The 71603-nt window shown below is 44.4% G+C and overlaps 1 protein-coding gene and 1 long non-coding RNA gene across 3 annotated transcripts; both read left to right on the forward strand.

Moving 5' to 3' along the window:
* Positions 1-23511: 23511 nt before the first annotated feature.
* Positions 23512-26078, forward strand: LOC115833633. Its single transcript, XR_004029017.1, has 2 exons — positions 23512-23732; positions 25938-26078. It is a non-coding gene; the product is annotated as an uncharacterized LOC115833633 (long non-coding RNA).
* Positions 26079-30227: 4149 nt separating this feature from the next.
* Positions 30228-53168, forward strand: LOC115833631 (monofunctional C1-tetrahydrofolate synthase, mitochondrial-like). Of its 2 annotated transcripts, none has more exons than XM_030808339.1 (7): positions 30228-30550; positions 40258-40342; positions 41804-41854; positions 41950-42012; positions 46950-47074; positions 49798-49898; positions 52071-53168. In XM_030808339.1, exons 1-7 carry the CDS (start codon positions 30333-30335, stop codon positions 52292-52294), a joined length of 867 nt encoding a protein of 288 aa, XP_030664199.1. In that variant the 5' UTR covers positions 30228-30332; the 3' UTR covers positions 52295-53168. The 2 variants fall into 2 exon arrangements, with proteins under 2 accessions (XP_030664199.1, XP_030664200.1); XM_030808340.1 differs by having other exon boundaries at positions 52074-53168.
* Positions 53169-71603: the final 18435 nt, after the last annotated feature.

Genomic DNA, 71603 nt, shown 5'->3' on the forward strand with positions numbered 1-71603 from the left:
GTTATATATGTGTATATACACATATATATGTACACATGTGTTTATATATATATATATATAAAACCTATGTTAGTGTTTGGATCATAAAAACACACAAAAATATCAGCTATTAGTATTATTCTCTTGGTAGTATAACTCAGAGATTAAATATATAGATTTTAGAATGAGGCACATTAGATTTAAATTCAAGCTTTGGGTCATATAAATTATGTAAATTTGAACAGATTCTTTAAACCTTTCTAAATTCCTATGATTAATACAGAAATACAGACAGTGACAGCAACCACCTCTTTTGATTGTTGTGAGGATTAAATAACATTAAATATTTTTAAGTTCTTGGCAAATTTCTGATACTTCCTAAATGTTTTTTTTTTGAGGCGGAGGCTTAATGTTACTATTAATCAAATAAAAGGAACTTGTTCTCAGAATATGGATGTAATAAACAATGCCTATGATGGATTGTGCAGTACTATATTTACAAGAGAGTAGAAGAGCACTTATGCTTCCATAGCCATAATAACTAGAATAAAATTACCTGTGTTTTAGTAGATCTCCCATCAAATGCCAGTGAAGTTGGTAAAGAAATATTTCCCATTTTCTTAATGTGCAAATTGCTGAAATGGATTTTCTTAAGTGAAAGATTTCTGCTCCTAAATCCTTTTAAGTGTGTCCTAGTTCCCAGAAGAGAGGTTTAAAATTGCTCCCAGGCACCAGACACACATTTCAAAGTGCAATATTCAGTGAGCCCTTCAGCATCTGCTTAATAATGAACACTTGTGTGTTGACATGAGGCTAATATAGTTGATATATTGATCATAGTCCCGCTGAAATATGAGCTTTTTCTGCCTAACCAAGTGTCCTCAAGAAAGAAATGTAGAATCTTTGTCTGGACCAATTAGAAGGTACACGAATTTGACTTGTCTACAACATCACAAACTCATATTAATAAAATAACTGAATTGAATTTTCCTCTTTTTGCTTTTCCTTTGTGCAAATTAAGTAAAGAATGACTGGCCAAGGGCCAGGAGGCGTGCCTGTGATTAACTAATGAGGAACCCTTACAAGGACAGTGTCAATCAGAGTGCAGGGGGAGGGGGAACAGAGTTCCAATAAATGGGTTTTGATTTGAGCTAGAAAAAGAGCATGGCTAAGATGAGAGGCAGAAACAAGTAAAGAGCAGACTCATTCCTCAAACAGTCTGCCGTAATCATGTTTGGAAACAATTTTAAACATAAAATGGTTTTCTTCTACCACCCAACTTCCTCCTAGGCATCCTCTCTTACTGCCAGCTTTCGTGTGTATAATATTACGCTAACACAAGTGCAATTAGGAAGCTAGCCTACTACCAAACATGTTTACCCATGTAGGAGTGAGATCACATGCTATTAAGCATTCTGTGATGAAGAAAGTGTTGGGGGGTATCATTTTTAAAAGATGAATGTGGTTTTGTACGAGACAAGCTCTATGTTTCCACTGTTGTGCTGTCACATATGCTCTATGTGACCTTAGGGAACTTCTTTAAGCAATCTAGTCTCAGTTTTCTCATCTGTGAAATGTTAATAATATGACCAGAACTTGCAAGAATGCTGTGAAGACTAAACAAGAGCAGAAATGTTGAGATGATTCACTGAGATGATGGATGTGAAAACACAGTTCCTGACATTTAGTATATAGCAAATGGATGTTAGTTTTCTTTTGTTAATCTGTTATGGCTCCCCACTAATTAATCTGAATTAATCCACATTATTGTTTCTTAATACTTAGCATAGACCTTACTGCAGTCTTTGCTTGCATATTTGTTTCCTGAGAGAGGCCTCTCAAGATGTGTGGCTATCTCAAACATCAAATTCTGCCCTCTTTGAAAGCTGCTGGGCAAGGAAATATTTTGTAAGGCAATAATGTGTCTCTCTATGCTGATGCATACATGACTGATCCAAAACAGACTGTTTCCTGAAGGACCATTATCATGGTTTCTTTATAATCCATTACCCAGATGGGTATAGTTTTTAATTTCGAGAAAAACTTGTAAGCTGAGTGTTACATAAGGAGCTGGGAGTCTAAGTAGAATAAAACATTGGGGAATTACCCCACCATGCAAATCATGTGGTTTTATATAAGCAAAAAACCAGGTCACTGAACCACCCAGTGTGTATCTGCTTTGTAATATAGAGAGAAAGGTCTGTGATGAGATATTTTAAAGAACCTACTTCTGCTTCCCAAGTCCCTTCATCTCCACTGGTTGAACCAACAGTGGGTCCCAGAGGAATTTACTTGAATCCTAAAAGCATGTGTTCTGCCATGTTTCCAGAATTTCTCCATATTTTAACCTGATAGTTTTGTCTGTTAAATCCAGGATGTGCCCACAATCTTGCACCTGACATTTTAGTAGTTATTACCTGTGTATATGTATTCTTTTAAATATGGTAGTTCTTTATTTACTTATATGTATTGGCTGGCTCTTCTGGAATATTCTGGTTTACTTTTTCTCATTACCTTAAGAATCTAGACATTTGTAAACTACAACTAGTTGGTTAAATTCCCTAAATTAGAGTTAAATTGTGATGTAGCTGACCTAATAGCCAATGTCTGAGAGAACAAGTTTTGTTGTTGTTGTTTTTTATTTTGATTTTTTTGGGGGGTGGAGGGATACAGTCTCACTGTGTTGCCCAAGCTGGAGTGCAGTGGGTCATCTTGGCTCACTGCAACCTCCACCTTTCAGGTTCAAGCAATTCTTCTGTCTCAGCCTGCCGAGTAGCTGGGATTACAGACATGCACCACCATGCTCAGCTAATTTTTTGAATTTTTAGTAGAGATGGAGTTTCACCATATTGCCCAGGCTGGTCTTAAACTCCTGACCTAAAGTGATCCACTCGCCTCAGCCTCCCAAAGTGCTGAGATTACAAGCGTGAGCCACCGGGCACTGATCAGATGGTGAAGATGACCCATCTTATGGACATTTACTGGCTTTTTCTTTCTAACATCCTGGTGCTTGCTGACAGCATACATGGAAAAAGTGGCCAAGGCATCTGAAATTGAGCCTTCTGTGAGCTCAACAAATTGAAATTCCATGCCCTGGAGTTGATGTGACAGTCACAACTGCTGGGTGCCCAAACTGAGCTCCTCACTGGTGTCATTTTACCAAGGGGACATACAAGACATTTCATAGGAGGTTGATTACTTTTGTCCCTTTTGTTTATGGAGAAGATATTGGTTTGTCTTTAGGGAAATCAGAGCTTATTCTGGAAAGTGATTTGTGTTTCTGCCACACAGGACTCTAGCCAGCACAAACATTCTGCCTCATGAATTGGCCTGGAATTTCACATATGATCACCTCTTACCAAGATATTCATTTTATGGATAAAGAAGCCTGACAATCGGCTCTGACTTAGGAAACTCTCTGGTATTTCCTTATCATAATCACATCATTGAACCCAAAGCCAGTTGGAAGACAATACCCTGACAGGTTAATGACCGTCCCTTCAAGATGCAATATAAATCTCAAACTAGCTATCCAGGATCTGCTACAATTTCCCCATAGCTATAATACCAAAGAGGTGGTAGGTGGAGCTCTATGTCTCATTATTACATTTGATACCATGTGTAAGAAACTTTTGCTCCTTGTCCTCTCAACAATGGCTTCATGAGTTCAAAAGTCCTGATGGCTGAGGGAGGATGTCTCCCACCATGAAACACATTTATGGTTTTAAAAACCGAATTTTGAAACTGAGATCTCACCATTTGGGGTACTTCATGCCAATGAATCAAAAAGCAGGACAGGGGTCAACTGAAGTGGCTCGTGTGATTGGTTATAAATATGATGGAGAAACTGGAAGAGTGTTACACAGTGGGTGCAAAAAGGAATATGTGCATATCCTGCAGGATTTATCCCAACACCTTGGAATGTTTTTATTTTCAGTAATAAGGGTCAGCTGGACATCATGGCAACCAAAATACAACAAGCAAAGAAAAATAATCACTGTTTCTGACAAACGTTGATTTTCTGAAAATTGAGTCATTAGGAAAAATTTCTGAGGTGCCAAGGATGTAGAAGAGGGCAACAGGAACACAGACTAGCAAGAGAGAAAAGATAGCTACAATTATTAGTTGGGCTTCAAGACCAGCTACACAAGCAGGGACTTTAGTGATGATGCTTGTGTTAATTTTTTTTTTTTTTTTTTTTTTTGCTACTGAATATGAAGAACACTGGTGATAGTCAACATCAGTCAGACACCAATATGAGGAATGGAATGTGTTGGAATTAATGCCACCATGATATTGATTGGATTTGTTATGCATGCTTTGAAGATATGTTTTTACTTCCAAAGAAAGGACGGGATCAATGCTACAGGACAAAATAAATGGTCTCTACTATTTATTCTCTGTTGTGCCCACACATACATTCTCCATCCTTCTCTGCTCAGCTTTGTGCTCTGGAAGAAACACAGCTGTTGACTGGTTATTCTAGGCATCTTGTCTTCTGTCTTCCACACTCAGATGATGGCATAGCCATCTTATTCCCACAGTCTCTTCTCTACAAATTGGCAATGACCATGGTTTTCTATCCTCACATGTCATCAATCAACCTTCCTATCCGAGCTAGTATCTTTTGAGTTTCCAATATGATTTAGGGCTCCTAATAATTTCCTTGTCATTCTTACAATGCCCTGAGTGCTACACACATCTTCTTGGTATTTTTAACACCGTTCAGACCTATGGAAATAGTCCATTTTTTAAATCTTCACTGAAGTAAACCTTGTGAGTGTGCCATCTGTTTCTTTAAGGGATCCTCTGGAGACCCAAATATTTGGTGAATTTTATCTATCAATGTTTGAAGATATTTCCATTTGCAGTTATAAGTGACATTAATCTATTGTTTTCTTTGTGTGCAATTTTATCAGATTGTGGTACTACTCTGCTGCTACATCCTGTCATGTATCTCACTGAGTTTTTATAACTCTCTATTTTAAACTTAAGATTTCACAAAAAGCTGCAAAGAGAGGATAGACAATATCCATGTAGCCTTCACCCATACTTATCCATATTATTGATTTTTAAAATTTACTGATTTGTTTTATCCAACTTTATTGTTTTTACTTGCAAACTTGGCTATTTTTCCCATGATACTTTGCCCTTTTTCTTATACCAAGCCTGTTTATTTTTATAGCACTTATGTTTTAAATGTGTAATTTTTTAAAGTTTTGTGGTATTCAGCATCAACTTTGGTATGTTTTATGATCCTTATGCCTGGTAGATTACTTGGTCATGTCATCTGTAATTTCTGTGCATGCATATGAAGCCATATTTACCCATGGCTTCTTCTTTAGTCCATCTTTCCCTTGGCTATGATAGTGTTTCTGCTACCAGTGATGAAAACAGATGAGGCTGCAGCAAACTTCATCCTTGCCTCCTCAGAGAAAAGAATTCAGCTGAGGGACAGAAGTAGGTTTAAGGCAGAGGGAGAGACTGAGACAAGTTTTAGATCAGGAGTGAATGGAAGCAAAGTACACTTGGAAGAGCAGGAGTGAAAGGAAAGTACAAGTTTTAGAGCAGGAGTGAAAGGAAGCAAAGTACACTTGGAAGAGGGCAAGAGTGGGTACTTGAGAGATAGGAGTGTGCCACTCAGCCTTTGACTTGGGGTTTTATACATTGGCATGATCCAAAGTTTTCTTTTCTCCTCCCTTGATCCTTCCCTTGGGATGGGCTATTGCTCAGCTTCCACATTCACAGTGTTGGTCAGCACTCGGGAGGGTGACCGCATGTGTAGTGTGTTTACTAAGGTTGTGTGCATGCTCTTTTGGGGGCTATTTTATTTTACTGGTTGAACACCCTCAAAGAAAGGTCATACATCTGCCATTTTGCCTCTTCGTGCATATGCTTGAGCCCGCTGGCCTAACTCCTGAGATCTTGTCCGGAAACTACTGATCACTAGCTGCAGGTATTTTCTATCTATTGAGCAACTGTTTTCCCTTGGCACCAGCTGTGATCAACTATCATTTCAGAGAGACAGTTTAACAACCGCCTGACCATCACCGGATGATCACCTGTCATTTCTGGGATTGTTCTCTGCTTCCCTGTTCATGTCTGCCTAACTACCTACTCTAACATTTCTAGAGCATGGATGTTGAAAGCCTCTCTTGGGTTCCCTGGGTAATCACTGTTCTGAGCCTAGTTTTTAAATTAATATCTCAGCTTGTGTGACCCAAATGCAAAGATTGATTTTATCCACTTGGAGTTTGTATGTCTCAAGGGAGATTTCTTTTACCACTCATTTACCTGATGCAGGGCAAAACTTCCTCAGGGCTTCCCTGTAGTAGTGAATTCCTTTTTAGGCTTTCTATCCCTAAGAGGGCACTTCATTCTGATTTCAGATTTATGCTGAGATTTTAGTTTCAGATCCCCACTTCACATGTATCTAAGGCCAAATTTTCTCCCCTTGTATATATGTTAATTCATTAGATCAATAACAATTTTCATGTCATTCTCAGCCTTGTTCTATGTTAGTCTGGAAGCTGACTGTGTTGTCTTCAAGTTTCCCTTTGTCTGATACCTGAAAATATCTTCTCTTTCTTTTAAAGTCAGCTAAAAATTACACCTTAAAGATATGCTATCATTTCTATGTGTTTGCATAATTATGTATACTTTCTTATACGTAATTTCTTAGTATAATTTTTAGAATTTAGAAGGTATCTTTTCATGAAATCAGGCTAGAGATTATTCAATTTAATTCAAATATTGTATTATTAGATATTTACCGATATTCTGTGTGCTTACATCAATAAGACTGACCTGACTCTGTATGAATGTGTAATATTTTTCTTTGAAAATCATAAGTGAAAATACTTCTCTTTCTTTGTAGTACTGTCTACAGGCCTGAAGGAAATTCTGTCTCAAGCTACTAACATTTAAAGAAAAGGTAACTTTCCTTTCATCATTTCCTAAGACAGTCTGGTTACTCTCAATTATTAAACACATATTGGACATCTCTCTGTTTATACCACTCTACTGAACAATACTAAGAGAGGAAAAAAAGCAACAGGGCAATACTTTCTCTGTGAGTCATTAGGAGAAAGAAATGATTCAGGTGATCCATTGTAATAGAAGATAGAATTTGTTAAGAGTTGTAGTAGAGACACGAAGTGCTTTACCTTGGCAAAGATGATATTTTCCTAAAACAGTTATTACTAGACTTCATGGCAGTATCCAAGAAACATCATGAAAAAGGAAAAAATGGAAAAGAAGCCTAGGAGAGAGAAGAGCAAACCAAAGCTCAGAAGTGGGAAAGGGCAGTCAGCAGCCCAGGAACGGGGAGGAGCCTGGAGTCTTAATCTGTGGAGTCGGGTAGAGGACATAAGTGACTGTAGGTCCTGGTGAAGTTTGTGTATCAAGAGAATGGTTTGGATGTTATTTTAGAGTCAGAGCTGCAAAGAGAAAATAGAAGCAATAGTGGAAATATAAAATCATCTAAGTAAATCCCGAAAGTTTGAAGATTCATTGCTGTTGGCTTTCTTCAGACAATGTGTGTACAGTAATAAAAACTAGTTTTCCACTCTTCTGGTTGGCTCTTGACATGCAACCTAGGAAAACCAATTATCTATTCTATTATGACTGTGAATTCACAAAGGCAGGGGTAGGCGGCAGCTATTTACCAAAACCTGCATTCTAAAATTCTAGTGTTCAAAAGCAATTACAAGTATTATTGTTATTTTGCATTTATATAGCTGTATTTTATTTACGAGAGCTTTTACAACTGTGTGTATATTCATGATATTTGCTTTCCCTTTCTGCAGTCCTGTGAAGTGTGTCAGGGTTATTGGCCTTATTGTGCAGATTAAACATCTGAGGCAATTAAGATTTGAAGGGAGTTTCAATTTATTTTTGGCTTTGGAAGAACAGTTCACAGGTAACAAGAAGTCCATTTAAAAGTGCAAAAGATGGGCTTTCAGAAGATAGCAATAAAAGAAAAACAAATATATTTTGCTTCTAGTAAATTAAGATAAGCCCCATTTCACATTAAAAGCATTTTTAAACTCCAAAGCCTCCTTTTCCATTAATCAGGAGAATATAATGCACTTGCTTAGAGCAAAGGATTTTGATGCTGAGACTAAACTAAAAGAGAAAGGCACTCTGCAGCCTTGGCAGGAAATGGAAAAAAGGAAGCAACTGGTAGAAATTAAAGGATGTGCAAACAACAAAACTCACCAAGCCCATCATTCCTCAAAAAGAAAAAAAAAAAAGTTGTACAGTAAATAAACTGTACTTCACAGTTCCAATGCAAAAGGATGGAGTTTGGGTAAAATAATGATAAGCCATGGATACATTGCATGTTTTTTGTCCCAATGTCTATGAAAACAAACAGAAAAGAACAGGCAAAAATCTATAAATAGCACCCTATGCTAAGGAAGAAAAATAAAATAGGGACTAAAGTTTTCAACTAATAAAAATACAACCCCCAACATCAGCTACAAAACAGACAAAGTTTTTTAAAATTAAATATTATCAGGCATTTGAAGATATTGAAGAGCATCCAAATCTAGAAATTTTAAAAACTCAGAATAGAAATGAACAAATGCAAAGAAAGTGTAAACCCAAAATTAATGGACCAAGAAAACTGAAGAAGAGGACACAACCACATGGGTCATGAAAACTGAATCCCAAAATGATAAAGGAAGGATAGATTTGGCTGAAAAAGACTGAGAGGGTACTTCAAAATATGCAAAGGTTTTAGAACTTGAATGTTGAAAGGGTAGTAAACATCAAAAGAGTTTAAAGGATAGAGAAAGTAAGCAAAGACACCCAGAAATATATAAAAATACCTGGAGAAGAACAGTGAAACAATATACTACTTAGTAACAGCATAAAGTTGGCTTTCCAAATCTGTGGGTCCCATGTCTGAAATTCAACCAACTATGGAAGAGAAATATTCAGGAAAAAATATATAAAAAATAAGTATATAATAATAAAAAAATACATAAAACCAATACAGTATAACAGCTGTTTACATGATATTTACATTGTATTAAGTATTATAACTAATCTGGAGATAATGTAAAGCATACAAGAGGATGTGTGTAGGTTGTATGCAAATACCATGGCATTTTATATCAGGGACTACTACATCTTCAGATTTTGGTATGAGGGGGCATGAAGGTTAGGGAGGTGTCCTGCAACCAATGCCTTGTAGCTACTAAGGGATGACTTTATATAGAACTACTATTTAAAATTATAATACAGGGTGGGCCTGGTGCCTCATGCCTGTGATCCCAGCATTTTAGGAGACCAAGGCAGATGGATCACTTGAGCCCAGGGGTTCAAGACCAGTTCAAAACATTATATCTACAAGAAATACAAGGATTAGCCAGGTGTGGTGTCCTGCGCCTGTAGCTCCAGCTTCTTGGGAGGCTGAGGTGGGAGGATCGCTTGAGACCGGGAGGCAGAGGTTGCAGTGAGCCAGGATCACGCTACTGCACTCCAGCCTGGGCAACACCATGAGACCCCATAATATACACATATTTGTATCGTCAACTGCAATGTGTCTTGTAGTTCTCTGTGGAATAAGTGGTTCTTGTATCTTAATAGAACTAATAGGCAATGAAGATAAAAATAATTATCTAGGCCCTCATGCAGAGCAAATGAGTTATACAACAGTGAAAGAAAAAAAGAAGGAGTAGACTGATTTTGGAAGAGCATCATGGAATGCAAGGCAACAGCAGAAAAACAACTTCAAGAAACTCAAATATGTGAGCCAAAGAGCACATCGACCTAGAAATAGAGCAAAAGTATCATGAATTTCTCCACCAAGTCGTTTGTCCTCACTAAAGTTAACTATCTTGATATCTGTCCTCAGAGAATAATTTGGCCTTTATCTGAGCTTCATATATATGGAATCATACAACATGTGATCTTTTATTTCAGGCTTCTTTTGCTCAACTGCATATTTGTGAGATTCATAGCATATTGTTGTTTCATTTTCATTGCTATATGGTTACAGAGCACTTTATTTCTACATTTTGTCATTTGTAAATATTTAGATGATTCCGTTTTGGCTATTAGGAACAGTGCGATTATTTGTGTACATGTCTTTTGCTGACCATGTGAACCCATTTCTCCTTGAATATACTTAGAGTTGAGGTGTGTTGAGAGTGTAAGGGCTGGGTCACAGGAGATTCTGCCAAATTATTTTCCTAGGGAATTTGACCAATGGGCACTTCCACAATGTCACATGAAAGTTCTAATTTTCCCATAACTTTGCCTTCTGTCTTCTCTGTAGCCATTTGGCACGTATGCCGGTGAGACCTCATTCAGGTTTTCCTTTGCATCTTTCCAATATAACTAAGAAGATTGAGCACTATTTAACACATTTACATGTTATTTTGATTTCCTCTATTGTGAAGTAATAGCTGTTTGTAACTTTTTCTCATTTTCAACTTTGTTTTTGGCCTTTTTTTAAAAGTTATGAGTCATTTATATAATCTATACATGAAATACTGCAAAAATATTTATCATAGATATATGTATTTTCTAAACACCTGCAAATAGATGTAATTTAACAGTTTGAATTACAGTCTTGCTAGTCTGTAGCTTGGCTTTTCACAATCTTAATGATTTTTTTTTAATGATCATATGGTTCCTAATTCTAGTAAAGTTAACTTTTTCATTCATTTCTCCTTCATGGTTAGTGTCCCTTTAAGAAAATTCCCCTAACCCGTGGCCATGAGGATATTCTCCTATGTTTACATTTAAGAGATTTATTGTCTTATCCTTCACTGATATTTAGATCTCCAAACCATCTGAAAAGGATTTTTCTTCATGGTGTAAGGTAGGGAAATTTTTCTGTCCATGCTAAATATCTCTTATTTCCAGCACTTAAAAAAAATCCAATATTTGTTCACTAAACTGAAGTGGACCCTTGTTGAAAATCACATCACCATAGTTGCAAGGATCTGTTTCTATACTCTTCTCTGTTCCATTGCTTTCATCTGTCTTTGTAAGTACAATGTGGAATATCTTGATTTGAGAGGTGGAGGGTGTTAGCATCTGCAATTTCAAGAGCTTTAAAAATTTAAAAACAATTCAAATTATTAATTTTTTTGATATAGTAGACTTTTTCCTTATTTCTATTTACATTTTTAAAATTTTTATTCAATTTTATTTTATTTTGAGACAGGGTCTCACTCTGTCCCCCGGGCAGAAGTCCAGTGGCAGGATCACAACTCACTGCAGCCTCCACCTCCTGGGCACAAAGGATCCTTCCACCTCTGAGCCCCCAAGTAGCTGGGAATACGGACAGGCACCACCATGCCCAGCTATTTATTTTTATTTTTTATTTTTGTATAGATGGGGTCTCATTATGTTGCCTAGGCTAGTATTGTACATGTCTTGTGATGGACATTTACTTAAATTTTAAAATTGTTGGCACAAATGTGACATTATATCTGCCAATTTTTTTTACCATCTGTAGGAACTGTAATACAGTAAACTTACATTCCTGGTGTTGGATACTTGTACCTTTTCTTCAATTTTGTTCTCAGGTGATCAGAATTGATGGAGTATATCAATTTTATAAATTTATGAAATAAAAAATTTATGGCTTATTACTAACTTAAATCTACTTTTCACCCCCCTCATTTTCAACCCCCCATTTTTATTTATTTATTTATTTGAAACAGAGTCTCACTGTGTTGCCCAGGCTGGAGTGCAGTGGTGCGTTCTCAGCTCACTGCAACCTCTGCTTCCTCCTGGGTTCAAGTGATTCTCCTGTCTCAGCCTCCCAAGTAGCTGGGATTACAGGCACGCACCACCATGCCCGGCTAGTTTTTGTATTTTTAGGAGAGACGGGGTTTTATGATGTTGGCCATGCTGGTCTCAAACTCCTGACCTCAGGTGATCCTCCCAGGATCACACTTGTAATCCCAGCACTTCTGGAGGCTGGGGCAGGTGGATCACTTGAGATCAGGAGTTGGAGACCAGCCTGGCCAACACGGAAAAACCCTGTCTCTACTAAAAATACAAAAATTAGCTGGGCGTGGTGGTGCACCCCTGTAAATACCAGCTAATCTGGAGGCTAAGGCAGGAGAATCACTTGAACCTGGGAGGCGGAGGTTGCAGTGAGGATTGTGCCGCTGTACTCCAGGCTGGGTGACCAGTGAGACTCTATATCAAAAAAAAAAAAAAGAGACTATTAGACAACTGATCTATCTTCAATGTTCAATGTCATGAAAAACAAAAAAACCCGTAAGGTAGCATTTCTAGATTAGGATAAACCAAGAACATAACAAAATGAGAAGTGTAGAAATTGATTGGATTGTGGATCCTCAATTTTCAGCCCCTGACCCCCAAAAATAGGAGAAACAAGGAAGGGCGTGGTGGCTCATGCTTGTAATCCCAGCACTTTGAGAGACCGAGGAGGGCAGATCACCCGGAGTCAGAAGTCAAGTGTTCGAGACTAGCCTGGCCAATATTGTGAAACTCGTCTCTACTAAAAATACAAAAATTAGCTGGGTGTTGGGACTGGCACCTGTAATCCCAGCTGCTAGGGAGGCTGAGGCAGGAGAATCGCTTGAACCAGGGAGCCTGAGTTTACAGTGAGCTGAGATTAAGCCATTGCACTCCAGCCTGGGCAAAAAGAGGGAGACTCTGAAAAGAAAGAAAAAGAAAGAGAAAAAGAAAGAAAGAGGGAAAGAAAGAGAAAGAAAAAAAGAAAGAGGTAGGGAAGGAAGGAAAGAAAGAAACAATGGAAGGAAGAAAGAGAGAGAGGGAAGGAGGGAAGGAAGGAAGGAAGAAGGAAGGAAAGAAAGGAAGAAAGGGAAGGAAGGAAGGAAAAAGGAAGGAAAGAAACAATGGAAGGACAAAAGAGAGAGGGAAGGAGGGAAGGAAGGAAGAAAGAAAAAGAAAGAGGAAGGAAGGAAGGAAAAATGAAGGAAAGAAACAATGGAAGGACAAAAGAGAGAGGGAAGGAGGGAAGGAAGGAAGAAAGAAAAAGAAAGAAGGAAGGAAGGAAAGAAGAAAGAAAGAAGGAAAGAAAGAAAAAGAAAAATGAATCAGGAGGGAGAGAAGGATGGAATGAAGGAGAGAAGGAAGGATGGAAGGAGGGAGGGCAGGAGGAAGAGAAGGAAGCAAGGGAGGGAAGAAGGGAGGGTGGAAAAAGGCAGGAAGGAAGAAGAGGAGAAGGAGGAGGAGGAGAAGGAGGAGGAGGAGGAGGAGGAGGAGGAGAAGGAGGAGGAGGAGAAGGAGGAGGAGGAGAAGGAGGAGGAGGAGGAGAAGGAGGAGGAGGGGGAGAAGGAGGAGGGAGGAGGAGGAGGAGGGGGAGGGGAGGAGGAGGGAGGAGAAGGAGGAGGAGGGAGGGAGGAGGAAGAAGAGAAGGAGGAGGAGGAGGAAAGAAGGAGGACGAGGGGAGGAGAAGGAGGAGGAGAGGAGAAGGAGGAGGAGAGAAGGAGCAGGAGGAGGAGGAGGAGGAGAAGGAGGAAGAGAAGGAGAGGAGAGAAGGAGGAGGAGAAGGAGGAAGAGGAGAAGGAGCAGGAAGAGAAGGAGGAGAAGGAGCAGAAGGAGAAGGAGCAGAAGGAGAAGGAGGAGGAGGAGAAGGAGGAGGAAGGACAAGGAGCAGGAGGAGGAGGAGGAGAAGGAGGAGGAGAGGACAAGGAGGAGAAGGAGGAGGATGAGGAAAGGAGCAGAAGGAGAAGGAGGAGGAGAAGGAGGAGGAGAGGAGAAGGAGCAGGAGAGGAGAAGGAGGAGGAGAGGAGAAGGAGAGAAGGAGGAGGAGGAGAAGGAGCAGGAAGAGAAGGAGGAGGAGGAAAAGAAGGAGGAGAGCAAGGAGAAGGAGGAGGAGAAGGAAAAGGATGAGGGGAAGGATCAGGAGGAGAAGGAGGAGGAGGAGAAGGAGCAGGAGGAGAAGGAGGAGAAGGAGAAGGAGCAGGAGGAGAAGGAGGAGAAGAAGGAGAAGGAGGAGTAGGAGGAGAAGGAGGAGGAGGAGAAGGAGGGGAAGGAGGAGAAAAGAAGCTACTCCGTATGATTCTACAAATGGTGGATCCATGTCAATATACTTTTATCCAAGCCCATAAGGAAGAAGAAAAAGGAGGAGGAGAAGAAGGAGGAAGAAGAAGAAAGAAGAAGGGGAAGGAGAAGAAGAAGAAAGAAGAGAAGAAGGAGGAGGAGGAGGAGCTACAAACTCAACCAATTGCCAACCAGAAAATGTTTAAATTCATTTATAGCCTGGAAGCCCCCACTTTGAGTTGTCCCGCCTTTATGAACCAAACTAACGTATTTCATTTTTTTTTTTTTTTTTTTTGAGACGGAGTCTCACTCTGTCACCCAGGCTGGAGTGCAGTGGTGCAATCTCGGCTCACTGCAACCTCCGCCTCGCGGGTTCAAGCAATTCTCCTGCTCCAGCCTCCCAAGTAGCTGGGATTACAGGCACCCGCCATTATACCAGGCTAATTTTGCATTTTTAGTGGAGACGCTGTTTTGCCATGTTGGCCAGGCTGGGCTCGAACTCCTGACCTCAGGTGATCTGCCCGCCTCAGCTTCTCAAAGTGCTGGGATTACAGGCGTGAGCCACTGCACCCGGCCTTTGTAGCATCTTTAGTTCAAGCGTCTGCACTTGGTGGGAACCATCTGTCCACCCTGAGGTTCCTGCTCCAAACCTCCTCTCTGAAAGATTGCATCTCTCGGCCGGGCGCAGTGGCTCATGCCTGTAATCCTAGCACTTTGGGAGGCCGAGGCAGGTGGATCGCCTGAGGTCAGGAGTTCGGGACCAGCTTGGCTAATATTGTGAAACCCCGTCTTTACTGAAAATACAAAAATTAGCCAGGCGTGGTGGCCGGCGCCTGTAATCGCAGCTACCCGGGAGGCTGAGGCAGGAGAATCGCTTGAACCTGGGAGGCGGGAGGCTGCAGTGAGCCGAGATTGCACCACTGCCCTCCAGCCTGGGTGACAGAGCAAGATTGCAACTCAAAAAAAAAAACAAAAAAAAAAACGATTGTGTCTCTGAGACCGTTCCTCTGCAAGAGGAACCTCACTTGCTAAGGGGAAGTAAAAGCATGTAGGCCACACCTGTTTCTTCTTCTCCTGCCCCCGCCCCCCTGCTCATCTGTAGCCCACATGACATAGGGATGTGGCCGCTTACCCCACTGGACTGCGGCACCCCGCTTCTTGGAGCCTGCTTCTGGGTCTTGCAGGTGTTTCCGGGCTCTGGACAGACTCTCCTGTGGCACCATAGAGATGCACCTTCTGTCTGGGTGGGCCTGACGTTGAGATTCAGATACAACTCCCCAGTGGTGGTAACAGGGGTAGAACTGTTGTTCCATGAGACTGACCCCCTCTGCTGAGTCACTAAATGTTGACATTCAGATACAACTCCCCAGGTGGTGGTAACAGGTGTAGAGTTCTTGTTCTGTGAGACTGGCCCCCTCTGCTGAGTCACTAAATGTTTGGAGTATTTGTGTACTTCTCTTGCACTCATTATTATTATTATTATTTTTAATTATTATTATTTTGGAGATGGTCTTGCTCTGTCGCCCAGGCTGGAGTGCAATGGCACGATCTCAGCTCGCTGCAACCTCCACCTCCCGGGTTCAAGCGATCCTCCTGCCTCAGCCTCCCTAGTAGCTGGGACTACAGGCACCCACCACCATGCCTGGCTAATTTTTGTATTTTTAGTAGAGACGGGGTTTCACCATGTTGGCCAGGCTGGTCTCAATCTCAAGTGATCCTCCTGCCTCGGCCTCCCAAAGTGATGGAATGACAGGTGTGAGCCACTGTGCGTCCAGCCCTCTTGGTTGACTTATTTATTTATTTTTTGGAGACGGAGTCTCACTCTGTCACCCAGGCTGGAATACAGTGGTGCCATCTCGGCTCACTGCAACCTCTGTCTCCTAGGTTCAAGCGATTCTACTGCCTCAGCCTCCGAGTAGCTGGGACTACAGGCGCCCACCGCCACACCTGGCTAATTTTTGTATTTTTAGTAGAGATGGGGTTTCACCGTGTTGGCCAGGCTGGTCTCAAACTCCTGACCTCAGGTGATCCATCTGCCTCAGGCTCCCAAAGTGCTGGGATTATAGGCACGAGCCACTGTGCCTGGCCTCTGGAGGAGCTAGTCTTTCACTATTTTACTTTCATAGTAAACTTGCTCACTCTGAATTTTTTTTTTTTTTTTTTTTTTTTTTTTTTGAGACTGAGTCTCATTCTGTCGCCCAGGCTGGAGTGCAGTGGCGCCATCTCGGCTCACTGCAACCTCCGTCTCCCAAGTTGAAGCAGTTCTACTGCCTCAGCATCAGAGTAGCTGGGACTACAGGCATGCACCACCACGCCTGGCTAATTTTTGTATTTTTAGTAGAGATAGGGTTTCACCATGTTGTCCAGGCTGGTCTTGAACTCCTGACCTCAGGTGATCTGTCCACCTCGACCTTCCAAAGTGCTGGGATTATAAGCATGAGCCACCACACCCGGCCTCTGGAGTAGCTATTCTTTCACTATTTTATTTCTGTAATAAACTTGCTTTGGCTTTGCACTGCCGACTCACCCTGAATTTTTTTTTTTTTTTTTTGAGATGGACTCTCTCTGTCCCCCAGGCTGGAGTGCAGTGGCATGGTCTCCGCTCACTGCAAGTATTGCCTCCCGTGTTCATGCCATTCTCATGCCTCTGCCTCCCGAGTAGCTGGGACTACAGGCGTGCGTCACCACACCTGGCTAATTTTTGTATTTTTAGTAGAGACAGGGTTTCACCACATTGGCCAGGCTGGTCTTGAACTCCTGACCTCGTGATCTACCCACCTCAGCCTCCCAAAGTGCTGGGATTACAGGCGTGAGCCACCGCGCCTGGCCGCCCTGAATTCTTTCTTGCGTGAGATCCAAGAACCCTCTCTCTCGGGGGCTAGATCCGAACCCCTTTCCTGTAACACAAGCACCTTTGGTTGGTGCTTTAAAGGAAACATGAGATGGGGCAGGAAGGGGTTATAACAAGCGACTTCTAAGCTTTCTGTCATTTCTTCACCTCCTTTCCCTGTCTTCTCAGATACTGTGTAAGCTTTTATTTATTTATTCATTTATTTATTTATTTATTTATTTATTTAGAGATGGAGCCTCGCTCTGTCGCCCAGGCTGGAGTGCAGTGGTGCGATCTCGGCTGACTGCAACCTCCACCTCCTGGGTTCAAGTGATCCTCCTGCCTCAGCCTCCCAAGTAGCTGGGATTGCAGGTGTGACCCACCACACCTGTCTGCTACTGTGTAAGCTTTCTAGAAGGCCAAAATATGCCTCCCCAGATAAGACCGTGGGAAATCGGTATATGCCACTCCAAAATACATTTCACCCCAAAATATATTTATTTGACATATTTTGAAATGGTCCTGCAAAACTGTCTCTTGGCTGGGCGCGGAGGCTCACGCCTGTAATCCCAGCACTTTGAGAGGCTCAGGCGGGCAGATCACTTGAGGACAGGAGTTCAAGACCAGCCTGGACAATATGGTGAAACCTCGTCTCTACTAAAAATACAAAAATTAGCTGGGTGTGGTGGCAGGCGCCTGTACTTCCAGCTACTTGGGAGGCTGAGGCAGGAGAATCACTGGAACCCGGGAAGCAGAGGTTGCCATGAGCCGAGATGACGCCACTGCACACCAGCCTGGGCAACAGAGCGAGACACCGTCTCCAGTAATTAAAAATAAATAAATAAATAAACAAATAAACAAACATAAAACCAAGCTACTGGCCAAGTGAGGTGGCTCACGGCTGTAATCCCAGTACTTTTGTAGGCTGAGGCAGGCAGATCATGTGAGGTCAGGAGTTCGAGACCAGCCTGGCCAATATGGTGAAACCCTGTGTCTACTGAAAAACAAAAACAAACAAACAAACAATATTTAGCCAGGCGTGGTGGCGTACCTCTGTAATGCCAGCTACTTGGGAGGCTGAGGCAGGAGAATTGCTTCAACTCTGGAGGCCGAGGTTGCAGTGAGCTGAGATCGCTCCACTGCACTCCAGCGTGGGCGACAGAGTGAGACTCTGTCTCAAAAAATAAAACAAATACAATAAAATACCTGGACACGGTGGCTCATGCCTGTAATCCCAGCACTTTCGGAGGCTGAGGTGAGCAGATCACATGAGGTCACGAGTTTGAGACCAGCCTGGCCAACAGGGTGAAACCCCGTCTCTACTAAAAATACAAAAAAGTTAGCTGAGCATGGTGGTGGGTGCCTGTAGTCCCAGCTACTCGGGAGGCTGAGGCAGGAGAATGGCGTGAACCTGGGAGGTGGAGGTTGCAGTCAGCCGAGATCGCGCCACTGCACTCCAGCCTGGGTGACAGAGCAAGATTCCGTCTCAAAAAAAAAAAAAAAAAGGATACAAAAATTAGCTGGGCTTGGTGGCGGGCGCCTGTAGTCCCAGCTACTCGGGAGGCTGAGGCAGGAGAATCGCTTGAATCCGGGAGACAGAGGTTGCAGTGAGCTGAGATCACGCCACTGCACTCCAGCGTAACAGACTGAGCGAGGCTTCATCTCAAAATAAATAAATAAATAAATAAATAAATAAATAAATAAATAAAATAAAGTAAAATAAGTAAACCAACAAATAAACAAAAACATATAAAACCAAGCTGCTGCTCAACCAGCCTGGATATGTGTTCTCAGGATCTCTTTGGGCTATTTTCCCTGGGCCTTGCTCACTCATATTTGGCTCAGAATAAACCTCTTTAAATATTTTGCAGTGTTTGGCTGCTTTTTTTTTTTTTTTTTTGAGACGGACTGTCGCTCTGTCGTCCAGGCTGGAGTGCAGTGGCATGATCTTGGCTCACTGCAACCTCGGCCTCCTGGGTTCAAGCGATTCTCCTGCCTCGGCCTCCCGAGTAGCTGGGACTAGAGGCACCCGCCACTACACCCAGCTAATTTTTGTATTTTTAGCAGAGATGGGGTTTCACCATGTTGGCCAGGCTAGTCTCGAACTCCTGACCTCATGATTCCCCCACCTCAGCCTACCACAGTGCTGGGATTACAGGCGCGAGCCACCGCGCCCGGCCGGCTCTTTTTCTTGACAGGTTCATGCATCTCTTCTGCCTGGAGACCCTTCAGGAGGATGTGCACTGTCTCAGAGGGAACATGACATGTTAAATTTGTCATAGGTCAGACAGTTCCTCATTCAGATTCTTCTGCCCGAGTTCTCACTTCTATCCTGGTTCATCATTATGGAACAAAACATTTCAGTTCTTTAGAGTTCACTTAAAAAAAAATCCCCAATCACATTACCGACAGGCCAAAGGAAGCACGTACAGGGTTCTACGCAAGCATTGCCGCTTCTCGGATCTGCTGTCTCCACGGATTTTCCTGCCGTAAACTGTGAAAGGTAAATAAATCTCAGGACCTCAAAATCACGAAGGAAAGGGAAAGGTCATAGTGGAGACTGTCTCAGGCAATCTTGCCTCCCATTTTATTCGTAAATAAGGTACTACAAAGATTTTAAAAATTACATACCGGGGCCGGGCACCATGGCTCATGCCTATAATCACAGCACTTTGAGAGGCCGAGGCTGGTGGATCACTTGAAGCCAGGAGTTTGAGACCAGCCTGGCCAACGTGGAGAAACCCTTTCTCTGGTAAAAATACAAAAATTAGCTGGCATGGTAGTGCGTGCCTGTAATCCCAGCTACTCAGGAGGCTGAGGCAGGAGAATCACTTGAACCCAGGAGGCAGAGGTTGCAGTGAGCCAAGATCGTGCCACTGCACTCCAGCCTGGGTGACAGAGAGAGACTCCATCTCAAAAAACAAAACAAAACAAAACAAAAAAGGACTACATATCTCCCTCACAATATGGCCACAAGGAAATCCTTGGAGACAAAGGACAAACAGAATTCAAAGTCTGATTTTTTCCTCTCCCCTACCTTTTTTAAAAAAAAATTTTTTTAAAGGAGTTTCGCTTTGTTGCCCAGGCTGGAGTGCAGTGGTGCGATCTCGGCTCACTGCAACCTCCGCCTGCGAGATTCAAGCGATTCTCCTGCCTCAGCCTCCTGAGTAGCTGGGATTACAGGCACCCACCATCACACCACACCTGGCTAATTTTTGTATTTTCAGTAGAGACGGGGTTCCACCATGTTGGCCAGGCTGGTCTCGAATTCTTTACCTCAGGTGATCCACCTGACTCAGACTCCCGAAGAGCTGGAATTACAGGGGTGAGCCACCGCGCCCGGCTCCTCTGCCCTATTGTTCATGTAAAAATGCAGATTTAGGGCCGGGCGCGGTGGCTCACGTCTGTAATCCCAGCACTTTGGGAGACCGAGACAGGCGGATCACGAGGTCAGGAGATCGGGACCATCCTGGCTAGCACGGTGAAATCCCGTCTCTACTAAACATACAAAAAAATTAGCCAGGCGTGGTGGCGGGCGCCTGTAGTCCCAGCTACTTGGGAGGCTGAGGCAGGAGAATAGCTTGAACCTGGGAGGCGGAGGTTGCAGTGAGCCAAGATCGCACGACTGCCCTCCAGCCTGGGCGACAGAGCGAGACTCTGTCTCAAAAAAAAAAAAAAAAAAAAAAATGCAGATTTACTGAGCCAGACTAAACTGTGTATTCTGTGGAAGACTGATCAAGGACTCAAATGAAACCTTTTGTCACTTAAGGACTTACCGGACATCATCAATGCATATCTTACACGTATTGATTGATGTCTCATATCTCCCTAAAATGTATAAAAGTGGCCAGACGCAGTGGCTCACGCCTGTCATCGCAGAACTTTGGGAGGCCGAGGCAGGTGGATCACTTAAGACCAGGAGATTGAGACCAGCCTGGCCAACATGGGGAAACCCCGTCTGTGCTAAAAATACAAAAATGAGGCCGGGCGCGGTGGCAGGTGCCTGTAATCTCAGCTACTCGGGAGGTTGAGGCAGGAGAATTGCTTGAACCTGGGTGACAGAGGTTGCAGTGAGCCGAGATCATGCCACTGCAACTCCAGCCTTGGCTACAGAACCAGACTGTCTCAAAAAAAAAAAAGAAAAAAATACAAAAATGAGCTGCGTGTGGTCGCCCACACCTGTAATTCCAGATACTCAGGAGGCTGAGGCAGGAGAATCGCTTGAACCCGGGAGGTGGAGGTTGCAGTGACAGTAAGCCGAGATCGCAACATTGCACTCCAGCCTGGGTGACAGAGCAAGACAGGATCTCAAAAAAAAAAAAGAAAAAAAAAAAGGCTGGGCGCAGTGGCTCACGCCCGTCATCCCAGCACTTTGGGAGGCCGAGGCAGGTGGATCACTTGAGGCCAGGAGTTCGAGACCAGCCTGGCCAACATGGTGAAACCCCGTCTCTACTAAAAATACAAAAATTAGCTGGGCGTGGTGGTGAGCGCCTGTAATCCCAGCTACTCAGGAGGCTGAGGCAGGAGAATCGCTTGAACCCAGGAGGCAGAGGTTGCAGTGAGAGTGAGCTGAGATTGCACCATTGCACTGCAGCCTGGGTGACAGAGCAAGACTGGATTCCCAGCCCCCCCCCCCACAAAATGTATGAAAGCAAATTGTGCCCTGTGCATCCAGAGCACATTTTATCGCGATTTCCTGAGGCTGTGTCATGGGCAGGCGTCCTTAACCTCGGCAAAATGACTGAGACCTATCTCAGATATGTCCTTTTTGGTTTACAGGACGTTTTGCAGTCGTGGAAAATTATGCAATATCTTTGCGTTTTGTCTATACCGCTTATACTTTCTTCTCTTCTTCTTTTTTATGTTTACAGAATGAGTTTTCTTTCCCCTTTCTGGAAATTTTCGGCTGATCCTAAAATAGACGCCGCCAAGCTTCCTTCTCAGATTCAAAGCAAGAATGATAGAGAGTGAGGGAAATCATATTTTACTCCAACACAGGGCTCCGTGGTATAACGAGGATTTTTAATGAAAAACCCTTTGATGCCAGGAGCGGTGGCTCATGCCTGTAATCCTAGCACTTTGGGAGGCTGATGCGGGCAGATCACGACGTCAGGAGATTGAGACCATCCTGGCTAACACAATGAAACTCCGTCTCTACTAAAAAAAAATACAAAAAAAAATTATCTGGGCGTGGTGTCAGGCGCCTGTAGTCCCAGCTACTCGGGAGACTGAGGCAGGAGAATCGCTTGAACCCGGGAAGCGGAGGTTGCAGTGAGCCGAGATGGTGCCACTGCACTCCAGCCTGGGCTACAGAGTGAGACTCCGTCTCAAAAAAAAAAAAAAAAAAAAAAAAAAAACACGGCTAAGAAACATGTTTTGGGGCAAAATATATTGTTTTTTTCTCTTTGTCTTGTAATGTTTGCCAGAGTTAGGTTGGAAAGTAAGTCATGATATATAGGGTTAAATAAATTCAATTTGATGAGAATTTATGGTTTGTAGGGCTTGCCTCCCCAGGCCTCTTAGACAGGAATTTGGGCAAGATAAAAAAAAAGTCAGAGGCCTGGTGTGGTGGCTCACGCCTGTAATCCCAGCACTTTGGGAGGCTGAGGTGTGCGGATCACTTGAGGTCAGGAGTTCAAGACCAGCCTGGCCAACATGGTGAAATGCTGTCTCCACTAAAAATACAAAAATTAGGCAGTAGTGGCATGTGCCTATAATCTCAGCTACTCGGGAGGCTGAGACAGGAGAATTGCTTAACCTTGGGAAGTGGAGGCTGTGGTGAGCTGAGATTGCGCCACTGCACTCCAGTCTGGACGACAGAGTGAGACTCCATCTGAAAAAAAAAAAAAAAAAGAAAAAAGAAAAAAAAAGAAAAAGAAGAAGAAGCTGGGTGCAGTGGCTCAGTGGCTCATGTGTATAATCCCAGCACTTTCGGAGGCCGAGGCAGGTGGATCACGAGGTCAGGAGTTTGAGACCAGTCTGGCCAACATGGTGAAAGCCCGGTCTCTACTAAAAATACAAAGAAAATTAGCCGGGCATGGTGGCAGGTGCCTGTAGTCCCAGCTACTCAGGAGGCTGAGGCAGGAGAATCGCTTGAACCCAGGAGGTAGAGGTTGCAGTGAGCCGAGATCGCGCCACTGCACTCCAGCCTGGGCGACAGAGTGAGATGCGGTCTCAAAAAAGAAAAAAAAAAGAAAAAAGAAAAAAATCAGAGTTCAATCCTCACTAGAAATCATATATTGCTCCTCAACAGAATTCCTCTTTCCCCCCAACCCTATAACCTTGTTTTTTTTTTGTACCAGGATCCAATCCCCTATCCTTTCTGTAGCCTCAACGTGGTGTACAAGCTTCTGAACCTCACTGTGGGGTGGAGTCCTCATTCTGAAGAATCCTGTGTATACACATTATATAAATGTGTAAATCTGGCTGGGTGCAGTGGTTCACGCCTATAATCCTAGCACATTGGGAGGCCGAGGCAGGCAGATCACCTGAGGTCAGGTGTTTGAGACCAGCCTGACCAGTATGGAACAACCCTGTCTCTACTAAAAATACAAAAATTAGCCAGGCATGGTAGCGCATGCCTGTAATCCCAGCTTCTGGAGAAGCTGAGGCAGGAGAATCAGTTGAACTTGGAAAGTGGAGGTTGCAGTGAGCTGAGATCGCGCCATTGCACTCCAGCCTGGGTGACAGAGGAAGACTCCGTCTCAAAAAAAAAAAGAAAACAAAACAAAAGTGTATGTCTTTTCTCTTATTAATCAATCTGCCTCATGTCTGTCATTTACAGCAAACCTATAGGGGACCAAGAGCTTTCAGTCCCCAAGAAGAGCTTCTTGAGTTTAAACCAAAAATTTAAAGAGCGAAATCCGGCCGGGCGCGGTGGTTCACGTCTGTAATCCCAGCCGTTTGGGAGGCGAAGGTGAGCGGATCATTTGAAGTCAGGAGTTCTAGACCAGCCTGGCCAACATGGTGAAACACCATCTCTACTGAAAATACAAATATTAGCCGGGTGTGGTGGTGGGCACCTCTAATCCCAGCTACTCAGGAGGCTGAGGCAGGAGAATCACTTGAACCCGGGAGGCAGAGGTTACAGTGAGCCGAGATGGCGCCACTGCACTCCAGCCTGGGTGACAGTGCGAGACTCTGTCTCAACAAAAAGAGTGAAATCTGATTTAGCACACCTATAAAACACCCAACAAGTTGTCCACATCCAGATTCTTAGGACCCCAATCTGGGTGGTAACTAAAATGCTTCATTTCTGTCTTTTTATAATTTGTAATAATTTAATCTTCTTTTTATACACAAGGAATGGGGGATCTTACGATGTTGCCCAGGCTGGACTGGAATTCCTGGCCTCAAGCAATCCTCTCTCACCTCAGCCTTCCAAAATATTGAGATTACAGGCGTGTGCCACCATGCCCAGCCTTAAACGTTTTTTTTATTTATTTATTTATTTATTTATTTATTTATTTATTTATTTCGAGATGGAGTCTCACTCTGTCGCCCAGGCTGGAGTGCAATGGTGCAATCTCAGCTCACTGCAATCTCGACCTCCCAGGTTCATGTGATTCTCCTGCCTCAGCCTCCCAAGTAGCTGGGATTACAGGTGCCAGCCACCACACCCGGCTAATTTTGGGTATTTTTAGTAGAGACGGGGTTTCACCAGGTTGGCCAGGCTGTTCTCGAACTCCTGACCTCAGGTGATGGCCTGCGTCAGCCTCCCAAAGTGCTGGGATTACAGACATGAGCCACCATGCCCAGCCTTGTTGGTGTTTTTTTAAAGAGACATGGTCTGACTTACTTAGGCTGGTCTTGAGTTCCTGGCCTCAAGTGATCCTCCTGCCTTGGCCTCCCAAACTGCAGGGATTATAGGCATGAGCTACCATGCCTACCCTTTTTTTCAATGTTTTTTTGTTTAACAAAATCATATATATATGCTTATATGTTTATATAGAGAGATATTGTGGAAATTTTACTGTATTAAAAAGCTTAATGCAAAATATGATTGCACAACCTATATAACTGTAAATTAATAAAATTTAGAATGTCTGGTGTATAGCATATTTGAAAGCTCTTTAACAGAAGATGAAAAATTCCCTTTTGAAAGAATATTCTAGGCCAGGCATGGTGGCTCACGCCTGTAATCCCAGCACTTTGGGAGGTGAGGCGGGTGGATAACCTGAGGTCAGGAGTTCGAGACCAGCCTGGCCAACATGGTGAAACCCTGTTTCTACTAACAATACAAAAATTAGCTGGGCATGGTGGTGGGTGCCTGTTATCCCAGCTATCTGGGAGGCTGAGGCAGGAGAATCACTTGAACCCAGGAGGTGGAGGTTGCAGTGAGCCGATATTAACCCAGATTCCCAAACTATAACCTGTGAAAATTGTAGATTGTTTACTTGCATTGATTCAACTTTTAATTGGCAGCACTGTATTCTACTAGTGAGAGCAAGAGAGGGCATGTGGATCCCTGTGTCCATGGACCGACCGTGGGAGGCTTCGCCATCCATCCATATTTTAACTGAAGTATTAAAAGGAGTTCTAAATAGATCCAAAAGATTCATTTTTACTTTGATTGTGGTGATTATGGGATTAATTGCAGTCACAGTTACGGCCGCTGTGGCAGGAGTTGCATTGCACTCTTCTGTTCAGACAGTACACTTTGTTAACAATTGGCAAAAAAATGCTACGAGATTGTGGAATTCACAATCTGGTATTGATCAAAAATTGGCAAATTAGATTAATGGTCTTAGACAAAATGTCTTTTGGATGGGAGACAGGCTCATGAGCTTAGAACATCGTTTTCAGTTACAGTGTGACTGGAATATGTCAGATTTTTGTATTACACCCCAAGCCTATAAAGAATCTGAGCCTCACTGGGACATGGTTAGATGCCATCTACAAGGAAGAGAAGATAATCTTACTTTAGACATTTCAAAATTAAAAGAACAAATTTTTGAGGCATCAAAAGACCATTTAAATTTGGTGCCAGGAACTGAGGCAATCACGGAAGCTGCTGATGGCCTCACAAATCTTAACCCGGTCACTTGGGTTAAAACCATCAGAAGTTCCACTATTGTAAATTTCGTATTAATCTTTGTGTGCCTGTTCTGTCTGCTGTTAGTCTGCAGGTATACCCAGCAGCTCCGAAGAGACAGCAACCATCAAGAACGGGCCATGATGCAATGGCAGTTTTGTCAAAAAGGAAAGGGGGAAATGTGGGGAAAAGAAAGAGATCAGATTGTTACTGTGTCTATATAGAAAAGGAAGGCATAAGAAACTCCATTTTGATCTGTACTAAGAACAATTGTTCTGCTTTGAGATGCTGTTAATCTGTAACTTTAGCCCCAACCCTGTGCTCACAGAAACGTGCTGCATCAAATCAAGGTTTAATGGATTAAGGGCTGTGCAGGATGTGTCTTGTTAGCAATGTGTTTGCAGGCAGTATGTCTGGTAAAAGTCATCGCCATTCTCCATTCTCTATTAACCAGGGACGCGATGCACTGCAGAAAGCCGCAGGGACGACTGCCCAAGAAAGCCTGGGTATTGTCCAAGGTTTCCCCCCACTGAGACAGCCTAAGATATGGCCTCATGGGAAAGGAAAGACCTTACATCCCCCAGCCCGACACCCGTGAAGGGTCTGTGCTGAGGAGTAGTGAAAGAGGGAGGCCTCTTTGCAGTTGAGATAAGGGGAAGGTTTCTGTCTCCTGCTCGTCCCTGGGAATGAAATGTCTCAGTGTAAAGCTGATCATGAGGTAGGAGAAAACCACTCTGTGGCTGGAGGCGAGATATGCTGGCAGCAATACTGCTCTGTTACTCTTTGCTACACTGAGATGTTTGTGTAAAGGGAAACATAAATCTAGCCTACATGCACATCCAGGCACAGCACCTTTCCTTGAGCTTATTCATGATACAGATTCCTTTGCTCACATGTTTCCCTGCTGACCTTCTCCCCACCATCACCCTGTTGCCCTGCCACACTCCCCTCGCCAAGATAGTAAAAATAGTGATCAATAAATACCGAGGGAACTCAGAGACTAGCACCGGTGCAGATCCTCGCACGTTGAGTGCCAGTCTCCTGGGCCCCCTGTTCTTTCTCTGTACTTTGTCTCTGTGTCTTATTTCTTTTCTCAGTCGCATCTCCACCTGACAAGAAATACCCACAGGTGTGGAAGGGCAGGCCCCCTTCACATATTGGCCAGGCTGGTCTCAAACTCCCGACCTCAGGTGATCCCCCACCTTGGCCTCCCAAAGCGTTGGGATTACAGGTGTGAGCCACCGCACCCAGCCCACTTTCTAATTTTTTCTCCTACTGTTTTTCCCTCCGTAGTCTCCTTTGTGGCCTTGTCTTCCTCTGCTTCTTTCTTGTTTGTGTTTTTTGGTGCTATTGTAGGTCCTCCTGTCTTCTATACACTCTCTAGGTGATCTTATCCATAACCATGGTTATCAAATCTGTATCTCCATTTTTGAACTTTCTCCTGAGCTATACATCCATGGATCCAACATCCTACGCCACATCTCCACTCTGATATCCCATAGGCATGCCAGTCTTGATAGGGCTAAGCCTGTTGCTTCTCTCCTCTGGTCTTCCTCTAGGAATGGCACCCCCTATACTTCAAGCCAGAAAGTGGGGCTTCATCCTTGACAACTTCCTTCCGTATACACTCTAAATCAATCAAATCCTAACAGCTACCAATGGTTCTTCTTACTTATCTCATGAATCCATCCACTTTTCACCAATCCATTGGTCAAGGATATACTCAGGAACTTACCGTTTCTTCTGTTACTGCAACAGTCTTCAGATTTGTCTATTGGCTTCATTTTCTACTGTCTATGCTGTCGCTGCTGTGATCCTTCTACAACACACATCTGAGATTGCCACTCTCCTAATTCTAAATCCTTCAGTTGTTTTCCACTGCTTTCAAAATGCAATGCAATGGGCCGGGCACAGAGGCTCACCCCTGTAATCCCAGCACTTTGGGAGGAGGCCGAGGAGGGCAAATCACCTGTCAGGAGTTCAAGAACAGCTTGGCCAAGATGGCAAAACCCCGTCTCTGCTAAAAACACAAAATTAGCCAGGCATGGTGGTTGCCTGTAATCCCTGCTACTTGGGAGGCTGAGGCAGGAGAATTGCTTGAACCTGGGAGCGGAGGCTGCAGTGAGACAAGATTGTGCCACTGCACTCCAACCTGGGCAACAAAGCTAGATTCCATCTCAAAAAAGAAAAAAAAATGCAATGCAATGGTTTCATGACCTGCCACAACATGGCCCTGCCTAGCTCTTCTTACTTGCCATTGCTCCTCATTTTCCCCTGCCCTCCCCACTCGACTGAACAGCTCTCAGTATCTCAAATTCACCATCTCTCTTCTACTCCAGACTTTTGCTCATGTGGTTCCTTCATTTCCAACATTCCCACTTTTCCAACATTGACCTTCCCTTAGCTCAACTGCTAAGGTCTTGCCTCCAGGTGCCACCTCTTTCACCTTCTTCGGGAACCTTTCTTTTTTTCTTTTTTTGAGACAGGGTCTCACTCTGTTGCCCAGGTTGGAGTGCAGTGACATGCTTACAGGTCATTGCAGCCTCAATCTCCCAGCTCTGCTGGTAAACAGATGGGCCTCTCTGGACCCCAGTTTCCAAAGGTTGAAGATCAAGACAATAGCTCGCAATTCCCTACATTTGTTAGGCTTGTATGAGGGGTCCTTCCAGCACTGCCCTAGTATGGTGCTCGGCTAATGGAAAACCAATCTGTGTAACTTGGACTAGTTTCATTCCTACCTTATTTGGGAATTATAAGAGTATAAAGGTATAAGCTTGTAAAAATATAAAGTTAACAATCTGACCCTCACTTGGGAATTATAAAATTACAATCTGATAACCACTTTACTTGGAAATTATGGTCAGCCCTCTGTATCCTCAATCAACCTGGGACTGAAAATATTTGAAAAAATTACAATAACAAAAAATCATACAAATAAAAAAGCACAGTGTAACATCTATTTACATAGCATTTACATTGTATTAGGTATAAGTACAGCAGGTCCTGGAATAACATCATTTCATCATTTTGCTTGGTGGTTTTCTTATAATGATGAGAAAAAAATAGATTTCTGGCTGGGTCCACTGTCACATTTTATTCATGTCTGTGTGGATTTTCTGTCTTCTGGTGTCTTGTTGCATCCCAAAGCCATGCAGTGCACTTTAGGTGAATTGGTGCATCTACATGGTCTCAGTGTGGGTGTGGGTGTGTGTGAGCGCGCCCTGTGAGGTGCCCTGAGTTGGAATAAGCCGGTAAAAACGATCTCACTTTTATTAATCTTTATTTTTCTCTAAGGGAGAGGGATAGAGGGTGTTTAAAAAAAAAAAAAAAAAAAAAAAGCTTTTTCTTTGAGACAGAGCTGTGCTCTGTCGCCCAGGCTAGAGTACAGTGGCATGATCTCGGCTCACTGCAACCTCTGTCTCCTGGGTTCAAGCGATTCTCCTGCCTCAGCCTCCCGAGTAGCTGAGAATACAGGCATGCACCACCACACCCAGCCAATTTTCTGTATTTTCAGTAGAGATGGGGTTTCGCCATGTTGGCCAAGCTGGTCTTGAACTCGTGGCCTCAACTGATCTGCCCACCTCAGCCTCCCAAAGTGCTGGGATTATAGGCGTGGGCTAAAAATCTTTTTTAAATATATACATGGCTCACACTTACTTCAATGTTTAATATTCGAAGTGTTTTGGTCTTTATTTAGAAGTTTAGGGGCGATTTTGTGACCACAGATATGTTGTAGGAACTTCACTCATATCGATTAGCCTGTGGTCAAACTGGTTTCCTTACAGTCATTTGGCTTAAAGTTTCAGTTTCCAAAAACCCCTCCACGATGTTAGGTGAGGACTTAGGGAATGGAGATGACCTAAGTATACGATGGGAAGATGTGCGTAGGTGATACGCAAATACTATTTTTTTGTTTTTAACCAAGGACTTGAGCATCTGTGGACGTGGGTCCCCTGGAGGGGCCCTGGAACCAATCAGGATTATAAAATCATTTTAAGGTTTTAAGAAGAGCATTGTTATCTCTGTGGTACTGACGAAGCCCCGCAAGCTCACCGAGATTAAGTGCCCCTGCCTAAGGTTACAAAGCCTCTTATCCTCAGGCCACCTCCAGTACAGCAAATTCAAGCCCTCCCGTCTAAACTTGGCGCCCTGAGTACCAAGGGTCACCTCGGCCTTTCAGGCTGAAGGAAGGGAGGCAGAGAGTCTCAGAGCAGGGTCTGAGCCCCACTCCGCACCCCACCCTCTGTCTGGTACAGCTAACCAAACGAAAGTGCCCGAAGCCATGACATCCCAGCCGGCGGCTCGCAGGCCCTCGCCCTCCGCACGTCACGGCCGCCGGGTGCAGTGCCCCCTAGGGGGCCCTGCGGACCACGAGGAAGCGCCAGGTCCTTCCCCCCCGCCGCCGCCGGCTCCCCTGGCACGCGCCCCGCCGCCCTCGGCAGCCGCAGCTCCGTGTCCCCTGAGGACCCGCCTCCCCACACCATGGGCACGCGCCTGCCGCTCGTCCCGCGCCAGCTCCGCCGCCCGCCCCAGTCCCCGAGCCCGCCGAGCCGCCTCCGTGTGCCCTGTCGCGCCAGCAGCGGCGGCGGCGGCGGCGGCCGGAAGGGCTTTCTTGGACAGCGGCGGCTGCAGGATGGCCAAGCCCGGAGCAGCTGCAGCCCCGGCGGCCAAACGCCCGCGGCGCGGGACTCGATCTTCAGGTGAGTGTCAGGTCTGGCCCTGGCCCAGGTCTCCAGCGGCTGCGGCCCCAACCCAGGGGCGGAGTGCCTGGGTCCGCCGTGGGGAGCGAGGCGCGGGGCTGCGAGTGTTTGGTGCCAACTCGTTAGGGGCGTCGGGCGGTGTGTCGGGAAACGCGGGCTTGGGGACTGCAGCTGGGCGCGCTGGCGGAGAACAGGGGATCCAGGACCCGATCGGACCCGCAGTGCTGGCGAGCGTGGGCATCCCCGATGGGCGCCGAGCGGCACGGACGGCACGCCCGGCTCCACGTGCGCAGCCGGCAGCCGGCTCTGATGCAGTCGCGCCGGGCGCGACCCAGACGGTAAAGGGGCGGTGCGGCTGGGGCGGAAACCGTGGGAGGGGGAGAGGAGTAGGAGGAGGGCGGGGCTGCGGCTCCGTGCGCCTGCTGGCCCGGGGTTCCGGGCGGGCATGCGGAGCTCCGGAAAGGCGGGCTCGGGCCCAGCACCGCCCGCGCGAAGCTCCCTGGTGTTGTGTGCCCCTCCCCGCGCACCGCCCCCTCCTGCGGGGCTGGGGTCTGTGGCTCAAGTCCGCTTTTCCCGGAACGGCAAAGGTGGAGCCAGGCCCCCGGGGCAGCCGCCGGGGGAGTCCGAGAGGTCTCATCGCTGGTTTCCAGCTCCGCTGCGCAGCGCGCACGGAGTCCCCGCGTAGCTGGGTTTGCAGGGCTCTCTGCGGGCCCAGAGCGAAATGGCAGCCCCGGACCGGGTCTTTCCCGTCCCGGTCCCCGCCCCCGAGCCCCAGCCTTCCCCGCCCTCGGCGAGAGGGGCGCCCAGGTCTCGGGCCTTGCAGGGCGACCCCTCGGGACAACCTAGAGGTGGCGAGAAAGCCCCTTCCGCCTGCCTCGGAACTGGGACTAGGAACGAGTTCCAGGATGCGGTTTCCTCAGCAAGCGGACCACCTCCTCCATTCACATCCTCTTCCCTTTCCTTCTAGCCTTCTTTCTTAGTCATTGCCTGCTTGCGTTTGTCTCTGCCTTTGCTTCCTCCCTCTGCTCTCCCATTTTCCTCCCCACTCCCCTTCTCCCCTGTCTCAGTAGTAGAATACGTTTCCTAGGCTCTTTATTATGTGGCGGATGATTTTAAGGGGCCATTTATTTAGTTTGCCTTGTTCTCTGTCTTCTTTTCCTTTTAGAAATGGAGTCTCTGTTGCTCAGGCTGGAGTTTAGTGGTGCCATCTCGGCTCACTGCAGTCTCCGCCTCCTGGGCTCAAGGGATCCTCCTGCCTTAGCCTCCAACTGGGACCACAGGTGTGCGCTACCATGCCCGGATAATTTTATTTTTGTAGAGACAGGGCCTCACTCTCTTACCCAGGCTGGTCTGGAACTCCTGGGCTCAAGCCATCGTCCCTTCCCCCAAAGCGCTGGGATTAATTACACGTCAGGTCATTCGGTTAATGCTGAGACTCATCTTACCGGTTAGAGTCTGAGGCCAGGATAGGCGGCAAAAAACACCCCCTTCCGTCATGCTGTTTTATTTTCTAGGTAACACTGATTATTACCTGAAACTTCCTTCTTTGCTCCTTTCTTGTCTGTCTCACCCACCAGGAATATGAGCTTCGTGAGAGACAGCTGTCTCTTCTGTGCTATATCCTAGGTCCTGGAGAGAGTGCGCAGCATGTAATAGGCACTTGTGAAATGGTTACAGAAGGAATGCATCAAGATTTGGGGTCATCTGTGGGTTTTATTCATACATATTCTTTTTTTTTTTTTTTTTTTTTGAGACGGAATCTCGCTCTGTCGCCCAGACTGGAGTGCAATGGCACGATCTTGGCTCACTGCAACCTCCGCCTCCCAGGCCTGGCTAATTTTTGTATTTTGAGTGGAGACAGGATGTTTCACCATGTTGGCCAGGCTGGTCTCGAACTCCTGACCTCAGGTGATCCGACTGCCTCGGCCTCCCAAAGTGTTGGGATTACAGGCATGACCCACCGCGCCTGGGCTATTCACGCATACTTTTAGGTTTAAAGCCATGACTGCCTTAGAGATGAGTAGAGAGGTTAGTAGGGGGCTTTAGGGCCTGCACTGGGTTCCCCAAACTCAATTCCTACAGGAAAATGGGAGGAGTAATAGTACCTACCTCAAGGGGTTATGGAAACAATTATGTGAGACAAAACATGCAAAATACATAGCCCAGGACTGTTACATACAAGAAAAGTCCCTCAACAAATGGTGGCTATTAATTTTTTTTTTTTTTTTGAGACGGAATCTCAGTCTGTCACCCAGGTTGGAGTGCAGTGGCACGATCTCGACTCACTGCAACCTCCACCTCCCGGGTTCAAGCGATTCTCCTGCCTCAGCCTCCTGAGTAGCTGGGATTACAGGCTCGCACCACCATGCCTGGCTTATTTTGTGTTTTTAGTAGAGACGGGGTTTCACCATGTTGGCTAGGCTGGTCTCAAACTCCTGACCTCGTGATCCACCTGCCTCGGCCTCCCAAAGTGCTGGGATTACAGGTGTGAGCCACCGCACCCAGCAATATTTTTACAACTCACTAAGCCAGGGGTCCACAGACTTTTTATATAATGGGCCAGATAGTAAATATTTTAGGTTTAGTGAACCTAGAGGCAAAATCAAAATTATTAGTAGGTACATTTATAACAAGAGAAAAGACAAATTTAGGCCAGGCACCATCGTTCATGCCTGTAATCTCAGCACTTTGAAAGGCCAAAGTGGGATGATCACATTCCCAGGAGTTCAAGACCAGCCTGGGCAACATAGTGAGACACCCATCTCTATAAAAATTTTTTAAAAATTAACTGGGCATGGTGCGTGCCTGTAGTCCCAGCTACTCAGAAGGCTGAGGCAGGAGGATCACTTGAGCCCAGGAGGTCAAGGCTGCAGTGAGCGGAGATTGCACTACTGCACTCCAGCCTGGGCAATGGAGTGAGAACTTTTTATTTTTTATTTTTGCAATTAAGTATTTTCAATTAAGGTATGTACATTTTTTAGACATATTGCTTTCGCACACTTAATAGATGGCAGTATAGGGTAAACGTAACTTTTTAATTTTTATTTTACTTTAGTTCTGGGAAACATGCCGAACGTGCAGGTTTGTTACATAGGTATACGTGCGCCATGGTGGTTTGCTGCACCCATCCACCCATCATCTAGGTTTTAAGCCCCATATGCATTAGGTATTTGTCCTAATGCTCTCCCTCCCCTTGCCCCCCACCCCTGACAGACCCCGGTGTGTGATGTTCCCCTCCCTGTGTCCATGTTTTCTCATTGGTCAACTCCCACTTATGAGTGAGAACATGTGGTATTTGATTTCTGTTCCTGTGTTAGTTTGCTGAGGATGATGGTTTCCAGCTTCTTCCATGTCCCTGCAGAGGACACGAACTCATCCTTTTTTATGGCTGCAATTTTATTTTTGTAGAGATGAAGTCTGTAGAGATGAAGCCTGTTGGCCAGGCTGGTCTCAAACTCCTGGGTTCAAGTGATCCTGCTGCCTCAGCCTCCCAAAGTGCTGAGATTACAGGCATGAGCCACCACACCTGGCTATATTGTACCTTTCAGTTGAGTTATGTGCATGGTTTACTAAAATTCTCTAGCCCCCGAGGATTGGAGCAAAGTGGGTGGGGGCATGAGTCAGCTAGAAGTCACCTGGAATAGACATCCAGAAGCCGAAGTGTCTTAGGTCAGAAAAGTTAAAGAATGAGCTCCTTCAAAAGCATAGTGACCTGTCGTTCCTGGTGATGGGACTAGATGACCATAATCCCTCAGCCTCCCAAGTAGCTGGGATTACAGGCAGGCACCACCACACCCAGCTAATTTTTGTATTTTTAGTAGAGACAGGGTTTCACCATGTTGGCCAGGCTAGTCTCGAACTCCTGACCTCAAGTGATCCACCCGCCTTGGCCTCCCAAATTGTTGGGATTACAGGCATGAGCCACTGCCCCTGGCCAGTAATAATACATTCTGTATAATAGTCACAGTAATGGTGAAAATAACAAAGCTGCTGCTGATGGCTTAGTTCTGAGTTTTAGCTACACGTGGCAACCTAGCTAGAGAGCTCACATTCCTTCCCACTGTCCTCAATCAAAGTGGAAGCTCACAAGGCCGTTTTTCTCCCCCAAGGACATGAAAATCTCTGATTAGAAACATTTATGCTACTTTTTGGATTTATTGAGCCTAATGACTCCTTTTTCTTTCTTGCTTTGTTTGTCACTGTAGGAATGAGTAACCTCAAAGAATGAAACATTACACATATAACAAGTTGTAGGGAGCATGAACATATTTTGTTTTATTAGCTTGGGTGGTAATAGCATTGAACGCCTTTACACACCTGTACAGGCACCCCTAAGATATTGTGAGTTCAGTTGCAGACCACTGCAATAAGGGGAATATCGCAGTAAAATGAGTCACACAAATTTTGTAGTTTCCCAGTGCATACAAAAGTTATGTTTAGACAATACTGTAGCCTATTAAGTATGCAATAGCATTTTGTCTAAAAAAAAAAACCATACATAAGGCCGGGCGTGGTGGCTCATGACTGTAATCCCAGCACTTTGGGAGGCTGAAGCGGGTGGATCACGAGGTCAGGAGTTCGAGACCAGCCTGGCCAACATAGTAAAACCCCGTCTCTACTAAAAATACAAAAATTAGCCAGGCATGGTGGTGTGCGCCTGTAGTCCCAGCTACTTGGGAGGCTGAGGCAGGAGAATCGCTTGAACCCAGGAGGTGGAGGTTGTGGGGAGGCAGAGGTTGTGGTGAGCCACTGCACTCCAGCCTGGGAAACAGAGCAAGACTGTCTCAAAAAAAAAAAAGAAAAAAAAACACCCAAAAAACATATCTATGTATATACCTTAATACTTTATTGCCGAGAAATGCCAGTGATTTGGTGGAGGATTGTGACTAGATGTTGACGGTAATTGACTGATCAGGGTGGTTGCTAAAGGTTAGGGTGGCTGTGGCAGTTTCTTAAAGTAAGACAATGAGGTTTGCTGCATTGATGGAACTCTTCCTTTTGTGGAAGATTTCTCTGTAGCACTGCTACAGAGAAAATGGTAACATTTTACCCACAGTAGGACTTCTTTCAAAATGAGCGTCAATCCTCTCAAACCCTGCAACTGCTTTACCAAGTACTTGATATCAACTACTGTAATCTTTTTTTTTTTTCTTTTGAGGTGGAGTCTTGCTCTGTCACCCAGGCTGGACTGCAGTGCTGCGATCTCAGCTCACTGCAACCTCCACCTCTCAGGTTCAAATGATTCTCATGCCTCAGCCTCCTGAGTAGCTGGGACTATAGGCACCCGCCACCATGCCAGGCTAATTTTTTTGTATTTTTAGTAGAGACGGGGGTTTCACCATATTGGCCAGGCTGGTCTCGAACTCCTGACCTCGTGATCCGCCCGCTTTGGCCTCCCAAATTGCTGGGATTACAGGTGTGAGCCACCACGCCTGGCCTAACTACTGTAATCTTATAAAGCCTTTGTTGTCATTTTATTTTATTTTATTTTATTATTTTATTTTATTTTATTTTTTGAGACAGAGTCTCACTCTTTCACCCAGGCTGGAGTGCAGTGGCACGATCTCCACTCACTGCAACCGCTGCCTCCCGGGTTCAATAAATTCTCCTGCTTCAGCCTCCCGAGTAGCTGGGATTATAGGCGTGCACCACCATGCCCTGCTAATTTTTGTATTTTTAGTAGAGACGGGGTTTCACTATGTTGGCCAGGCTGGTCTCCAACTCCTGACCTCGTGATCCGCCCACCTCGGCCTCCCAAAGTGCTGGGATTACAGGCATGAGCCATTGCGCCTGGCCTAATAAGGCTGTTTTCTTATCATTTGTGTGTCCACAGGAGTAGCACTTTTAAATTTCGTCAATAGCTTTTCCTTTGCATTCACAGCTTGGCTAACTGTTTGGCACAAGAGGCCTAGCTTTTGACCTGTCTTGGCTTTCAACACACCCTCCTCACTAAGTTTAATTATTTCTAGGTTTTTATTTAAAGTGAGAGACCTGCGACTCTTCACTTGAACACTTAGAGGCCATTGTAGTTACTAATTGTCCTAATTTTAATATTGTTGTTTCTCAGGGAATAAGGAAGCCAGAGGAGAGGGAGAGAGAAGGGGGAACAGCCAGCCCAGTGAAGCAGTCAGAACACACACCATCATGAACCATCGTGGCCACGGTTTGGCCAACACAATTACAACAGTAACATCAAAGCTCGTCAATCACACATCACCATAACAAACATACTAAAAATGAAAAAGTTTGAAATATTGCAAGAATTATCAAAATGTGACACAAAGTGAGCAGATGCCATTGGAAAAATGACTCCCATAGACTTAAAACACAAGTTGCCACAAACTTTCAATTTGTAGAAAAACACAATATCTGTAAATTGCAATAAAGCAAAGCACAAAAAATGATGTATGCCTGTATTTCTTTTTCTATCTACATCCACCCCCTAACTTTTTTTTTTTTGGTAGAGACCAGGTCTTGCTATCTTGCCCAGGCTGGCCTTGAACTCCTGAGTTCAAGTGATCCTCTCACCTCAGCCTCCCAAAGTGCTGGGATTGCAGGCATGAGCCACTGCACCCAGCCCCCATCCCCAACTATTTTAAAAGTCTGATTACTTTTTGACAATTGCCAACTTACTTATAGAAGTGTTCCTTTCAGCCCGGCGAGGTGGCTCACCCCTGTAATTCCAGCACTTTGGGAGGCCGAAGTGGGCGGATCACGAGGTCAAGAAATCGAGACCACCCTGGCCAACATGGTGAAATCCTGTCTCTGCTAAAAATACGAATATTAGGGGGACATGGTGGTGTGTGCCTGTAGTCCCAGCTACTTGGGAAACTGAGGCAGGAGAATTGCTTGAACCTGAGAGACAGAGGTTGCAGTGAGCTGAGATTGTGCCACTGCACTCCAGCCTAGCAACAGAGTGAGACTCCATCTCAAAAAAATAAAAAGAAGTGTTCCTTTCATCAACTATGAATGGATCAAGACTGTGAATGTTTCTGAGAAAATTATTGCTGTTAGTATGAATGTTTTTAGTGTTTAAGGGTAACTTTGGGGCACAGAAAAAAACAAACATGTACATTTATAAGAAAAAGGGGAAAGAGCCACTGTAGTATACCTGTTTTACAGATGAGGAAACTGAGTTAGAGACTATTGCCCACGCTAGTAAACGAAATGCCCAGTACCAGTCCTGGGCCGTATTTCCACTTAGTGCCTCAGAACTACCTGGACTCTGTTAAAAATGCCCATTTCTGGGCTCCACTGAGACACGTTGAATCAGACTTTCTGGGGTGAAACACCAGAACCATTATTTTTTTTTGAGGCAGAGTCTCGCTGGAGTGCAGTGGCGTGATGTTGGCTCACTGCAGCCTCTGCCTCCCGGGTTCAAGTGGTTCTCCTGCCTCAGCCTCCTGAGTAGCTGGGATTACAGGCATGCACCACCACACCTGGCTAATTTTTGTATTTTTACTAGAGATGGGGTTTCACCATGTTGGCAAGGATGGTCTCGAACTCCTGACCTCAAGTGATCCGTTTCACCTTGGCCTCCCGAAGTGCTGGGATTATAGGTGTGAGCCACTGCACCTGGCCTGGAACCTTTATTTTTACCAGACTCTCCAGTGATCCTTATACCATGAGCCGCTTGGGACCCACACTCCAGGGCTTTCCTGGACCCAGACAAAAATAAGAACCCGGTATATCCAAATTAACAGTCACGACAGGCTGGAAAGAGCGCGGCATGTGGGCCTCAGTCGCCCCTTATTGGATGGATGGATTTTAGTGCTTATTTATAAGGTGGTTTGTCAACTTTCCCATATGGTCACATTTATTCAGCACAATAATACAATTAATTCCCTGGGAATGAAGTAGCTTTATCCCAAGTGTTTCCAAACAAAACTAACTGAAATGTTCCCAGGTTATAGACAGTTGCCTGCACCCAGTCCATCTGTTCCAGTAGAAAGGCTGGTCCTGGCTGTGAGTCTGAGCAGCTCTCCCCTCTAAAGCCCCGCCTGGGCACTGCAGTGCCTCCAGTTCCATTTGTCAGCTGTGTCTCTCTGAAAACTGGGGGAAGCTTCCCGATGCCTTTCTGCTCTTGGCAATGTACTGTCGATGGCATTGGCTGGAACTTCTTCACCCTGCATTTTTGTTAGGTGCGGTGCAAGACCCTGTCAGAGACTGAAAACAAAATGTAAAGGTGGTCTTAGCACTGAAGCCTGGGGGCTGCTGTGGCTGAGCCTTTGGTCTATTGTGAGAGGGGGAAAAGCCAGCTCCCAGTGCTCATGTGCTGCTGAGAACATATCATAGGGTGGTGGTGAAGGTAGCCTCTGCAGTCGCTCCTCCCAGAAGGTTCCAGAAAGAGCTGAGCTCCTAACACTTTTTTTTTTTTTTGAGACGGAGTCTTGCTCTGTTGCCCAGGCTGGAGTGCAGTGGCACAATCTCAGCTCACTGCAACCTCTGCCTCCCAGGTTCAAGCGATTCTCCTGCCTCAGCCTCCCGAGTAGATGGGATTACAGGTGCCTGCCACCACACCCAGCTAATTTTTGTATTTCTGGTAGAGATGGGGTTTCACCATATTGGCCAGGGTGGTCTCAAACTCCTGACCTTGTGGTCCACCTGCCTCAGCCTCCCAAAGTGCTGGGATTACAGGTGTGAGCCACCATGCCTGGCCTTTTTTTTTTTTTTCTTTTCTTAAAAAGAAATTGAGTCTTGCTCTGCCACCAGGCTGGAGTGCAGTGGTGCAGTCATATCTTACTACAGCCTGAAACTCATGGGCTCAAGCAGTCCTCCAGCTTCAGCCTCCCAAGTATCTGGGACCACAGGCATGCGCCACCACGCCCAGCTAAATTTTTTATAGAGATGGGATCTTGTTATGTTACCCAGGCTGGCCTCAAACTCCTAGCCTCAAGCAGTCCTCCCGCCTTGGCCTCTCAAAGTGCTGGGACTACAGGTGTATGCCACCATGCCAGGCCTTCTACCACTTTTACCTAGGCCTGCTCACCCCAGGCTGGCACCTTCCTCAGAGGCGGGAGGTGAAGGTGGCTGTTGCTGGGCATTTAGCAGATACAGGTGCAGACTATATTGTGGATTCTCAGAGGACTGAGAAGCTCTCTGTCTCTCTCCCTAGGAGGCTTTGATAATGTTTTCAAAGTGGGTCTCCAGTGTTTCTGGAACTTTCCTCTCCTTCCCTTCCTTCCTTACCTAATTCCTTCTTTAAATTCCGGGACCTGGAATTTATCCTGGCTTGACACTCCTTGTCCAACAGCGAGCCCCCCGTCTTTACCCCGCTAATCGCCTGTCTTCACTTCCCTCTTCCCACTTTATTTGCTCTCCCCATGGACCCATACTCAGGGTTTTAGGAGGATGGCAGCGGAGTATGGTGGAGGAGAAGGATTATTTAAAGTAGAAACCCAAAGCTTTTATTATAGCAAACTTGGAAAATACAAGAGAAAAATTCACCCCTAGAAAATTATTGTAAACATCTAGTTTGTTTCCCTCTGCATATGTTAAAAACTGGATTGCTACATTTTACCTTGTGTTAGTGTCTTGATTTCATTGTTATGTCGCCTCCCCCCTCCACACTGTATACTTGGAGTGTGTCCTTCTGTGGTCTGATTATTTTCACTTGGAGGAACGAACTTTCTGAGAAAATGAGTTGTGTCAGTCCTTTCTACTCATTAACCAAGAAATCACAATGTTGTTTTTCTTTCTCAATGTAGAGAAGTCATTCAGAATTCAAAAGAAGTTCTAAGTTTATTGCAAGAAAAAAACCCTGCCTTCAAGCCGGTTCTTGCAATTATCCAGGTAAGCCAAGAGCAACATTCAGTCCTACTCTTTTAGGATGCCTTTCAATTTAGAAAACGATTGTATACAAAAGAGCAGCTGCATTTCTTGCCAAAGAGGAGAGGGCTCAGTTGGCAATGCTGTTTTCTTTGGTCTTTTGCTTCTTTGGGGTCACGGGTGAAGTACTGCCCTGCTTAAATGTGTCTTCTTTCGTGAATTCTCCTCTCTGAGGTATGGGTAGCTTTCAGAGGTCTGGGATGTAGGCACTTACATGCATTGCATTACACAGGATATATCATGGTCCATGTGTGCTCACAAATGCTTACCAAATGTGATTTGAAGATGCTGGGGAAAAAAGTGGCATTTTTTCAATAGATACAGATGCTAGATGAAACATGGATATTTGGTAATCTTTTTACTCTATCTTTTAAAACCTGCTGTAAACTTAATGGGACAAAAGTCATTACCCCATCAGAAGGGCTTTGCATTCCACATACTTCTTTTGGCTGCAGCCTCTGGTTCTGAGCCACAGTTGGCCCCAGTTGCCATCCTGCTTAGCATACTTGTGTGATGGCAGGTGCAGAGAAATAATGAGGTGAGCCAAGCCTGGAAGTAAACACAGCCCGACAGTTGGGCTGCTACCGCAGGGCTTGGCATGCACTTATCGTATCAAACTAGCAGCCTGTGGTTCCATTGTGCTGCTTATTTCAGGATTACAGAGCTGTGCTCAAGTTACTTACATTCTTTGGGATCTGTAGCCACATCTCATTACAAACATAGGCAAGTTAGAACAATAGAAAGAAAATTAGATTAGGGCTCGGGCCTCCTGGGAATCTGCTGACTCCCTGGCTTTCCATCTAAAGGCAAACCATTTCAACTCCTACCTTTGGTGTCCCCATTTTTTGGCTTCTTGTTGTGATGGGGTCTTGCTCTGTTGCCTGCACTGGAGTGCAGTGGCATGATCTTGGCTCACCGCAGCTCTGACCTCCTGGGCTCGCACGATCCTCCCACATCAGCCTCCTGAGTAGGTAGGACTGCAGGCATGCACCATCATGCCCGGCTAATTTTTGTATTTTTTGTAGAGATGGGGTTTCATCATGTTGCTCAGGCTGGTCTCGAACTCCTGGGCTCAAGCAATCCACCACCTCAGCCTTCCAAAGTGCTGGGATTACAGGCATGAGCCACTGTGCCCAGTCGGTGTCCTCATTTTTAGAGAGGAAAGCTGGCTAAGTTACTATCTATGTCTTCTAATAGGAGGGATATTATTTTCCTTAAAAAAGTGACATAATTTGAAGGCCTGAGGAATTACTCTGTTAAATACTGGCCCCGAGTCCCTTTTTATAAGCAGCAAGATTGTTTTTCTGCACCTTCCATATTATCTTTGTAATTAGATCATCTGTAATCACAAAATTCATCTCTGGATTACCTTTTGTACCTTTTCAAGCTATTTTTATGTTGTTATGTTGTTTTTACTCTCCTAAGGCAGGTGACGACAACTTGATGCAGGAAATCAACCAGAATTTGGCTGAGGAGGTGAGGACTTGCTTTTAAAAAATTCATTATAACTTTTAACAATAGTAACAATAGATTCTCTTATAGTGACGAATAACCTTGTGCTCCTTTTTCAGGCTGGTCTGAACATCACTCACATTTGCCTTCCTCCAGATAGCAGTGAAGCTGAGGGAATAATGGCAGAGCTCTAAACTCTTGCTTCTTCTTTCCTCTTGAGACTTAATAGGCCCATTGGAGTCTCTAAGTGATGGCTGGGACAGATCTAACCTTTGCTTGTGGCTGAATGTTAGAGGGGAGAGTTCACTTCTTTTCTCTAGGGTAAATGCTTCATGATATCCTTGTTCCTTGTCATTTGTATGTTTCTACCAAAGACTTGAGCTGCGACTTGTTGAGTTCGGTTGTGTTTCTTCAGCTGCGGTGGCAACATCATCTAGTGGAAATTGTCAGGCTGAGGTGAGGAAACTGGACCTTGGGCCACATATCGCTGTGCCAGGGCCCAGCCCTTCTGTGGTTAGATTTTCTTCCTACTGGCTTCATGTGATAGAAAACCTCAAATAATGGAATCTTAAATAACATACAAGTTTATTTCTCTCTCTCTCTTTTTTTTTTTTTTTTTTGAGATGGAGTTTCACTTTTGTTGCCCAGGCTGGAGTACAGTGGTGCCATCTCGGCTCACTGCGACCTCCACCTCCCAGGTTCAAGCAATTCTCCTGCCTCAGCCTCCTGAGTAGCTGGGATTACAGGTGCGTGCCACCATGCCCTGCTAATTTTTGTATTTTTAGTAGAGACAGGGTTTCACCATTTTGGCCAGGCTGGTCTTGAACTCCTGACCTCAAGTGATCCACCTGCCTAGGCCTCCCAAAGTACTTGGATTACAGGTGTGAGCTACCGTGCCCGGCCTAGAAGTGTATTTTTCTGGAACATGAATAAAGTTTGAAAGTAGGCAGTCCCTGGTTGGTGACATCACCAAGTCATAGGAGCTCAGGCTCCTGTCCCTCTGCTCTGCCGCCTTTGTAGTTAGGTCAACAAGCACTTTGTTCTGATTGATCAATTAGGCCCAGCAGGTCTGCTAGTCATTTGTGAGACAAAAAATGGGAATTTGTAGAGTTTGTATCTGGTCTTGTACTATGTAAACAAGGGGGCATTGGTGAGTCTTATTTGAGTCCTATGGGGAAGGGAAGTTCTTTGCAGTACACAGAGGGTGTAGGGATTTGTTAATCTTCCCTCTTTTCCAGGATCACAGGGCTCAGGTAAAGTTCATTGTCACCAAGAAGAAAAAGGAAGGACAAAGACAGGCCCCTGCTGTCTTTAAAGACATTTCCTGAAAGTCACAGTTCTACATCCGTTCGGTTGTTCCCTACCTAGTTGCCTGGCCAACTGCAAGGGAGGCTGGGAAGTGTAGTTTTTATACTAGGAAGCCTTAGATCATTTATTAGCAAGCTAAAAATCAAGAGTTTATTACTAAGAAGAGAAAGGAAACTATATATTGGGCGATAAGTGTTTGCCACACTTGCCATTGTAGCAGGGTACAAATACGAAGTGTTAAATATGTAACAAATACCTGTGATACCAGCAGTGACAGCATGCAAAGGAAGTTGTTGTTCATTTGCAGGATACCCACTGTCTGCAACAGAATTTGCTTTTCTTTCTTTCTTGTTTTTTGTTTTTTGTTTTTTCAGATGGAGTCTCGCTCTGTCAGGCTGGAGTGCAGTGGTGCGATCTTGGCTCACTGCAACCTCTACTTCCCGGGTTCAAGTCATTCTCCTGCCTCAGCCTCCCAAGTAGCTGGGATTACAGGCACCTGCCACCATGCCTGGCTAATTTTTTGTATTTTTAGTAGAGACGGGGTTTCATCATGTTGACCAGGCTGGTCTCGAACTCCTGACCTCAGGTGATGGCCTGCCTCTGCCTCCCAAAGTGCTGGGATTACAGGTGTGAGCCACCGCACCCAGCTGGAATTTGCTTTTCTTTAGGTTGCTTTGCCACTGGTTTTTTTTTTTTTTTTTTTTTTGAGACGGTGTCTCACTCTGTCACCCAGGCTGGAGTACAATGGCGCAGTCTCCACTCACTGCAACTTCCACCTCCCACGTTCAAGTGATTCTCCCCACTCAGCCTCCCAAGTAGCTGGGATTACAGGCACCCGCCGTTATGCCCAGCTAATTTTTGCATTTTTGAGGGGCAGGGTTTCACCATGTTGGCCAGGCTGTTCTTGAACTCCTGACCTCAGGTGATCTGCCCTCCCTGGCCTCCCAAAGCGCTGGGATTACAGGCATGAGCCACCTCACCTGGCCTTGCCACTGGTATTAATAGCCCTTGATTTTCGTTGTTGTTGTTTATAATTGACACATAATAATTGTGCATGTGTGTGGGGTACAGTGTGGTGTTTCAGTACTTGCATATGTTGTGTAATAATCAAATCAGGTTAGTTACATTCATCACCTAGAAAGTTTATCATTTCTTTGTGGTGATAGCTTTCAAGATCTTTTCTAGCTGTCTCAAAATATACAATACATTGTCATTAGGTATAGTCACCCTACTATGTAAGAGAACACTGGAATTTATTCGTCCTATCTAAGTGTAACTTTGTACCTACCGATGGAGCAACCTCTCCCCATTTCCCCTCCCTCATCCCTCTCCAGCCTCTGGTAACCACCATTCTATTCTCTATTTCTATGAGATCAACTTTCCTAGATTGCTCATGTAAGTGACATCCTATGGTATTTGCCTTTCTTCACCTGGCTTATTTCACTTCATGTTATGTCCTCCAGGTTCATCCATGTTGCCACAAATGACAGGATTTCGTTCCTTTTTATGATTGAATGATACTCCATTGTGTATACAAACCACACTTTCTTTATCTTCCATTAATGGGCACTTGGATTGGTTCCATCTCTTGGCTACTGTGAATAGTGCTGCAATAAACACGGGAATGCAGACGGCTTCTCAGCATAGCGGTTTCAGTTCCCGTGCATATATACCTAGTGGTGGGAATGGCTGGGTCATATGGTAGTTGCTTTTGTAATTTTGTGAGAAATCTTCATACTGTTTTCTCTAATGGCTGTATTAATCTGCATTCCCACCAACACTGTATAAGAGCTCCCCTTTCCACATATCCTCGCCAGCATTTGTTATTGTCATTTTTGATAATAGCCATTCTAGCTTGATATCTCATTGTGGTTTTGATTTGCATTTCCCTGATAATTAATGATGTTGAGTGTTTTGTCATATACCTGCAGGCCATTTGTATGTCCTTTGGGAGATGTCTGTTCACATCTTTTGCCCATTTTTTATTTGAATTATTTGTTTTTTTGTTATTAAGTTATTTGTGTTCCTTATATATTCTGGATGTTAACCCCTTGTCAGACGCATAGTTTGCAAATATTTTCTCCCATTCTGTAGGTTGTCTCTGCTTTGTTGATTGTTTGCTTTGCTATGAAGAATGTTTTTAGTTTGATATAATCCCACTTGTGTATTTTTGCTTTTGTTGCCTATTTTGTTGAGGTCCTATCCAATAAAACCTTGCCCAGACCAATGTCATGAAGCATTTCCCATATGTTTTCTTCTATTAGTTTTATGGTTTGAGACCTTATATTTAAGTCTTTAATTCCTTTTGAGTTGATTTTTATAGAAGTGAGCGATGAGGGCCTAGTTTCATTCTTCTGCGTGTGGGTATCCAGTTTTCCCAGTGCTATTTGTTGAAGAGGCTCTCTTTCCACAATGTGTGTTCTTAGTACCTTTGCCTTGACTTATTTTTTGATAAGGAATCATTTATTCCGTATTTTTCTTTGGGAAAATTCTAATAGAGTGAATTTGTATGGTGTTATATTGAAAAAGAGTAAGTACCTTAATTTATTAATTAAGATTTATGTTGGCATTTGTTGCTTCTACCAAATGCTTGGTACAGGTGACAGTAGTTTCCTCACTTCATTCTGGTCTCTGCTTGGACATCATGGCCTCTGACCACCCCTCCACCCATCACTCTGTTAGCCTTTTACCCCACTGAACCTTTATTTTTCTGCATGTCATTTATTCTTTCCAGTGATTTTATTATTATTATTATAATTTGGAAGGGAGAAACTTCCCTCCTCCACTAGAGTATAAGATCCACGAGGACAGTTTTTTTTTATAGCTGTATTTCCTTTACTTAGAAGTGATACAGAGTAGGTGCTCAAACCATTTGTTGAATGAATGAAAGAATGCTGCATGAATGAAACAAAGCTTTCTTTCTGATTTTGTACCTCAAATGGTTTCCCCTGCCACTGCACAGGTAGTGATTTTTGCTAGGCAATGAAACAAAAATGGTAAATCAACCCTTCCTCAGAGCCTCTGAGTGAGATCTATATGCAAAGATAAGTATCTTCTAACTTATGAGCAAATATTTTTGTTAAGTGATATGAATCAGGATCTTATCTCCTGGCATAAAATAGAGAGGACAAAGCATTGCTTATTTAGAGACACACCCAGACATTCATTAGCTTCCCAAAGTGTAGCTTGGTCTTTTTCCTGAATAGTGAATTATTTGTGTTTCCCATAAAAGGAGCTGGGCATGCTAAGAATGTTTCTAGCATAAGCCTTTGGAAAGGCTTCTTATGTGTCACTGAGGTCCAGATAACCCGAGGGCCTCTGTGACTGCTTGGACGTCATGATTAGTGAGCTGTGTTGAACACATTGTGTTTGAAATGCACAGGCTTAGCTGGGCCAGGTTGGAATGCTTCAGATTCATGCTTCCTGTCCTTCCTGAAAACTGGCAGTGTTTGGCTTAAAGTATGTTTGTTGACAGAGAAGTGTCCTTTGTCTATCTAAACCTTAATAGCTGTTGAGCTTTGGTTTTGTACTGTTTTGTCTTTTTCTGGCACAGAGTAGAGCCATAGAAAGGCAGAGAAGTCACTAAATATTCAGCCAAGCCTTTTAATTTTTTTTGAGCCTTGTACACATGATGAAAAGAAAAAAAATAGGCTTTTTATTATGCTTTACACCAAGTCTTCAGCAAGGAGCAAAACAACAACAAACTATAACAGATGCATTTTCATGAATCCACTTTTTATATAAAGCGTCCTTTGTTGGGTCTCATTTTCACAAAACTAATTTCTATTTTGTTTTTTTGTTTTCTCTTTAGATTATAGATGAAATCTTAAAGATTAATGAAGATACCAGAGTACATGGCCTTGCCCTTCAGATATCTGAGAACTTGTTTAGCAATGAAGTCCTCAATGCCTTGAAACCAGAAAAAGATGTGGATGGGTAAGAAAATAAAATCAAATAATCAACCTTTATGGCTAAATCACTTTTTCTATTGTGCCTGCTTTTATTTTTCTAAATTTCTTCTATTTATTTCAACTGTGTCAGTAATTAGATGAAAAAAAGTCATTTTAAATATTTCAGGAGTCTGTAGGTTTTTTTTTTTTTTTTTTTTTTTTTTGAGATGGAGTCTCACTCTGTTGCTCAGGCTAGAGTGCAGTGGCGTGATCTTGGCTCACCACAACCTCCACCTCCTGGGTTCAAGCGATTCTCCTGCCTCAGCCTCCTGAGTAGCTGGGATTACAGGCATGTGCCACCACGCCTGGCTAATTTTTGTATTTTTAGTAGAGATGGGGTTTCACGATGTTGGCCAGGATGGTGTCGATCTCCTGACCTCCTGATCCACCCGCCTCAGCCTCCCAAAATGCTGGGATTACAGGCGTGAGCCACCATGCCTGGCCATCTGTAGCCTTTTAAAATTCTGCATGCAAAAGTTACATATTTTGGAAAATAGAGTAGCCCTTTTATAGTGCTTCAGTGCCATATGATCTTACACCATCAGATTAATTTAATAAGTTCCAGTCTGACTTATACAATCTTGAGCCAGCTCTATTCTTCTAATAGTTTTTTCCTTGGTAATTCTACCAGACCAGAGAAAAAAACTTAGAAACCTGATTCCCCAGCAGTACCATATTCTGTCTTAGTCCCAGGCCGGTTGAGAAAAGCAAAATAAATACTTTTCTTAATAACACAAGGTTTTATTTGAAATTTGGAGGGGAACATCATAACTATTGGGTGCTGTAATGTTGGGCTGTGGTTCATGTCATGGAGTGACATAAGCTTCGTAGAACCAAGGATACTGGCCATCTCCAGTGGGGGATAAGCATGCTTCCTGGGGATTAAAACCCCATTTTCCTCCATTGAAATATAGGAAGTGTTTCTTACTGTGGCCAAAAAAAACACAATATGTTTACGGTTATAGGTTTAAGCAGATTTATAAAGTTAGATTCCAGATCTGGTAGGCCCTGCAGGGGCTGGATGGGGAGGCTGCCACCTTCCTGAGACACCCAGGAATCTTCCATTCTAGCCATAGACCCAAACACAGACTGAAAAGGTGTCATGAACACCTCCAGTCCTGGCCGGGCACAGTGGCTTGCACCTGTAATCCTAGCACTTTGGGAGGCCAAGGGAGGAGGATCACTTGATCTCAGGAGGTCAAGATCAGCCTGGACAACATAGTGAGACCTCGTCTCTATTTTTTTTTTTTGAGACAGGGTCTCGCTCTGTCGCCCAGGCTGGAGTGCAGTGACACGATCTCGGCTCACTGCAACCTCTGCCTCCAGGGTTCACACCATTCTCCTGCCTCAGCCTCCCAAGTAGCTGGGACTACAGGTGCCCACCACCACACCTGGCTAATTTTTTGTACTTTTAGTAGAGACGGAGTTTCACCGTGTTAGCCAGGATGGTCTCGATCTCCTGACCTCGTGATCCGCTTGCCTCAGCCTCCGAAAGTGCTGGGATTACAGGAGTGATCCACCGCGCCCGGCCCCTTGTCTCTATTTTTAAGTAAATAATTAAACAGTTTTTTAAAAAACAACAACAATCTCCAGTCCTGTCGTAGACTAACTTTGAAAGGAAAAGAAGCACTAATCAATGAGAAAACTTTCAGAACTTGAAGGGCCTAGGGCATAGTTTCAAGTCTTTCATAAAAGGAGAGGAATTCATGCTGAGGCCCAGCCAGGAAAAACCAACCAAACAACAACAACAGAGAGTAAAAGGAGAAATTATGAAAATGGTTCTAAATGTCTCCATTCTGTTACTAACTGGGATTGACGTGCTCAGTTTAGGCTAGATAGCTGTGGAATGTTTTGTCCTAGATTTGAACAGGGAAAGGCACAGGACCCTTCAGAATTGTGCGGTCACTCATTTTTTCCACTGCCCCCCACCCCGACTTCTCAAGGAGATAAATATTAAGGTCATGTTGAAATCAGACCTGTGACCTGTGCCTCAATCCCAGGTCTTACTGGGTCACTCCAGATTTATAGGATTGGTTCTGGGTTTTGAATGGACTGCAGGACCATGCTCCTGTGTGACCCTGGGGATGCTAGTCCATGGGGGTCCATTGAAAGGGGCTCCCTGGAGTTGCGAAGTGAAGCCCTGTATGGCCTTAGGCTGTGTCCTGGTATACTGGCAGAACCAGAACACCCAAGGTCAGGGCCAGGGTGGAGTTTCCTAAGGTACTGCCTTAGAAAATGAATGGCCTTTATTGCCTGCTTTCTCTTTGTGGGTTTTGGTTTTTTGTTTTTTGAGACAAAGTCTCGCTCTGTTGCCGAGGCTGGAGTGCAGTGGCATGATCTCAGCTCGCTGCAACCTCTGCCTCCCAGGTTCAAGCGATCCTCCTGCCTCAGCCCCCTAGTAGCTGGGATTACAGGCATGTGCCATCATGCCCAGCTACTTTTTGTATTTTTAGTGGAGTCGAGGTTTCGCCATGTTGGCCAGGCTAGTCTCGAACTCCTGACCTCATGTGATCCACCTGCCTCAGCCTCCCAAAGTGCTGGGATTACAGGCGTGAGCCACCATGCCTGGCCCTCTTTAATTCATTTTTATGTATTCTATCTATCAAACATTGAGTTGGATGTTATTTGGGGTTAATATATGTACATTACATGTGAGTGATTTTTTTGGCTGGGCTTTGACTTAACCTACTCCTTTATTTTCTGATTCAGAGTAACAGACATAAACCTGGGGAAGTTGGTGGGAGGGGATGCCCATGAATGTTTTGTTTCACCTGTTGCCAAAGCTGTAATTGAACTTCTTGAAAAATCAGGTAGGATGCTCCTTGAGAAATGCTGCTGATTTCTATTTATTGGTATTTACATTATTTTTAATAAGGATTTGCTTGGGGAAGAATTAAAAATTTTTTTATTATTATTATGATATCCTTTTAGGATGTTTCTAGAAGATTCTAACTGAACATAGAAGTGATATTTCACATTGCCTTTTTTTATTTTTCTCATCTTTTGGGAGATACAAATGAATACCTAGAAACTTTTTCTAGTAAGACCATCTTATAAATTAAAAGAGAAATTAGTAGAGATAAATGATTAGCCCTGTTTTAAACATGCTCAGTTTCTCTCACGAAACAGTCAAAGTAACCACAGTAAAATATATTTCCAGTTTCAGCTTACTAAATCTGTCAATATGTAGCCTTAGATAAGACTTATATTGAAGACTTAAGTGAGGCCAGGCACAGTGGCTCATGCCTATAATCTCAGTGCTAGGTGAGGCTAAGGCCAGAGGATCACTTCAGGCCAGGAGTTCGAGACAAGCCTGGGCAAACATACTGAGACCTTGTCTCTACAAAAAAAATTTAAAAACTATCTGGGTATGGTGGTGTGCACGTGTAGTCCCAGCTATGCTGGAGGCTCAGTCGGGAAGATCGCTTGAGCCCAGGAGTTTGAGGTTATAGTGAGCTGTGATTGCACCACTGCACTGTAGCCTGGGCAATATAGCAAGACCCTGCCTCAAAAAAAAAGATGATGATGATGATGATGAAGAAGAAGAAGAAGAAGAGGAAGAAGAGGAAGAGGAAGAGAGAAGAGAGAAGAAAAGAAAGAAGAAAGAAGGAAGAAGCCATTAGATGTAGTTTACGGCACAGGAACCTAGGTTGGGATTTATTGGTGAGCAGCTTGCTTTTCAGTAGTCAGGACTTAATTTCCATTGTTGTCCCCTTGACTTGACATTTTTATGTCAGTGTAATAGAAATGAATATTTTCTCTTTCTTCATTATTAAATTTAATGAGTAAATTACTACCAAGTATTTATATATTTAAGGGCTTTCTGAGAATATAAAGATTCAAATAATTGGGCCGGCACAGTAGCTCACACCTGTAATCCCAGCACTTTGTGGAGCCAAGGTGGGAGGATTGCTTGAGCCCAGGAGTTTGAGACCAGCTTGGGGAACATAGGGAGACTCCATCTCTACCAAAAAAAATTTTTTTTAAATTAGCCAGGTGTAGTGACATGTGCCTGTAGTCCCGGGTACTCGGGAGGCTGAGGTAGGAGAATCGCTGGAGCCTGGGAGATCAAGGCTTCAGTGAACTGTGATCACACCACAGCACTCCATCCTGGGCAATAAGCAAGATCCTATCTGAAAAAAAAAAAAGGAGAAGAAAAAATTCAACTAACTAAATATTTTTCTCTACTCCAATTTGAATAGAAATGAAGCAAATGCCCCTCCCTACCCCTGAACATCCAACAATCAAAGAAAAATTTCAAAAATATATGGCAAAGTTTTATTAAAAGGTTAACATTCAGGATATATATGCTTTTTGGACAGTAATATTAAGTTCAAATCTATGAAATAATCCATATATACAGTGCTTTTTCATTACATGGATTATCAAGATGAAGATTCTGAGCCACTTCATTAGAAAGTACTCAAAGAAAAGAGTAAATTAGGCTGGTTAATTATAGTTACATATTGTGGAAAGAAATTCAGCAACAGGAATTGGAACCAAAAGGGTTTGAATAGAGAACTTTTGTTGATTATAACACCCCACTCCTAGTTCATAGTCATTGTAGGTTGGTGCTGAGAAAGATCAAGTTTTAAAAGGGTTTTTTTTTTGTTGTTGAGACATTCTTGTTCTGTTGCCCAGGCTGGAGTGCAGTGGCGTGATCTTGGCTCACTGCAACCTCTGCCTCCCAGGTTCAAGTGATTTTCCTGCCTCAGCCTTCCAAGTAGCTGGGATTACAGGCATGTGCCATGACGCCTGGCTAATTTTCTATATTTTAAGTGGAGACGGGGTTTTACCATGTTGGCCAGGCTGATCTTGAACTCCTGACCTGAAGTGATCTGCCTGCCTCGGCCTCCCAAAGTGCTGGAATTACAGGCGTGAGCTACCACACCCAGCCTAAAAGGGTCTTTTTTTCTTAAGATAAAGTTCTTAAAGGAAAGATCTGAAGTTTTGAATATAATATTGAATTTTCATTTGGTTAGTAGGTGTCAACCTAGATGGAAAGAAGATTTTGGTAGTGGGGGCCCATGGGTCTTTGGAAGCTGCTTTACAATGCCTGTTCCAGAGAAAAGGGTCCATGACAATGAGCATCCAGTGGAAAACACGCCAGCTTCAAAGCAAGGTAAATTTCATGTTGGAAACATACATCTTGAAGGCTTATGTTAGAACAGAAGAAAGTCTAGAAATTTATAAGCTAAGCACTTAATTCAAGAAATTAGAGGAAGAAAATTGAATAGACCCATATCCATTAAAGACATTGAATCAGTCTACTCACCAAACAAACAAACAAGAAAAGGCAACAGGTGGTTTTACAAATGAGCTCTATCAAACAATGAACAGATCATTCTAATACAATCCTTTTCTCCAGCAAATGGAAAAAGAAGGAACCTGGCCTAACAGACTTTATGAGTGCCAAAACCAAACAAGGACAAGATGCTAAAGGAAAATTAACAGGCCAGTTTCAGCTATGAATATAAATGAAATAATCATGAGCGAAATCTGAGAACACAAAATACAGCAGGAAGTAGGGTTTATTTTTGGATTTCCAGGTGATTGAACATGAGAAAATCTATCACTGTAATTCACCACATTATGATTAAAAACTAAATTCTCACCATAGTAAGTGCAGAACAGTCATTTGGTAAATCTAGTATCCATTATGACCCTTTGAAAGTAATTATAATTTTGATGAAAATTATTAAGAAGACCTATATAAAAGCAGAGGTATCATCTTCACGGAGAAGATGCAATATCTTAAAGATATTAATTGTCTGCAAATTATAAGTTCCTGACATATTTTTTGTAGAATTTGACAATCTGATTCTGAAATCCAAATGGAAGCATAAAGGACAAAGACAGTCAAGACAATTTTGTGGAAAAACTAGGTGGGAGACATTCCCTCCACATAGTGTGAATTATTATGCACTTACAGTAATTAGGATAATATGGTAGACAAACAGACAATCGGAACAGAAGAAAGTGGAAATTTATGCATATATGGAAGCTTGAGAGCAGGTACTGCAGATCAATGGGGAAAAGATTAACTATTAAAGGCCTGGTGTGGTGGCTCACACCTGTAATCCCAGAACTTTGGGAGGCTGAAGCAGGCAAATCACTTGAGCTCAGGAGTTTCAGACCAGCCTGACCAATATGGTGAAACACCGTCTCTCCTAAAAATACAAAAAAATTAGCCGGGCGTGTTGGCACAAGCCTGTAATCCCAGCTACTCAGGAAGCTGAGGCAGGAGAATCTCTTGAACCTGGGAGGCAGGGGTTGCAGTGAGCTGCAGTCGTGCCACTGCACTCCAGCCTGGGCGACAGAGTGAGACTCCGTCTCAAAAAAAAAAAAAAAAAAAACAAAACTAAAACATTAACTATTAAAAATGATGCTGACTTAACTAGTTATGTATGTGAGTCTAGCATGTGATTACTAACCTGATACTACATATAAAAATCCCTTCTATATTAAAATACCTAAATGTGGAAAGCAAAACTTATAGAAAAAAATATAGCCATATGCATTTAAGATGTTGGCATTCGAAGGATAGCTTAAGAGACCCCAAAAGCACAGATTGCTAAAGAAAAGATACATAAATCTGACTACATTCAAATTTTTAAAAAGCCCAAAGTTTTTCTTTCTGAAAAGAAGTTCTTAAAAAGGTGAAAAGACAGCTATAGTGTAGAAGATATTTACAACAAACATTTAGCCAGTAATTAGTATCTTATAAAAGATTCCTACGAATCAGTGAGACAAAGACAATCTGTTAGAAAAATGGACACATGACAAGCCACTAACAGATGAAGAACCTGAGGTTTAAAAGACACGTGAAAAGCTGTCTGGTTTCTGACTGTTTTTGCTCACCAGTCATATTGGCAGTAGGTAAAAAGTGCCAGTTAGACATATTGACAAATGTCTGGAGCTATGGGAATTCATATATTGCTGGCAGGAGTTTAAATTTGAAATAGGCATTTTGGAAAGCAGTTTAATGGAGTATGTATGAGCTACTCTTTGACCCAGGAATTTCACTCTAAATATATATCATCTGGCCGGGCATGGTAGCTCACCCCTGTAATTCCAGCACTTTGGGAGGCTGAGGCAGGCAGACCACCTGAGGTTAGGGGTCCAAGACCAGCCTGACCAACATGGAGAAACCCCATCTCTACTAAAAATATAAAATTAGCCACATGTGGTGGCGCATGCCTGTCATCCCAGCTATTCGGGAGGTTGAGGCAGGAGAATCGCTTGAACCCAGGAGGCAGAGGTTGCGGTGAGCCGAGATCACGCCATTGCACTCCAGCCTGGGCAACAAGAATGAAACTCCGTCTCAAAACAATAATAATAATAATAATAATAATAAGTGTATATATATATACACACACACATATCATAGACAAAACTTGCCCATATATATACAAAGGTGTATTTACAAATGGTCAGAGCAGCATGTTTATAGTGCAAAAAGTTTTGTTTGTTTGTTTGTTTAAGACAGAAGGGCAGTGGTGGTTCTGTGGGTCTTGGCCCCTTTCTGCCGTCAGGGCTGAGTTGGCTCCGTGAGTTGGTGAAAGCGGTATCCAGCCAGGTGCAACGGAGACAGGGGCAGGATTTCGCCTTCACTGATGGGCAGGCAGTGGTCCCCTGTAGAACGGTGACTCTTGAATATTGAGAGGACGGTATCCCTCCCTGAGCATCTTCTGGAGCTTGATGACCACTAGGGAATGTATCCGAGTCACTTGCACCAAATATGTTACCGGTGGCAGCTATTTGAGTTATCCCGAGTTCGTGCTGGTGTACAGGTCTGCAACAACTTCAGCTCTTGCCTCCTCAGAAGAAAGAATTGGACTGAGGGCCTTAAGGCTGAAGGAGAGACTGAGGCAAGTTTCAGAGCAGGATGGAAAGTCTAGCAAAAAGCTCTAGAACAGTAAGGAAAGGAAAGAAGGAAAGTACAACTTGGAAGAGGGCCAAGCAGGCGACTTGAGAAACCAAGTGCGCCACAAGTATTGAAACAGTGACCTAAATGCCCATCAGAGTGAATGGATAAATCAGTATAGTTGCATGTAGAGTATGCATAGACGTATGTTCACAAAACAGAATGATATACAAGCAGTGAAAATTCATAAACTAGAGCTGTAGATAGCAACATGTTTTTTTGTTTTGTTTGTTTGTTTGAGATGAAGTCTCGCTCTATCCCCCAGGCTGGAGTGCAGTGGCGTGATCTCGGCTCACTGCAACCTCTGTCTCCTGCGTTTAAGTGATTCTTCTGCCTCAGCCTCCCGAGTAGCTGGGACTACAGGTGTATGCCACCATGCCCCGCTAATTTTTGTATTTTTAGTAGAGACAGGGTTTCACTGTGTTGGCCAGGCTGGTCTGGAACTCCTGACCTCAGGTCATCTGCCCACCTCGACCTCCCAAATTGCTGAGATTAGGGGCATGAGCCACCGTGCCCGGGCTGGAAGAATTTTTTAAAACACTTTTCAGTGAACAAAAACCCAAGTCGCAGAAGGATGTATTTCATATAACACCATTTATATATGTCTGAAAGCAACACAATATATATATATATGTAATCTAATACATACATACATATGTATTATATATAATCCTAATATATGTATAGAATCAATATATATATTTAGGTCAGGACATTTAGATCACTGTTTAATATATATTATATTATTATGTATTAATTATATAATCCTAATATATATATATATTAGAATTCCATGCAAATGAAGTAAAAATATAAAGAAATAATGCAAACTACGAGCCGGATCCAAAAAGCATTTATTGAGGCAAGGATGTGGATATAGATGGAAAGAAAACCTAGACACCTTCACGCCTTTTTTCTTAAACTGGGCAATAGGTGTTGTCTAGGTATGTTAGGTTATTGTTTTCATTTTTATGTCTGAAATGATTGTTTTTCGTTTTTAAAAATGACGGTACAGCTCACAGATTTCAAGCAAAGTGAAGTTTTAAATGAATGCGTTAAGTACAATCAGTTACTACAGAATGTGATCTAAAAATACATGTTCCTCATGTTGCAGGGTGAGAATGGAAATGAGGAGTAAATTGTAATCCTGCCAGGGAAGCCAGATGTCTCAGCAGATTTGGAATCTTTGCATGGCAGGTGGATCTAATTTATGTAATGCTTGGGTTAAGACAGCTCAGGAAGGCAGCCTTGCAATGAAACTTGAACCTGTGTGAGTTTTTAGCAGTCACCACATGGTGGCAGCCTATCCAAGGAAATTCAAGGGCAATATTTTGCACTTGAGAGCCCAGAAATTTTGATTTGGAAGCTCAGTGGAAGAGGAAAATAAACCTTGCCCTGCACTGAACAGCTGTGGTGACGAGAGAAAATACCTTCCTTGGCAATTGAATGTTTTCGCAGCTGTCAAAGATACTTTTGCTAGTTGTATCTGTATTTTTGAAAAACAAAGACATTTTTCAAAGTACTTTTTTATTACGGAAATAAATCACCTTGTCTCTGTACTTTGGGATGAATCTCACTCAAACTTTGAGAACGATTAAGTGGCTTCACTTTCTGGAGAATCTAGTCATCGGATAACATTCTTGTTTTCATATGGACCAGAAGGTTCTCTTTCATAGTTGATGTTGCACACACGTTTCTTTCCCTAAGTCCTTGGTATTTATAGTGGCACCATTGCGAACGTTAGAGGCTATCAACTTTCATTCTTATTATTGCTTCATCTTTGTAGCCAAAAATATGGGAAGAAATGTTCATGGCCCCACCCCATACTTGTCCCCCTCTACCTGGCCTACCTACCTATGTGAGGCTCCTGTCCCACCACAAATGACAGCCTGTGTCTTCCATGTTAGCAGCTAGTCTTTCACTTGCCACATACCTCCCGTAACCCATATGCCTCCCTGTGTCTGCCTGACGTTTGAATTGTCACTATTCTGTTGTTGTATTTTTATAAGAAGAATGTATGGGGCAGAAAACCCTTGCCATTCATTTCCTGAGTAGGAATTCTAGCCTTCCTTGGAGTCATGGTAATATGGAGACATGGTAATATGTGGATTGTACCACTCAATGGCTGTCTGGAGGCCACAGTGGTGCAAAAAGCCACCTAGGCATGGGTTAGTGTCCTGGGGCACCCAATCGGGACAGACACTGTCCACACCTGGTACACCCTTGGAAAAGCTTCACTGTGAAAAACACTGGAAGTAAACATTTTAACAACAGATAGGGATTTTTTTCCCCTTGAGACAGAGGCTCACTCTGTTACCCAGGCTAGAGTGCAGTGGCGTGATCTCGGCTCACTACAACCTCTGACTCGCGGGTTCAAGAGATTCTCCTGCCTCAGCCACCTGAGTAGCTGGGATTACAGGCGAGCACCACCATGCCTAGCTAATTTTTATATTTTTAGTAGAGATGGAGGTTCGCCATGTTGGCCAGGCCGGTCTCGAACTCCTGGCCTCAAGTCATCCACCCACGTGGCCCTCTCAAAGTGCTGGAATTATAGGCCTGAGTCACTGTGCCTGGCCCAGATGGGGATTTTTGTTGTCCAGTTTAATCAACCAAGAATAAAAGTGCATTTTAAGATTATAGTCTATTTAACTTCTCCTTATTGGCAATGGTAAACGAGTTAAGGAAAAAAGAGAATAAGCTTAGGATTATGGCTACTAAGTAGAAGGAGGTTATCTTTGACAGGCATTTCTGATGTGCTTATTTGTACCTGACATGGAACAAGACCCCCCATCCCCTCAACACATACCTGCTGTGGGACATCTGGCTGGAGATTTCCAAAGCTGAGGGTGAAAGGTTTGGGCATCGGGTGTGACTGTGTAACACTAGAGTTCTGTCTACCATCTCTTAAACTCCAGGTAGTCTTACCGGTGTGGGCTGACCTTCCGGTTATCAGGCAGCCTGCTGCAACCACTAGAAACTGCCTTTGAAGGTTTCCAGTCCGGCACGACATTTGCGTTCTCATTAAGCAGTAGAGCATAGGCTTTGGGGACACACAGCTCTGGGCTCAAGCCTTAGCTGTTGCTGCTCTGAGCCTGTTTCCTCCGGAGAAAGGCAATCAGAATATTCCCTACTTGATGGGGCAGTTGTGGGAATGGAATTAAATACTAATGTGGGCCGGGTGCAGGGGTTCACGCCTGTAATCCCAGCACTTTGGGAGGCTGAGGAGGGCAGATTGCTTGAGCCCAGGAGTTTGAGACCAGCCTGGCAACATGGCAAAACCCCATCTCTAAAAAAGTACAAACATTAGCCAGGCGTGGTGGCGGTAGTCCCAGGTACCTTGGAGGCTGAGGTGGGATGATCACCTGAACCTGGGGAGGTTGAGGTTGCAGTGAGCTGAGATTGCACCACTGCACTCCAACCCAGAGTGCAGGCCGGAGGAAAAGGAATATATGGGTCAATTAGGCAAATCGCTCAAATCGTAAGTAGATAAACTAGTAAAATGGTGTGACTTAGGGTCCCTCACTGGAAGCCTGGTATTACATGCTTCCATTGTGTGGGTGGGGGGAGGAGAGAGTGTCTCCAGCTCTCTGTGAGGTCTCCCAGCAGCATATTGGCCAAGGGAGTGAAACCAAAAGCAAGACTACCATGAGACAACATCCCAGAGAGAGGAGGGACTGACCAGGGCAGGTGCCCAGCTCTGGCCAGTCAGGCTCATCTTCCAGTCCTCAGTAGATTAGTATCAACTTTAAGTGATGTCACAGAGTGCCTTCCTCCAAAGCTGTGGACCTCTTCCTTCCCATGCCTCTTGTTACTCGGAAGTCACTCTACTTCCAAACATGTGGGCTGGAGATCCCTGATGGGCCACTTACTACTTTCAGGCTCTGTAGGTTTAAAGAATAGTTATATCCAGTTAGTTACAAATAGAAATCAATCCTTTCTCTGTCTGTCTGTCTAAACGGAAGGATATTCTATGGACAGTGATTAGGTATAAAATCTCCATGGAGCCTGAGCATGAAGAATTGAACTTCTTAGCGTTCCACAGAAACCAGAATAGACTTCTGTGTTTGGCAGCTTTGTAACTTACGCCCGTTGAGGTGTATGGTTGAAAATCGAGAATAAATTTCCTATTCTGTTTCTGAGCATCTTTTCCAGGCTTGGAGATGCGTTGAGCATTTCCACGGAGACCCTAGAGGTGGGGAGAGGAAGAAGGCCTGGGCATTTGTCCAAATTAGCCATATGCTGTGGAGTGTCACATGTCAGGAAGCCAAGGCACTGGAGCTAGTGTTTTTGGGCAGGGCTAGGGAACCCCCCGCCTTTCCTCCACCCAAACGCAGGCCCCCACACCCAGCATCCTGGGCCTGCAGGGGAATGACACTGTTGGTTTCACTCTCAAGAATGAGCATAGATTTGGAGATAACCTCTTCCTGACCCTGATTATTTCACTCTGATGCCAAAACCAGTTTGAAGTGGGTGTGGTTTTGTATTTGGTGTTTACAAGATGGAGTGGTGCCCTCCGCATGGAAGGGAGAGGTGGGCAGCTATGGTGGGGCCCTGCTCCCTCGGGAGTCTCCTCTGAACCTGTGGTTAGGGCACAGCTGAACAATGCTGAAATGGTCTCCAGCTGGGAGATGAGGTAAACCTCAGCTGCATGCCGAAGAAATAACCTAGAAATCAGAGAACCGTTTTATTTTGTTTTTCTCAGAGGATCTCATTTCTCCCTCTCCTCCTGAGCACAGAAACCCTCAAAACTGGTATTCACAGAAGGAAAAAATATAGGTCTTTCACCTTTGAAGGATCAAAGTGTCTAGGGTTTTTAGAGGTTTTTTTTGTTTGTTTTTTGAGCAAAGCTGAACTATTACAAAATCCTTTTCAGTTTAAATTTAGTGCATGGCATGGCTCATGAAAGACTTTTAAAAGTGATTTGGAAAATTCTAAATGCACTTGTATTACACATGTGAAAGGATGACTTCTTGAAAAAAGAATAATGTCTGTTCCAAACAGGAGAAGGGAGGAACTCTAGCTTTTAAACTGCACTACATTAGTGAGTTACATGACAATTCTCCTTTTAACAGGATGGAATGCACTTAAAGCAGTAATGTGCTGTAGTGACAGTAATGACAGCCAATGTTAATTGACAGAATGGCTACTCTGAACCAGGCACTGTCTTGTACTCCTGTTATCTCAGTGATCTTCACATTTATTCTGTTAGGCAGGACTGTCATGCTCCCCACATTACAGATGAGGAAACTGAGGCTTCGGAGACTTTGCAAAGATCATGTGATTAAAAAATGGTAGAGGTGGCAAAACAGCCTGTGTTTTTAACACTGTCCCATGTCAGCTCTTATTCCAGATCATCACATAAAGTCTAATCTCTAATCTTGAAAACCAAAAAGCACCTGCCACCTCAGATAAGAGAGACCAAGACCCTAGACATTCGACTTGTGTTGAATTCACTCTTATTTTATTTTGATGTTTGTAATCCCAGAGCCATACTTGTTAAGAGAGTTGAGCTGAAGCAGACTGAATGCTCTCCCCTCCCTGAGGCCTGGGGCTCATCACCAGCTATCCAGGCTCCCCTTTCAGAGGGGATGGTGAGCACCTTCAGAGAGGGCAGGGGTGACACACAAGACAGCCTCAGTTATGTGAGTTCATCCCCACCCCTGCCTGCTGTGGGTGAGATGGATAAAAAAGTGCTGGACCCTCCTGGGCATCACAGCCTCGTACTTAGCAAGTGGCTGAGGCCATCAGTAGCCTAGGTCATCAGTAGTGTGGAATTAAGTGCACTGAATAGTGTCTGCCTCTGAGCTTTGTTTGACAGATTTAGGGGGTCAGCTTCCCACTTACCCCTCTTGCTTCTGTCTGATATTGCTCTGTTTGTTAATACCAGGGAAGAAGGTGAATAGAACTTTTTAGAAAGCCAAAAAAATCTTTATTAGACTTTATGCCATTATACTTAGCAGTGCTGAGGGAAGGATTTGTGAGACGATATATTCAAACTAATGGGCATGAGACCAAGAAGGGGCTGTGTGGCGGGCACGGTGGCTCACACCTGTAACCCCAGCACTTTGGGAGGCCAAGGCAGGTGGATCACAAGGTCAGGAGATCGAGACCATCCTGGCTAACACAGTGAAACCATGTCTCTACTAAAAAAAAAGAAAATACAAAAACAAAATTAGCAGGGCATGGTGGCGGGCACCTGAAGTCCCTGCTACTCGGGAGGCTGAGGAAGAAGAATGGCATGAACCTGGGAGGCGGAGCTTGCAGTGAGCTGAGATCGTGCCACTGCACTCCAGCCTGGGTGATAGAGTGAGACTCCATCTAAAAAAAAAATAGCCGGGGGTGGGGGCATGTAATTAACAGACTGATTGGTCTTAGATGGTTCAGAATTTAAGCTGAGAAACTGAAATTGAGAAGAAATGATGTATTGTTGCTATATCAAATATGTGAGTAAAAACATAATTAAAACACCATCTATCTCCAGTTTTCCCAACATTACCTCCCTTTTACGATGCCCTTCCTGTACCTTATTAGGCAAAATATTCTAATTTCAGTCTCATTGGATTATGTTCTAAATGTTTGAAGGTTGGTCTGAACATGGAATGTATTTTCTCATAGATATAATAGTATAAATGGTGTTAGGGTCATGGGATTGCGAAGCCAGTTCCACTGCAGTGGAATCATATTGACCTCCTTTCCGATTTTTCTGTGGGAAACTTCATCTGGAGCTTTAATGTACTTCTTAGCTATGGGGTAAGTTTCAGCCTCCATGACGCTTGTGTTACTTTATAGTCACCTGTGGCCAACCACAAATAAATCTTTGTGGTCTTCAGGGGATGGGGAAGTGAAGTGTATACTGGACAAAAGAGAGCCTACCCCAATTCTGGAAGAAGGGCTGCAGGCCTGTCCCCCACAGAGAACAGGCGGGAAGCATCACCTTCAGCCGACTGGCAGCAGGTCATGTCCCATTTGCTTTTCTGCACTATCAGCAGAGTCTGGCTTCCTCTTCCACCCCTTCTCCAATGTGAATGCTTTTTAAGGAAGTGGAATTAGAATGTAAAAAAAAATTTTTTTTGAGACAGAGTTTTGCTCTTCTCGCCCAGGCTGGACTGCAATGGTGCAATCTCAGCTCACCGCAATCTCCGCCTCCCAGGTTCAAATGATTCTCCTGCCTCAGCCTCCTGAGTAGCTGGGATTACAGGCATGCGCCACCGCGCCCAGTTAATTTTGTATTTTTAGTAGGGACAGAGTTTCTCCATGTTGGTCAGGCTGGTCTCGAACTTCTGACCTCAGGTGATCCGCCCACCTCGGCCTCCCAAAGTGTGGGGATTACAGGCATGAGCCACCACGCCTGGTCAGTATTAGAATCTTTTAATGGGAACGTCTTAAACATAAGCTGTAACAATGAAGCACCTTATAATTGTGTGGAGATGTCCTTTTCATGGCTTTTCATATATGCCTCGCATTCACCCAGCAACCCTGCAAACTGGACGTTATGCTCACCAGAGGGCCTTGACCCTGATTGTCGCTGGCAAGGAGCAGTGTCTGGACTTGAACACAGGTCGCAGGACTCCACTCATGGTGCTCTCCCTACTGTGCCTCAATTCCTCACTTTTCAAAGGAGGCAGCGGAGGCCTGGAGAGTTTCTCAAAGGAAACGGAATGCAGAAATCTGTCGATGTGCAATGTGAGGCTCAGAACCGAAAAGCATAAATGTCAGGAAATGCAAAGCAAAATTTTCCCCTGCAACGGCAGTTTGCATGAATGTGAAGACACTGTATGGATGAAAGTTTGTGGCTGGCGGCATGAGCATAAATCCTCGGGGCTGCTGTTCCTCTAGGAGCCTGACTTGCCTGGTGTTGCCCTGAGAACTGCAACTTGAGCATTTCCTTAGCTTTGTACTAAAGGAACCAAAATAAGAACCAAAAATACCTTATTTTGGTTCTAAGTCTTTGTCATGTGAAGGAAACTTCCCGTTACCACCCCACATCTACACACATTCTCTTAGCCCCATGTTTGAATTTTATGTTTTTCCTAAAGTATAGGGAAGAGAATTATTTATTATTATTATTTATTATTATTATTGTTTTCTTTTGGAGACGGAGTCTTGTTCTGTCGCCAGGCTGGAGTGCAGGGGTGCGATCTAGGCTCACTGCAAGCTCTGCCTCCCGGGTTCAAGTGATTCTTCTGCGGAAGGGAATTATTTTTGATGAGTCATTAAAGTACATCCATTCCCAGAATGGTGTTGCATTTTTCCTTTTATCATCTGTCATTACTTTTTTAAGTGTGAAGCTTACTTCCAGAGGAATTGTCTTTTCCAGCATTTTGGACACAACTAAATATCTTTGATATTTTCTTCTCATATGTTGAGCAGTAAATTAAGTTGAATGGTGAAGTAAGAGGTGAACTTAGGAACATTTAGAAAAAGGAAGGTCATTTATTATTTTTTAGGGGAAAACTTTGGTAGATAAATGCTGTAATCCTAATTCCCAGAAGTCCATTTGGCTTGTAGTCATTTTGATTTATGAAATAATCATAAGAAATGTCTTAAAATTTTAAAAGCCAATAATTTGTTCTACTAATCACAGATGAGAGTGGAAATAAAAGAAATACACCCAATTCCTAAAGGAAAAAAATTCTCCCAGGATGAGATCACTGGGTGGACATGAAGTGGGTAAAATCCCTTTTGCTGCAATTGTCATCCCTTTATCTTGCCAAAGTATGAGAACATCTGAATGAAGATGGTTTGATGTTCTTAGTTTAGAGTAGTTATACTATTATTTTAACATTTCTACTTAATGGTATGCTTAATACTGCAGGGAAGGGTATATACAGATTCATAGCTACAAAGCAATAATCTTATGATCAATGTTCATTTAATTTCAAATACAAAGTTAGACATTCAGAGTTAAAAAAATTAATGAATGGGCTGGGTGCCGTGGCTCACGCCTGTAATCCCAGCACTTTGGGAGGCCAAGGCAGGCAGATCACGAGGTCAGGAGTTTGAGACCAGCCTGACCAACATGGGGAAACCCCATCTCTACTAAAAATACAAAAATTAGCTGGGCATAGTGGCAGGTGCCTATAATCCCAGCTACTCAGGAGGCTGGGACAGGAGGTTGCAGTGAGCCAAGATTGCACCACTGCACTCCAGCCTGGGCCACAGAGTGAGATTCCATCTCTCTCTCTATATATATATACATATATTTATATTATATTATCTATAATGTATTATACATAATATATTTTATATTATATATTATGTATAATATATTATATTATACATTATATATTATATTTTGTATATATTTTATATTATATATAATATATTTTGTATATATTTTATATTATATATAATATATTTTATATTATATATAATGTATTATATATATATTTTATATACATATAAATGAATAAACAGGGCATGTGCTTATGAAACAGTCTACCTGAATGAAATTTCCATTTGCAGGCAACACACTCTACAGTAATGGCAGGACTGTATCAGGCATGGTTCCTAATGCCCAACCGGTAGTTCCTAATTGCCAAAAGTGTATTTTTTGCTTTTATCTTGCTTGACCACGGCTGTCATATAAGCCTGTTGGCCACACCCTTTTCCCTTGGCCTGAATGAAAATGCCCCTTCCTGCCCTTCCCAGCTCCTGGCCACCAGGACACGATGGTCTCCATCATCTGTTCGTTATCTCTAACCATTTAAGATTAGTGCTCCCCAAGGATGTCTGTTAACCCGCTTTCCTTCCCATTCTGCCAGTTTCCCTTGGGGAATCCACACTTCTGGTTTTAACCATCACCTAAATGCTGTGTGTCCCGACCCGCATCCCCATGCCCCCAGGCCATTCTCAGTTCCAGACCTGGGCACCCAGCTTCCTGCAGACGTCTCCTCCAGGAGATCTCAGTGTCTTGCTTTTCCTCCTACCCCTTCTAAGGCATTCTCAATCCAGCTTCCAGAGGAATCTTCCTGAAACACATCTGACTGTGTGAGCCACACACTGTAGCCCAACCTGACAGCTTCTTTTCTATATTAAGAAAAAGTACGGCCTGGCGCGGTGGCTCACACCTGTAATCCCAGGTCTCTGGGAGGCCCAGGTGGGCAGATCACGAGGTCAGGAGATCAGGCCATCCTGGCTAACATGGTGAAATGCCGTCTCTACTGAAAATACAAAAAATTAGCCAGGCATGGTGGCAGGCGCCTGTAGTCCTAGCTACTCGGGAGGCTGAGACAGGAGAATGGCATGAACCCAGGAGGCGGAGCTTGCAGTGAGCCAAGATCGCGCCACTGCACTCCAGCCTGGACAACAGAGCGAGACTCGTCTCAAAAAAAAAAAAAAAAAAGAAAGAAAAGAAAAGAAAAAGTGCACACATTTTGACATCTGATAAAAGTGATGTTTTTCTTAGAAAAGTGACATCTAACTCTTTATGGAAACTTTGCCACAAGGTAGTCTAGGAGTCCCCTTGCTACCTAAGATTTTCATGGACATGCCCTGTCTGATCATAACGCATGTGGCACAGTGGCTCACGCCTGTAATCCCAACGCTTTGGAAGGCACAGTGAAGTGCCCCCTACTGGCCTCTAGCAGTCAGGTCAGTTGTGACCTCAAGTAGATTATTTGTATGTGTGTGAGGTAAACTAGAAATAGCAGTTTTCACAGTTTCTTAAAAATCAGTAAAATCCTTTCTTCCAAAGAAATCTTCATGGAATCTCACTATGTAAAAGCAGATGAGTGCCAGATTGCTGGGAGGGATGGGAATAGGATCAGCCTGTGTGTCTCCCTGATTTCCCCTTCCATTGACCCATGAAGCACATCCTTGGAGCCCCAGAGTCATCTCAGGACAGTATGAAAATCAACACTAGATGCAGAAACTGTTGTAGGATTGGTCCTGCTATTTGACGGGATTTTGCCAAAGTATCCAGGAATACTCAAGACCACACCAGGCCCACTGTGGGGGCAGCCCAAGCAGTGCCCGCAACAGGGCAGCCAGCGGCCACAGGGTCCAGCAGGAGCCAGCCCAGAGTGGGTTCCTTTTTCCAGTTCATAGAAGGACTGAGGCTAAGAAAGCGTTGGACCACACCCAGCCCCTCAGCAAGCCCCTGAGTAACACAGGTGAGCCAGAGACGATGGCACAGGGAGGCAGAGGAGAGCCCCCCTTCCTGATTGCTTCTGGCTTTGGCCTCCAAATGTTCGTGCAGAAGAGAGGACTGTGCTGAGCTGGGCTGGAGGACAGGGGCAGCTTTTATCCCTAAAGCTGGGCAGAATGTACATCAAGGTCGGCAGCCTCTGCTCTCCTTCTCCTCCACCAGGACCATACTTGAGGTTGAAATCTTGAAACCTTGTAGGCAGCTTCATAAAAGTGTGAGCCCTAGCCAGAGGTTGATACTGACCCTCCTCTCTAGGAAATGTAGCTCCTGCCAGAATTGACTGATCAGATTAAAAAACCCCTGGGGGCTGGAGAGGGTGGAATGGATCAGAGTCCAAGGAAAGAGCCAGAGCTCAGCTCTTGCATTAAGAGCTGTGGCCCTAATGGCTCTTTTTAACAAACAGAAAGCATGTGCTAAGTACCATTTTAAAAATATGTGTAGTTTATTCATATAACTTTTTTTTCCCTGAAAAAAAAAAGCACTAATCTTAAATGGTTAGAGATAATGAACAGATGATGGAGACCATCATGTTCTGGTGGCCAGGAGCTAGGAAGGGCAGGAAGGGGCATTTTCATTCAGGCCGAGGGAAAAGGGTGTGGCCAACAGGCTTATATGACAGCCATAGTCAAGCAAGATAAAAGTGGGCTATGGGGATTCAGAAAAGGATAATAATCATTTTGGGAATGCAAAAGTCCTTTCATGGAAGGGAGAACATTGAGATGGACTTTGAAGGGTGAGGTTATGTTGGTGGAATCGCTTCCTGGCTGAATGAAACTGGGCAGATATCTTGTAGGATTCAAGCCAACAAAAGATTTCTCCTTTCACAGCTCAAAAATAAACAGCGCCTCTCCCAGTAGTAGACAACCTCTCCTGAGGGCTTGCTCTGACTTGAGCTTCTGGTTCAGAGGTGTGACCTGCCTTGTAATGTGTGCACCTCTCTCCCTGCAGCCTTCTTTGCATTGTGTGTGGTAGACTTTGTGGGTGGATCTGGGAGCTGGATCAAATGCATTGCAAGTTTTGGAATCTCACCACCCCTCACAATTTTAACATTATATATAAATGGGTTATAATTCATTAACAAAGTGCATAAAGACAAGGCTTTCCCCTTCTCTGAGCTGATGAGAGCACAGTGTCCAGCAGGGCTCTGCCTGAGCGACGGCTCCCTTGGAACCATGAAGGCTGAAATTCTCAACAGTCACTTGGATTGCTTCCTCCACTCCATACACTTTTATCATGGCCTATTAATTTGTGCCCTGAAAAGTCTTTTTTTAGATTTAAAGAAATTTAAAAAAAATGCTTGAGCCTTGCTCTGTTGTAACCTGTTTAAAAGGGAACCCAGAGGGCAGCATGTTGTCAAGGCCAGGTTTGAGGCTTCTGGGCTTGAATTTCTGCCATGGCGTACCACTCTCTCGTGGCTTTAGTTGGGATTCTTCTGCTTTCTTGGCTGCCACCTCTCCATTTCTGGAAAAGAGACTCTGTTCTGGAAACAAGCTCGCTCACAGAACAGGAGCACTTTTCTGCCTTCACCGGTCTCTATCAGAGGCCCTGCTTTGGGTGCTCGAGAGAATTCAGAAGAGGAAAAAGAAGTCCCCACCAGGTCAGTGGGTGATTTAGGGCCCCTGGAGTCTTCCCTGTGGATCATGTCCTGACATCTGCCTTTTGTAAAAAATTAATTTTTAATTAATGTTTAATTAACAAAATTATACCTATTGATGTACAGCATGATGTTTTGAAATATGTATACATTGTGAATGGCTAAATTCCACAATGTATACATATTTAACATGTGTATTACTTCACATACTTAACATATGTATTATTTCACATACTTATCATTTTGGTAGCAATTTTCAAGAATGCATTGCTATCAACTATAGTCTCCAAGTTGTAGAATTGTGTGTCCTTTGACCAATATCCCCCGTTACCCTCCCCACCCCACATCAATCTTTGAGTCTCTCCTTTGATCTTTGAGTCTTCTTTGTTAGCCAGGCCTGGGCTCTGAGAGACGCCCAGCCCCTGCTCGGCCTGTGGGTGCTTATGCAGGGAGGCGGGAGGTGTCCATTGTTCCCCACCTAGATTTAGAGAGAAGGGAGTGGGAGAAGCTGCCTGGCACTGGAAGGCAGTACCTCTGAATTCAGGGACTTTGTTCTCACCTAGAAGGGGAGAACTGGTTTTAGAATCAAAATTGTTGACATGCCATTTGTGACTGTGCCAACAAAGATACCTTTCCTCCAGAAACCCAAAACATTCTACCTGTGAAATCCGCCAACCTACATGAGGACTGGAGACCCCCTGATATTTGGGTATGTTTAAAAGAGAGGACAATGAGAGCAGGATGCTTGATGAACGGGGGTCCCTGAAAGCTGCGGCCGCAGTGAGGTGCCAGGGTGAGAGGATGATGGCAGGAAGGGGAGGAGATCTGGGCCCACAGCCTGCCATGGAAACTGGTGGAGGAACAAGGAAGTGAGTGATTTTGGAGAGGTCCAGTTTAGCGAAGCGGGGAGTCTGAGATAAATACCCCTGCTTGGCTTCTCTGTAGCTCTCCTTTTGGCAGATTTTGAGAGTAGGGTGAGTGGGCAGGCCTGCGAGGGGCTCCCAAGGAAGGGAATCCCTGCAGATGGCTGCTCCACCAAGGGCCACCTGGGGGCCAAGGCTGAGGGTGGGCTCCCTGCGAGGTGCCCCCTGTTCACCAGGAAGTTTCTGCCTGGGTTGCTGGAGGACAGGGCATCAGGAGGGGGTGGCCAGGTGCAGTGGCTCACACCTGTAATCCTAGCACTTTCGGAGGCTGAGATGGGAGCACTGCTTAAGGCCAGGAGTTGGAGACCAGCCTGGGCAATATAGTGAGACCTCATCTCTACCAGGAAAAAAAAAAAAACTGGGTATGATGGAGTGCACCTATAGTCCCAGCAACTCAAGGGGCTGAGGCTAGAGGGTCCCTTGAGCTCAGGAGTTCGAGGATGCAGTGAGCCATGATCACACCACTGCACAATAGGACATCCTGATGTCCTATTGTTTCGCTAAGCCAGACAAGGCATAAGTGGCTGTAAATTGTGTATTCTGTGAAAGGCTACTCAGAAACTTAAAAGGATGCAACTGTTTGTCTCTTATCTACCTATGACCCAGAAGACCCCTCTCCGCTTCAAGTTGTCCCACCTTTTGGACCCAACCAATGTATGTCTTACACACACGGATTGATGTCTCATGCCTTCCTAAAATGTATAATACTGAGCTGTGCCCTGATCACCTTGGGCACATGTCATCAGGATCTCCTGAGGCTGAGTCACAGATGCATCCTTAACCTTGGTGAAATAAACTTTTTTTTTTTTGAGATGGGCTCTTGCTCTGTCACCCAGGCTAGAGTGCAATGGCGCAATCTCGGCTCACTGCAACCTCCATCTCCTGGATTTAAGCGATTCTCCTACCTCAGCCTCCCGAGTAGCTGGGATTACAGGCATGCGCCACCACGCCCGGCTACTTTTGTATTTTTAGTAGAGACAGGGTTTCTCCATGTTGGTCAGGCTGGTCTCAAACTCCTAACCTCAGATGATCCACCTGCCTCAGCCTCCCAAAGCACTGGGATTACAGGCGTGAGCCACTAAGTTGACTGAGACCTGTCTCAGACACTTTTTGGTTTAAAGTTACGAACATGTGGGTTGTTACATTGAGGTCAGTACTCTGAGAAAAACAGAGCAAGGGAGAACGACCTATAGGAGTTGCCATTTTAGACAGAGTGGCTGGAAAGGGTGTCACCAAGGGTGCCTTGGGGAAAGACGGAAGAGGGCGGGGGGTGAGCCATGTGGATCCCTGGGGGAGGCCGCTCCAGGCAGTGAGAATAGCAGGTGCAAGTGCCCCAGAGTGTTTAAGGAACATCAAGCAGGCCGCGTGGCTGAGACTGGGGGTGAGGTCCCAGGAGTCATGGTGGGGCCGCAGTGCTCATGGCTCAGGGCCCAGTGGCCAGCTGTGAGGAGTCTGTTTTCTCCGAGTGATGGGCATGGGGGAGCTGAGCAGTGGAGTCACACTCCGACTCATGGTGTAAGGTGGCTGCTCTGGCTGGGTGTTGAGAATAGACTGAGGGGAGGCCAGGACAGAAACAGGGACCAGGAAGCCATTGTGGTGATCCCGAGGAGAGACGACGGTGCTCGGACTGGGGTGGGAGCATGGGGTGCCGTGTGAGGGTGGAGCTGGGGCTGGATCCTGATCCATTCCATGGCTTGTGTGCAGAGTGTGAGGTGCGAGAGAAACAGAGGACTCTGGGAGGACCCTCCACATTTTCCAGGTGACAGGAAGTGATCTGGAGTGACTTCACTAAGGTGGGAAAGACTGGGAAGACAGAGCTCTGGGGGGCGCTCAGGAACCCTCTACAAGACACACTAAGGTTGAGAAATCCTTTAAACACCCTAGTGGGAGCGTGGAAAATGCACACACAAGACTGGGTTTAGGGGTGAGGTCCAGGCTGGGGCAGTGGTGGCTTGAGACCTCAGTACATGGATGGAGTGGAGGGAAGAGCTCACACTTGACCAACAAGGGAGCCCCGGGCCCCAGAATTAAAAGGTCACAGAGGAGATCGGCACGTGGGGAGCATTTTCTGCTATTCCAGACATGGGTTTGTCTAGAGAGAGCTGCAGCTTACGTGGCAACTGGAAAATCTACTTCTAACCTTATCTGCCTGTAGAAGTGTAGATGAGGTTTCCTTCCAACCTGGGACTTTGCAGGTGATGCTGGCCTGCACCTTTTAATTCTGCTGGGACAACATGGACCTGCGGCACTTTGAAGGGCTGGAGAAGGACTCCAGGTGCCTGAGAGGCAGACAGTGTTGCAGAGGAGAGGGGGCCCGAGGGGGCTTGACACAGCCAGGGCTGGGTTCCACTCTCCATTCCTCCCTAATCTGCCAGTAATTCTGAACTCTCCATGCTAGGGTTCCTTATCGGTGAAGCTGAGACAATAATAATACAGTATATGGTGTATATATAATAACAAAATAGGATGAGTTCAAGGAGTAAATAGTGATATATATTAACAGCATTTAGTGTCTAAACATGGTGAGCCCTTAAGACACGTCAGCTTCTTCCTGTTGCTGTTTTTAATGCCATCTTACTTTAAAGTACTTTGAGATTTCAAGTGAAAACTTGCCAAAAAAAAAAAAAAGTACAATTAACTACCAGGAATTTTAGACAAATAAATGCATTTAAACTAAGCCGTATTTTACAAACTCTTAAAGGTTAAGGTTCCTGTATGTTCATGTAAATAAACTATTTACTAATATCTGCACTTGAAAATGTGCAAATTAAAGGGAGGAAATCTGGTACTCCCGTATTTCTCCATTGTTTGCTTCACTTAAATAAAATTCTGTTTGATTACCAGCTCACAGGGGTTACTTTGTCTGAAGGGACATGGATTGGAAAGGGTTAAAGCAGTAGAAACCGCTTTCTTTTCACTGAG

The sequence above is a fragment of the Nomascus leucogenys genome, unplaced genomic scaffold (assembly GCF_006542625.1).
Source record: "Nomascus leucogenys isolate Asia unplaced genomic scaffold, Asia_NLE_v1 Super-Scaffold_361, whole genome shotgun sequence".
In the NCBI taxonomy this organism is placed as follows: domain Eukaryota; kingdom Metazoa; phylum Chordata; class Mammalia; order Primates; family Hylobatidae; genus Nomascus; species Nomascus leucogenys.

Bases quoted from the DNA above. Each gene is read 5' to 3' on its own strand.
- LOC115833631 (XM_030808339.1), top strand. From the start codon at position 30,333: ATGGGCACGCGCCTGCCGCTCGTCCCGCGCCAGCTCCGCCGCCCGCCC. The intron at 47,075-49,797 runs GTAAGAAAATAA...TTTCTGATTCAG, and splicing joins CCAGAAAAAGATGTGGATGG to AGTAACAGACATAAACCTGG. The intron at 49,899-52,070 runs GTAGGATGCTCC...TCATTTGGTTAG, and splicing joins TGAACTTCTTGAAAAATCAG to TAGGTGTCAACCTAGATGGA.